Genomic DNA, 71,386 nt, shown 5'->3' with positions numbered 1-71,386 from the left:
ATCTTAAAAAACAAAACAAAACACCCTCCCCCAAACCACAAGTTGGAGGATGATGGGAGAAAGATGGAGCTCTGTGGGGTGCTTGAAATTTGTGCATTTAAAAATCAGCTCACCATCTGACTTTCGGTTGTAATTTGGGTGTTTGGAACCTAAGGGAGATCAAAGCCGTGTCTAATTGGCAGGGAACTTCATTGGCCACAGGACCCCTGGCAATAGTTGCCAGTAGGTTGGCAGCCAGTTCATTACACAGAGCAGCGCCCACCGTTCAGGCGATTTTACATAGATGGCAGTATCTGTACTTAAGGCTTGAGGGGAGGAGGACAAACTGAATGAGTCTAAATTCTCTATAGCCTTGCTTGGTCTATGCTCAGGCTGCTGACCAGAGCCACTTAGGGCGTAGACATGAAACCCCATCCCCAACACCCTCAGGGGCGCTGGTTCCTTTCTGTGGGACCCACAACCGGGAAGACTGATGAACACATTTCCTCAAAGTGTGCTTTCAGTCTCAGCCCCTCCCCATGTGGGTAGAGCTCCCTCAGCCACTGACCTACCAAAGCTTTGTGCCGAACCATGCCTCATGTTTGGTCAAGGCCAGTGGAGCCGTCTACCCTTCCTAAACCAGTGCTTTATCCTCCCATCTGTTCTTGCTGTCCTCATGTTTGAGACTGGAAAATTATGGGTTAGAGCTTCTAAGAGGCCAAGCAGGAGATAAGTGAACTTCCGTTGGCCAAAGGGGACCAAGGTTGTTAGGCTAACAAATCAGTGAGCAGAGACAGAACAGTCCCTTGCCTGTGAGGACACAGAGAAAATGCTGCTTGAGTCCATACCTGGAAAAAAAACTGTATTTAGAACTAACTTATCTCCTCCCACTCTTCATTTTCCAGAGAATTCCAGAGAGTTTAAGGGGAGGAAATACCTTCAAGCCTTCAGTCCTTTCATTCCTTAATTTCAGGTGGCCGTCATTCCTTTCTGTCTTTTATGTGGTGCTGGTGATGGTAGCCTGCGCCGAAAGTATGCTAGACATGTGCTTTCCAGAAACTACGTTTCTAGGCCTTTGCATTGGTTTTATTCATCATTAAAGGCAGGTGATACACTACCTCCACAGGCAGTAATTTGAAGAGTTTAGAAAATGAACTACTCATAAAGAAATGCCTTGGGAGGGACTCACGAATGCTGTTTGTAAAGGAAATCCGGCCCCAGGTATCCCTGGTATCTAGCTAGCTTGGCTTTGGTGTAAACCCAGATGTAGGCATCTTCGGGCTTTGGTGCCCGCTCATCATTACCACCACTACCTCTATCACCAACATCATAACTACTTCATAGCACTGTGCGTCCCCATGGCATTTCTCAGCGACAGTAACTGGATGAATCCCACCTGGCAGAGGGCAGTCAACTGCTTTCCTTCAGCCTCGAACCCAGGGACAAACTAGCAAAGCTCTGAAAATGTCTGTCCTGACACTTCCGCAGAACTGTGGAGAATGTGGAATGAAATGAACATTTCTGAGTGTGTGGTTATGTTCACCGTGCTGGGCAAACTGCTTAGGAAATGAATTCTTTTTCTCCTCATGAAGTTTTAACCTCTTTGAGTTCCTAACCTTGAATGCTTCTGTGGACCGTTCTCACCAACCAAACTTTCAATAGGTGGATGGGATTGTTAGGTCTTTTTGTTCCAATCCTCTTTTCCCATAAATATTTCTGGCAAAACTAAAGGAATAGAGATGAGATTTGACCAAAAAAGGACAAAAGGTTACTCGATTCAAAATAACATAAATTTTTAAAGCAAATATAGGAAAGTCTTTTCCTATTATTTTTTTTCTTAACGCCCCCATTGTCTAAATCAGGAAAACAGGAAAGCGAAGCTTTCTAGCACCTGTGATATGGCTTCGTGCCCCTGCATATTTCCATGTCCTTCAACAATAGGTTTAGCATGGGAATCTGAGAGAGACACCCTGAAAACATCTGTTCCTTCTCTGGCTCCCAAATCCAGGTCTTGACTGCGTGGTTTGTGAAACTTCTCAACTAAAACAGGGGGACAGACACACCTCGATCCTCCACGGGTTCAACAACTAGATGCCCTGATGACCCCTCACTTAAGGGCATGTTGAAAATAACGTCACATGACCTGTTCTTGGCAGTACCCGTCTATTTCAGTTGGGAACTTTGGGCTTCCCATCCTTCTAGAAACGTGTCAAGTGGCTCCTTCCTGCAGTTTTAACCTGTTCTCCCCCTGAGTTGAAGTCCATTGGCAGCCGGGGGGTTAAACTTGAATTGTGTGATGGTCAGTCTTGTTCTGTGTTATCAGTGGGCAATTGTACATGTTAGTAATCACACCCCGAGCCCTCAGAGAGAATGTAAATATTTTAAAATACATGCATCAAATCCGTGTCATGGATCCTGAAACTATGGAATGTTCAGACAGAAGTGACTTTAGTGATTAGTGAATGTTTCCCAGGCTGGGGGGAGGGAAGGCTCACAGGGTACAGGTTTTCTTACAGCTGCAACATGACATTTTGAAGGGAGACTCAGGGTCCCCTTCAGGAAGTTGTGTCTTTGTCAATCTTTTAACTTTCTGTTGTGCAAATGCCCTAATAAAATCTGAAAAATATTTGTTTTGAATTTGTTTGATGTCATTTGTGGCAATTTAAAGTATATGTCAGAACATTCTTTGTGATTATTAAATGTATGTTACCCTTTGCAAAGAGTTACCCCGATGATGGCATGTCTCTAACTGGAAGGAATGCTGCCGGGGGGGGGGGGGGGGGGGGGTCTCTGTTGGTGCTGTCTCTCAGGAAGTGCCCTTGGTGAGACTGCCCTGCAAGGGGACAGTGTCCCTGGCAGGTGAGAGCAAGCCCTGTTCCTCCTTCCAGATTCAGCAGTCTCCTCCTGGTCACCATGGCCACCCTTAATTCCCAGTGTCTTGTTAATTGCTTGAGTGGTGCCTGGTGGGGGATTAAGTGCAGCTGACTGGTAGGATCCGAAAGCCCCGCCTACAATTATCTCCGAGCATTAACACTGCTTTGTCAGGGAAGCCCTGTCAGTTTGTTTAACTAATTGGCCAGGATCCTTGCCCCTTTGGCTGCAAAGATCACACTGAGATTCTGTGTTGTGGGAAGCAGAAAATAGCTGGTGAATTTTCAGATGGTATGCTTTTTGAGAGGGCTTAAGTGAGATAAAGGGTTCCATTCTATAATGCTAATGGCATAGCACACTTCCAATAAATATCCATTAAAATTAAATCGGCCTGATCCTCTAGCAGCTTAGGTACCAACAAAATACATCGGTAAATCTAACTTGTTTGGAGACTCACACACATGCACATGCACACACACACACACCTGTTTACAAATATAGACACAAGCTCACAAACACAACACACATAGCACGTTTCAATAAACACACACACCTATAGACACAGACACAACATACAGACACCCACAAACACACAATTCTAATGCCTGTTTCATGCTGACTCAACTGGAGACCAATGTTCCCTGGTTTAGGGAAAGCTCCTGAAGAAAAATATCACCTTTTAAAAGCAGCATCTTTGGGTGATTGTAAAGTACTCAGTGTCAGGTAGGTCTGTGAAAAGTGGGTCTTTTACCAAAGCCCTTGATTTGCAGAGTTAGGTATGCCCACTGTGCGTCCTCATTATCATCGGACACCTAGGTGGAGACCGAAGAGTTATGAGTATATTGTGGACATTCCGTAGAAGAAGCCTTTTCCTTCATTGTCAAAGCAATCAACTCGCCTGCCACTGAAGCAGTGTACCTTTGTCCACTGCGGCTCAGCCTTCAGACCTCGCTGGACAGTCTCCCTTCCATGATAGGGTTTGTCAGACTCTCCCTGGGTTTTTTTTTTTTTATCAGTTTAGTTTCTATAAAGAGCTGTGCTGTTTGGGTGATGGATACATACCTGGTAGGTTGCTTCCTTTGCCAGTAAGAAATATACAACTGTTGGAGCCATTCCGTTCAAATGACATGTAGTCTGACTTTAACATTTATTTATTTTTATTTTTATTCTTTATATTTTAATTTTTTCTCTTTGGTGTCAGTTTGTCTCATCACAAAGCTAATTTTCATTTCATGTGGGTTTTTTCTTTTCCTTTTCTCCCCCTTTAATTTGAAATCTTCGTTTTGCAATGGAAAAGTCATCCAAGATTGTGGGTACCTGGAGGCTCATTTTTTTTTAAATTTTTTATTGAGAAAAAAAAAGTTTCCGCCTCCTCCCAGCCTCCCATTTCCCTCCCCGTCCTTCCGCCCCTCTCCCCCTCCCCCCCCACTCCTCTCCCCCTCCCTCTCCAGTCCAAAGAGCAGTCAGGGTTCCCTGCCCTGTGGAAAGTCCAAGGTCTTCCCCCTCTGTCCAGGTCTAGGAAGGTGAACATCCAAACTGGCTAGGCTCCCACAAAGCCAGACATGAAGTAGGATCAAAACCCCGTGCCATTGTCCTTGGCTTCTCATCAGCCCTCATTTTTCACCATGTTCAGAGAGTCCGGTTTTATCCCATGCTTTTTCAGTCACAGTCCAGCTGGCCTTGGTGAGCTCCCAATAGATCAGCTCCACTGTCTCAGTGGGTGGGTGCACCCCTCATGGTCCTGACTTCCTTGCTCATGTTCTCCCTCCTTCTGCTCCTCATTGGGACCTTGGGAGCTCAGTCCGGTGCTCCAGTGTGGGTCTCTGTCTCTATCTCTGGAGGCTTATTTTATACATTGTCTTCACAATGATGTCATGCTAACTGTGATCTTCTATTATAAAGTCAGCCCTGCGAGGCTGTTCCTTCTTTTGCTCTCTAATATGTCCCAGCCACCCAGACCAGGGATTGACATGTGGTACTACATGGTAAATCCATACCAAATGTGTGACTAACTTGGAGAGAGCACACCATTGTAAGAGGCAGGGTAAATTATTTCAGGTCTTAGGGATCTTGTTGGGTGCCTGCATGTTGTACAAGAGCCGTCCCTGATTACCTGTCTCCTGAGGCTGCCTTTCCACTGGCTTCTCCTTTGCCTGGTATCTGCTTGTGGGAACTGCCCGCAGTCAATCCTGTACTCCTGCCTGCCTGGACAGTGACTATCATGGCTTCCTGGTCTCCAGTTTTTTCCATCCCAGCTTCCTTGTCAATCCTGATGGGAGGATTCAAGTTTCATAAAACTCACTGAGAACAGTGAGAGGGGGACCCAGGTAATGAGAACTGGGGTGTGACTCATAGGTAGAATATATGTTTATCATATGTGAGACCTTCAGTTCAATCTCCACCATTGCAGATCCCCACCCACCCCACTCAAAACTACTGAGATTGATGGTAAGGGTATTTTTTTTTTTTTTTTTAGCTCTTTAAGAAGCTAGGAGCTGATTTTGAAGAGGCCATGCTATTGACTTTCCTGGCATATATCCCATTTCAATTGAACTTCTGATGGCCAGGTTTGTCCACAGAGCAATCTGTGCATGTTCCCTCTTCCCTCCACAACTGCATACAAGCACACCATCTGACAAAGGCAGAGAAGATGGCCACACTAGGGTAAGCAGGGGACATCAATGGAATCTGCCTTAAAATCCATTGTAGAGTATGTAATGCCTCTGGGGACCGCAAAGACTGTCTTTAGTCCTTAGTGTTTGGGTGGGAGTTATGTAGACACAAGTATGCTGTTTGGAATCCCCTGTCTGCTCCGTTGCCGTCTTCTTCTCCCCACACTGAGTATTAACTTCGTCAATGTGAGGTGCTGACTTCTTTCTTTTACATTCTTCTACATGTCCTTCTTACATGCAGCCAGTCGATCCAACCCTGCTCTTTTTCACTATGGAGACAACCTTTGCTATTATTAAACTATATAAGGAACAACAACCATGGCAAATCTTCTGGCAGAGTCTATAGGTGCCAAACTTGAAGTGGAACTGGATCGGTGATAAAGTCATGGCTTTTCATTAAGACGGATTTTGAGTTTGTTTTGTTTCCGCTGCATGGAGAAGACCAGATGCCCAGTTTGACTACTTTAATGCTCCCTGGGACTGGGTTGGATGCTTTAATGGATTCGTGGCCGAAATTAAGTGACGTCTATTAACTTTAATTACATGTTGAATGGTCTTTAGCATGAGTTATTTATTCTTTTTGAGCAAAGGAAAAGATGACTCATTTGGGCCTCATTATTTCAAAATCTGGAGTCATGTTGAGTTGGAATCAACCCATGTATCAGCTTCAAAACAAGAAAACAACTCGAAAAACATTTTTTAATGGCTTGTTAAAGGAAATTATGTTCATAAATAAGCTAAACTACAGGCCTACTAAATATTCTTCTGGTGGGACATTTACCCTGTGTTCATATTTACACAATATATCAAAAATATATTATAAACGAAAAATAATGTACATATATAGAGAACCAATATGTTGCAGATATTTTCTGATTCTGATTATATGTAAATAAGCTGTATTTGACAGTGAGGTTGCTTGCACATGATGAAGTCTAATGATCGAAACTCTTGTTTTGTTTCTTAAAATTAGATGTTCAAAGGAGCCGAGGGAGAGCTCTGCAGTGGCTGGTTATTGTATTTTCTCTCTGTGTCTTCCATTACTAGTGTGTGACTTTCAGCCTCATGCTTGCCATAGAACTGCTACATTTCTGGGTCTCATGCAAAAGGTCCACCCGCTAAAGCCTCCTTCTTAGAATTTTCTGGATGGCAGGGGTGGGGTGGGGGTGCTGGAGAGAAGGCTTAGCAGTTGAAAAACACTTATTGATCTTGCACAAGATCTGGATTTTGTTTCCAGCACCTACACATTGCTCACAACTATCTGTAACTCCAGTTTTGGAGGATCCAATGCCTTTTCTGATTTCCAGGACTTTTGCATGTACATGGGGCACATAAATACATCCAGGCACCCATACATGCGTAAAATAAATAGATGTCTTTAAAAATAATTTTCTTTGTTTTTTTTCTTTTGAAAAAATTATATGTGTGTACACACCTGTATGTGAGTATGTGCAGGTGAGCACAGGTGTGCGCAGCAGCCAGAGGCACCAGATCTCCCCGGAGCTGGAGTTACAGGCTGGTGTGTGCTGCCTGATCTGGGTACTAGAGCTGAACTCAGGTCCTCTGGAAGAGCAGTACCTGTTGTAAAATTCTGGGTTGTCTTTCTAGCCTCATTGCTTTGCTTCTAAAACACTGTCTTGCTGTCCAAACTCTCTATCCTCCTTCTTCAGACTCTTGAACTCTGGGATAGCAGATAAGTGCACCACCAGACCTTGCTCACACTGAACTGAACTCGTGCACTTTGTGGGGTTTGACACACACCTAGTAACTGATCACACATTTTGCCACCCCAGTACCCGGCAGGACAGTTCTAGTGGTGTGAATGTCCTCTGTGCTGTCAACTCATTGCTGCGCCCATTGAGAATTATGACTATGTTCACTGATTGCATAGTGGTTTTTTTTTTGGAATGTGCTTTGCACAGTGTGTAGCATTTTCAGATTGGCTTCTTTCACTTGGCTAAGTGAATTGAATGTGTCTCCAGCCATTTTTATGGCTTGATAAATTTTTGACTGTGATCACTGGGCGAGTAGTCTCTTGCCAATTATGTACTCACCTACTGAAGAACATCATGGTTACTTCTGAATTTTGATACGTATGAATAAAGCTACTAACATGTTCTCATTCGGACATCTTTATAGATCTAAGTTTTCAACTTGAATTTGAATCAATGCCTGGAGGTGGGGTTCATGAACGAGAGAGTAAGGGTGTATCTATTTCGTAAAGAATGGCAAGTCTTCCAGAACATCCAAGTCTTTCTACATTCCCACTATTGAGAGCCACAGCTTTGGGTTCTACACTGTCCTCAACATAGGTTCAGCATGTTTAAGTGTTGGATTTTAGTCAGTCTAATAGGTGTGTAGTGGTATTCCACTGTTTTAATTTGGAGTTCTCACTGAGATACGTTGCTTATCTTTGCTATCTGTGTTGCTTAAGATTTAGAGAACATTTTTTTTTAACTTGGGTAGTTTGCATGTTGAGTTTCAGGAAATCGTTGTGTATTTTGGAGACTAGTCCTTTCTGACATACATTTTACACATACAAAACATATATCCAAGCTGACGGAGGTTTGTCTTTAAATTCACTCAGCAGCGGCATTTGTGAAACATCTGTATTTGATTTTAAGTGTGTTGTACTGTGTTCTTTAGCTCCTCTTGGGTGTCAGGAGTTCAGATGAACTGGAGAGAGCACTGAGGTATTAGGTGGTTGAACCGCAAATACAGAAAGTGCGAGCCAAATAGAAGCAAGTGCCTTAATTATAGTGTTGCTGTATGTAAAAGGCTGAGCTCAGAGAAGATGCCGACTCTGTTGTTTGGACTTGAGTGAAATTTGGTCATCAACTGAGCCTCAAGGTTAAACTTGGCATTGAGGGAGCTGTGAGGAAAAGGCTCCAGTACTTTTCAGACCTGAAGTTGGAAGGAAGACTGTGGGAAGAAGAGCGAAGAGGGTCAGAGTAGAAAAATTCAGCACCAACTCTGCACCAACTCAAGACTGAGGATCTGAAAAGACAATCCCAACTTCAGGGTATAGGCGTTCTCTTCATTTGGAGAGAAGAGGCTGAACTCAGGGAGGTTTCCTATTCTAGAGAGACAGCTAAGAGTAGAAATACTTGCTCACAATGGTTCCATAGTCTGGATCTGTGTTAAGTTTAATGCTTTGAGATTCGGCCGTGCTGTTCCACATTCACTTCTTGAAGCAACTGGGTGGAACTCAGTATGCCACCATTTATATCCCTGTTTTCCTGTTGATGGAAATCTGGTGCTCCGGCTCATGTCTGGAAGTCTGGTCCCCAGTGTGTGATACTGAGCAATTAGTGGACTCTTTAAGACATAGAGTTTAAGTCACTACTCTTAAAAGGGATTAGGATTCACATCAGGGAGAGAGTTAGGTCTCTCAATAATGAAGTGCTTCAGATGAGATCAAGTTGCTAATGACAAGATTATCAACATGCTCGGTCACTTCCCATGTGCCCTCTCAGGCACTCTTGTCATGTGATACCATCTGCCAAGCCTGTGAGCTGAGTGGCTCCTTTTCTTTATAATGTTTTCAACCTTAGCATTTTGTTACAGAAAAAGAAAACGAATGCATATGGGTGTTTCTGCTTGGGGAGTATTTTGAAAACAGTGACTGTGTGTCCTCATCTATCCAATGCCCCTCTCACAAGACAGTCTGAATGAAGACGTGAAATGTCTCAGAAGCAAACCCACACAGTGTGCATAAAAATAGACAAGCTCATATTTCCTTTGACATTTCATTTTGCTTAAGCCATTTCAAAGGTAGATGTATGGTTACGAGCTGGATGTCAGTGTTTATGACTTAGACTTGAAACCTGGTTTCACAGATGCCCTGTGCCTTTGACCAATTTCATCAGTTTGAATTTGGTTCCATCCTCTGTAACATTGGAATTAATAAAAATAATGTGGGCACTTGTTTGTTATGAGAGTTTAAGAAAATGAAGCTTGATTTATACTTGATATGAAGCCTGACATAAAGCAAGTTGTCAGAAAATGGAAGGGATGAAGGAAAATGATATACAATAAAGGTCTACTAAATATTAAACCCAAACTGCAAACATTAGGTATGGCAGGGGTTCTAGAACTTTCCATCAGGGACATCTGCAGAGTAATTCTTTCCTAACATTTCTCAGAAAAGGGATTCTATGTATCTGAAAATAAAGCTTTCTAAATTGCCCAATTGTCAGGCTTGTCGACTGTTCATTTCTTATTGTATAGGTCACTTAGCCATCTGTCTTTGAGTAACATGGCATACTTACACAGTTTTGGCTAGCATGTGTGCCATCATTCGTACAAAATGAAATGCCAAAGAAGAAGACTGAGTCCCAGGGCCACAACTGCCAATGAACTCTGTACATACCTAGTTGCACCAGCTAGCTTACAATGTGGGGCCTTTATTGTTGACACAGTCCTGAGATGAATGCAAACCCTGCCCAGCACAGGCTGCACCAGCCTCTTGCTGTGCACAACAACTTATTTCAAATGGAAACACAACGAGAGTGACAAAAATCTAGAAAGCACATTTTCTTTAATTACAGTACAGATGTTGACATTTTGATTGCCCAGTGGGTAATGCTCTTGACAACAGAAGTTTCTAATTAGAAATAGTTAACTTAGTGGAGAAAGATATGAGTAGGTCATTTTAAGACTACTTAATAAACTGCAGTCCAAATACTCGGTTTGTGTGCTACACCAGAAATACTAAGGACCTTATGCCATGTTGGCAAGAAGGCTTTTTCCTCTTGGTTTGGTTACTAATCCTTTACTGTCCTTCCACTTTGGGGCAGTGGGTTCCCCACCTTCCTAATGCTTCAACCCTTTAATACAGTTCCTCATGTTGTAGTGACCCCCAACCATAAAATTCTTTTATTGCTACTTCACAACTATAATTTTCTACAATTATGAATTGTAATGTAAATACCTGATATACAGGATATCTGATACTCAACCCCTGTGAAAGTCTCATTCTACCCCCAAAGCCGTTGCAACCCACAGGTTGAGAACCACTGTTCTAAGGGCTTTAGCTTGATGACTCAGCATGCTCACAGAGTCTGTGGAGGTAGAACAGGGAGGTATAAGAGTCAATCAAGAGAAGAGATGCACAGAGTTGGGGAGGGAGGAAGAGAGTGGAAAGACAGAGAAAGAGAGAGAATACTGAAGATGGTCTCTGTACTGTTAGCTTTGAAGAAGGAAGAAGGGTCTGATAGCGCTAACAAAAGATGAAAGAAAGGATTCTGCCTGGATCCTCCAGAAGGCATTCAACTCTAGGAAGACTGAGATTCTGGGCCTCATGCATGTAGAGCTGTATGATAATTTGTGTTGCTATAAACCACTTGCTTGTGGTAACTGGCTGTCACAACAACTGCAAATGTATACACCATATCATAGGAAATCCTATACTACTCACTGTTAATAGCTATTTAAGTTTTCAAAGCACAGCTTGGGTCTGTCATGTTTTTGTTGTCCCATGCACTGAAGAGCAGTTCGAAAATGGAGTGTGCACAAGTGTGAAGTTTGAAGGGTTGGAAACTATGGCTTCTGTTGGCGGACTCTGCCTGACCCAATTAGAGGACAGAAGCTCCTTGGTAGCGGGAAAGATAGATCTTATTAACAAGCCAACAGGGGATGCGTTATCACACATTGGGGGTGGTGAGTTTAGAGACTGGAGAACTCTGGGAAAAAGAGACTCAGACTTTCAGTAAACCACATAATTAGGTCCAGTGTCCAATGAGGATGGGGATGTGGAGCTATAGAGACCATGCTTTTGTTGGGAAAGGCACAAGGATGCTTTCCGTCTTACTGATGACACAGAACAGAGTTTCTTTCTTGTCTTATAGTACAAAGCAAGTGGCTCTAAACTTTTCAACTCTCCAGTGTGTTTTTCCGGTTCTTTTCCTCCTTTTCGTCCACAGTTCTTAATGCCTTTCTAACCCTCATGACTTGTTCAACAGCCATCGTGGGTAACACTGTTTTTCTGTATCTTTTGAATAAAATGCTTCTTAGTCATTGGATTTCCCCTTTCTATCAAGAGGAAACTTTTGTAAGGGAAGGCTGTATCTTCTGAGATTCGTGTGTGTGTGTGTGTGTGTGTGTGTGTGTGTGTGTGTGTGTGTAAAGCAAGTTGAGAAATCAATGGCTTGAAGACCCAATCTCTCCCACTGCATGTTTTCACAGGGGCCTGTGAGCCAATAAAAATAGTTTTTACATATTTTAATGTTTAGGAAAAATTAACAGAAGAAAAATATTTCATGGTACGTGAGAATTATAAAATTTCACAGTCCATAAACGAAGTTGCATTGGAAAGCAGCCACATTATTCCTTTACATATGGTCTGTGGCAGTTTTTCTGCTGCAACAGCAGAGACCAAATGGCCTATAAAGGCTAGTGTATTTGTCATCTGGCCCTTAGCAGAAAAGCGTTGTTGACTTTGCCTGCAGGGATGTGACCTAATAAACTTTGTTCCTTACATTGTTTAATAGTGCTATTTGACTAATGATAGGGGCCAGGCCTTGAAGCTGAGAGGTCTGAGAACCAATAGTATGCAATCCATCCAAGGCACCACACTCAAACCTTGTTCATGTTCATACAGACGAGGCCGACACTCAGTAGCACCGTCAGTTTCCTCTCGGTAGTGGCAGAATCTAAAGGGAATTGCTTCCTTTCCCCTGACAAGAAATTCAGCGCTTGGCAGGGCATGGCTGCTCTGTGAATTCTGCACACCCCAGCATCTAGGGTCAGTCTTTTCTCTTCCTTTCATCCTGCTGTAACTTTCAGCTTCATGACACGGATGCTTGTTCTACGTTTCTTTATGTCAAAATTCTAAAATCCCATTCATCTCGGTGTAAATGTAAATTTCTACTACCACATCAGGGCAGGGATTGGGGAAACGGTGCCTACCGACAGAAACTATGATTACAAGGGCCCTGAAAGGGTAAGCCAAACTCCAAGTAAAAAACCCAGGAGGGAGAGTTAGGGTGATAAGGATAAAGGATAGGAACCTTGGAAGTCATTCATTTATTCCTCTTACAATGAGATTATACTCCACAAGCCTGTGCCTCAGAATTTAGTGGGGCATAACCCCAGAGCATTTGATCCAGTGTGTTGGGGCTGGAGCTCAGGAATCCTCTTTTCAGACAAGTGGCTGAAGTAGAGAAGATGCAAACTTTTTGTCTTGATCTACTCAGAGAGGACTATCAGTAGTCTGAGGGGAGGCAAAGAGCAGATCCCGCTCCTGTGCAGGATGCTCATTGAGGCCGTTAGGTTGACCAGTTGGCTTCTTCTCTAACACAACTCCTCTAGAGAAACAGATGCAGCAAATCTCCCAAACAACCTCCCCTTGGATCTCTTCAGGAAGCACACTGTGACACAAAAGGCACAAAGGAGCAGGGTGAAGGCAAATATTCTGCATTTACAACAAGCGTCTAGGTGAAATGGAAGGAGTCAATCTGGGATCAACATATTCCGAGCAAGGAATACAGCCTCCACCTTCTTTGTGGACTCTATTTCTCAGCCTGTGCCACAGCAAGCCATCATTTTTTTCCAGTGTAAACTGCATTCCCTCTGCCAAGAGCCCTGATGCATCCAGAATTCTAGGGAACAGTATTTGCGTCTTTGTTACTTTTACTGAGCCCTGGAGACGGATGGGTTTCAATGAGACTCTCAACATTTGAGAAAGATCCTGGATCAGCAATGGAGTAACTGCAACAGGAAGAGAAATAGGAAGCCAGATATTTTGTTTACAAGGACCGATTAATTCCTAATGAAATACAACTTTTCGACAGCAGGATGAAGAACAAGAATGCTATCTAGGCTTAAGACCACAGACAAGAGCAGGATGGACGAAATGCTGGAGTTGAAAGTTCCAGAGTTTCTGGAGTGTTTCAAGCTCTGGCTTTACTGGTTGTTCAGCTGTTTGTGTTTATCCTACTTGCAGTGGAACCAGCTGGCCTTGGACATTTGCATCATGGCTGGTGTTGGCCAAAATTATCTTTGCAGCTGTTGGCTCAGTAGTTCTTCAGTGGCCAGCTGGTCACCGGGAACAGAAAAGTGACTACTTGTTCTGAGGAAAAACCAGACAGATAAGTGCCCGTCCCATTTTCCCACTTCTAGAAAACACTGGAGGGGGTGATGGGAGGATGCAATTTGATGTGTGTTCCAAAAGTCCCTTCCAAGGAGGAATAAAGCTCACAGAGGAGCTTTGGCCAATGCTGCTGTGTGATCTGGCATCAATATCACTCAGTTTAAGTATCTGTAATGATTTGGGTGTGGAATGGATGTTCTCCACCCTCCCCCTCACCTTGCAGCCCTTGGTGGGTGGGCTGGCTCTCGGTGGAGGTGGGTAGTTCTGCAGCCCCTCCAGTGAGGAGAATTTCTCTGCTCTTTAGAAAGAGAGAATTAGATTCTCAGTCATCCACAGGCCTGTGGGTGGAGATTCTTAAATAATGGGCTCAAGTTTTGGCCATCTCTGACCCCAGAATAAAGCCGTCCCCTCACCTCCTGTCCTTGGAGGCTTCACTCCTAAAGGTGTTACACCTGCCATAGCCACAGAAGGCCTTGGGTTGCTAATCTGCAGTCCCTAGTCTTGACTGGGCCAGATGTGTATAAAAATACATTGTCACCCTATATCATACTTAGTTCAAATCTACTCACTAATGACTTGGCTGGACAGGAGGCTCAAATACTGAGTGTTTCCAACAGAAAGTGTTGGGGATCTTTGTTACAAGGCAGCAGACATTCAGTTGTTAGGGGATGCAGCTAATGTTTGCCTCCTTTGTGATACCAAAGTGGGGCTGTCTGGTTATAGCAGAGATGGGAGGTCCCACACATACTGAAAGAGCGATTCTTTTGACCCTTTATGGAAAAACATATCTATCTATTCTAGGCTGTTCTGAGAAGTCCCCCAGATTTTACAGAGCTCTCTCTCTCTCGGCCGTATGCCTTCTCATATTAAGCCAAGACACAGTGTGATATAACAGCCAAATAGTAAACGGGAAATGGCAAAGACTAGAGAGACTAGGCACCTTCTGAACAGTCTCAACCCATGGGATAAAAATCTGTCCTCTTGTAAAATGTGTGTCTGGGGAATCAGGCTTGCGGATGCAGGATGAACTTTCAGGATGCGGACCACATATCTTCTTAAGTCCTAAGAGCAGCACAGCTGGGCAGTGGCGGCACACAGCTTTAATCCCTGCACTTGGGAGGCAGAGGTAGGCGGATTTATGTGAATTCAAGGCCAGCCTGGTCTACAAAAATGAGTTCCAGAACAGGCTCCAAAGCTACACAGAGAAACTCTATTTGGGTGGGGGGTGGTAAGAACAGCTGCTATCTGAAGCTCATCGAGAAGCAGAGTTAGAAATAAGTCAAACTAGCTCCTTCTTGCGTAAGACTGAAAAAGTTAAACTATATTAATAGCCAAAGTACTTGGAAGTCACTAGTTTTCATTTCATTGTTCATATTTTTCAAAAAATTTAAACCTTTACTTATAAAATTTATGCTTGTATAACAAAACTCAGAAAAACAGAAAACTGAAAAACAGTTGTTATGCTTTCGCTCAGAGACAGTTTGACTGTTACACACAGTTTTTCTAAATTAGGTAAGGTTATTTCCAGAACTCTCCACCCAGTGGGTGTATTAACTATACTTTTAATATATTTCTCAAGTTAACGAAATGTTCAAATTTTTTTTCCAAAAAAGATTTAAGGGGAGCATTAGATGTGTGCAATTAATTTTAGGACAGGTGTTTCACTGCTGGATTTCTCTCCTTTAGTGTATTTATAGCCCATATTAAATTATTCTCCTACCATAACATTAAACTAGATAGTTCTCTTTTTATAGTCTCTTTCCTAGCAAAATAAGTTACGTTCTCTACACGTGCTTGGTGTTTGTGCCTCTTGGACTGTGTACTCACGAGCTCTGAGCTTGCCCACAGGAAATGTTTGCAAGAAGTCAGAGCACATTTGACATCTTTCAAATAACACTTCTGAATTTCTTGGCTCTTCTCTGAGGGCCAGATTCCAGAATGGTGCTGCTCAGTGTAAGAGCATATTCATGTCAAACATTCACTGTGTTTCCAATTAAAATAAGATCTGGGAGAAGCGCAATGTGCATACAAAGGGAAAGCCTAACGTGACATAATGCACCTTGACAAAATACTGCAGAGGTTTTACTTTGACTGACAGAAAGAGTTCTGTGTTCTTTCAATTTAGTGGTTCTTTTGGAAGTCCTGCTAACTTGAAAGGAGAACGGGTACATTTTTATTTTCACTCATCTTTACATGAAACTCAGCGTGTCTTTTCATTCAGAAATAGGAGGAGGAGACAGAGGGGAGGAGCAAAAAAGGAGGAGGTGGCAAAGGGAAAGAAAAAAAGAAGGGGAGGAAGTGGAGAACAAAGAAGGCAAAAAAGGGGAGAAAAAAGGAGGAGGAGGAAGAAGAAAAGGACAAGAGGACGATGAAGGAAAAGAAGAGGAGGTCAAAGGTGAAGAAGAAGAGGAGGAGGAGGAGGCGCAGTGTTGACAGGACCTGGACCACCAGCCGTGGGAGTCACAGCTATTTGCAGATATCTGTGTTGTTGCAGCTCTCTGGAAACATTATTTACACAGACCACCAGTTAAAATGATGATAAATTGTGATTAAAAACAGGCAAGAAGAAGCATTTGTGGAGGGCAAGCTCAGCGACATCAATGAGAATGTCAAGGCAAAGATCTACAACACATAAGGCATCCTCCCTGACCAGCAGGAGATAATCTTTTCTGCAAGCAGCTGAAAGCTAACTGCACCCTGTCTGAGTACAACATCTGGAAAGAGTCCATGCTGTACTGAGTTCTTTGCCTCTGGTGCAGGATGATAACCTTTGTGACAGGCAAGACCATCACCTTCGAGGTAGAGCCCAGTTACCCCACTTGGGAAGCCAGACAACAGGAAGATGGACATTCCTTTCTCACTACAATATCTAGAAAGAGTCCTCTTTGTGCTTGTTCATGGCCTTGAGAGGAGGTGTCTTAGTTTCCCCATCTTTTAACAAGTTTTATTGTATTTCCTATAAAGCTTTTACAATATATTTTTTTTTTAAAAAAAGCATTTTCTTGCTAGCAGATAGTTGCTTTATTTGATCATGTTTCAACGTGAATGATTTCCTTTCGGAATTCTGTACTTTAGTTGATGTTTTTATTTTAAATATTATTCTGAAAATGGGTCCATAGGCTTTATCCACTCTTGACAGATGGCTCATGCCCAGCAGGTAAATGTTTCAGAAAGGTGTCTTGCTCAGTAGGCTTCGATGCTGTTGATCTCTTTCTGTTTTCCTCAAGGTTTCTGCTTTCTTTGAAGACATGTCTTAGGAGTGAAGCTTTGAGGACACCTAGCTGAGGGGATACAGAGGTAGTCCCCGAATCTGCTACGCACAATAGCACATCTGGTCTCAACACACACCACACAAGACAGCAGATTCCATGCAGCTCACCCACCAGGCATCACTGAGCCTCCTTTGATTTACACAGAAACTAGCTTAGCGGATCCTTGCTACATCCCATTGATGGAGAGGTGGTTATAAGCCTTATTTTCTCCCTCATACCATAAAGCCCCCAGCAGTAGGAGAAAGGCCCGGGTCTGTTCTTGGCAGGATCCATGTTCTGTTATTCCAGTTTTAATGCTTAGTAATTAGCAAACATATGCCCTTCCAGCACGCAGCTTTACCGTATACTGTACCACTCATCCGTTTACAATGTACAAGTCAATGGCCGTGAGCACAGTCACCAGGATGGGTGGGTAACTGTTCCTACAATCAACTTTGAGACATTATCATCATCTCCTAAATAAATTGTATGTCCATTGGCAGACATCATTATACTACCTGACTTTCCATATTTTTTTCTTTCGGAATTTCATGAAAACGGAGTCATGCAATATGCAGTCATGGTGTATTTTATCTAGCACACCACTTTCAAAGTTTATCCCTCATCAGGGCACAAGTCAGCCCTTCCTGCCTTTCTGTTGCTGAGAACGATTCAAGGTATCCACATCCGACTTTGTATCCACCCATTCATCAGTCTCTGGACATTTGGGCTGTTTCTACCACTTAGTTATTAAAAATGATGCAATTAGTGCAAGTTTTATGTGGAAATACATTCTCCTCTCTTGGTGGCTGTTTAACAACTCAAGGGACTGACTGCCAGCTACTTTCTAGAGTTGTTGTTGCCTTTCTCCACTCCAACCTACAAGAAGGTTCTCATTTCTTAACATTTTTCTTAACCTTTATTACACGTTTTTTATTGCAGCCATATTTATGCAGTGTGAAGAGATATCTTACTGCAGTTTGGATTTGCAGGTATCTGTGGAGCATCTTTTCAAGTGCTTGTGGACCATTTGTTTCAGACAATTGCCGTGACACGTATTTTGTTCATATTGTAGTTGAGTTAGCTGTGCTATTATTGACTTTCAGTGGCTCCCTATATTGTCTGGGGGGGGGGGGAGGGGAAGTTGTTTTTAACAGCTTTGACTTGTAAATATTTTCTTCCAATATGTGGGTTTCTATTTTCTGTGAAATATAAGTTTTTAACTTCAGTGATGCCCATTTAGCATTTTTTCTTTTGTTGTTTGTGCTTTTGGTGTCATGTCCAACAAATCATTTCCTAGTCACAAACTTTACAAAGATTTACACGTGTAATTTCCTCAATAGGTTTTCTAGTTTTATTGCTCTCATTTAGGTTTTTTAAAAACTATTTTTTCTTTTCTTTTTATTATTATTTATTTATTAAAAATTTCTGTCTCCTCCCCACCACCACCTCCCATCTCCCTCCCCCTCCCCCAACTAACTCCCCCTCCCTCATCAGCCCAAAGAGCAGTCAGGGTTCCCTGCCTTGTGGGGAGTCCAAGGACCTCCCACCTCCTTCCAGGTCTAAAACTATTTTTTTTCAGTAATTTCTAGATATAATGTGAGGTAGAGTTCTAGTTCTACCTTGTGTGGCTTTCTAGTTCACCCAGCATCATTTGCTGAAGGTTTTGGTTTTAAAAAAAAATTATTTATTACTTTTACTTGTATGTGTGCTTTACTTGTGTGTCTGTGTACCACATTTATGACTGGTGCGCACAGAGGTCAGAAGAGGGAGGGCATTTAATCCCCTGGAACTGAGTTTACAGCCAGTTTTGAGTTGCCATGTGGGTTCTAGGAATTGAACTAGGGAGAATTGCCTGGAAGAGCAGTAACTACTGCTGAGCTGTCTCTCCAGCTCTAAAGAAATTATTCTTATTTTACATAATAATTTTGATACCTTTGTGGGAGTCAACTAATTATAAATATGTTATGTTTAGATTCTTCATTCCACTTCATTGATTTAACTGCCTGTATCTAAGTCACGCATGCTCCATCTTTGTCGTATGTTTTAAAAGGCGTAGGCGTGAAACTTCCTTTATAGATTGTTTTCCCCAGGATTTTTTTTGGCTTTTCTATTTAAAATTTTATGAATTTCAGGTTGCATGCTGAAAAGAATCAGCTGAAATTTAATATGTAACGTGTCGACTATTTAGGTTAATTTAAAGAACTTTGCCACCTTCATTACATTAAGTCCTCTGGTCTACAGGCATAGGGTTTGTTTGAATCTTTTAAAATTTATTTCAATATTTCCTTACTGGTTTAGAGTATATATTTTATATTCTTGTGTTATAGATATTCTGTTATAGTTATATTCCATTCGTTTTGTCCTATTACACATGAAACTGTTCTGTGAACTTAACTTTTAGTTTGTGAATTGTTGCTATACAGAAACTCAGTTGACTTTGTATACTCATCTGTTAGTGACAGCGGTAGAGCACACAGTGAAGGTGTCACGCTTAGATATTTTCTCTTTGATCATGATCATAGAGGGAATGCTTTCAGTGTTTTACTATTAGTTGGAAATATTTTACAGATGCAACATGTACTCATGAGTAAGATCCAAGACTTAGCAAAACGTTTGCTTTGCTATAAACACACTCTTGATTATTGAGTATTTACTGAACCCCGCATTTATTTTTCTACCTCTGGCTTGATATATTGCTGCATAGCCACAGACACTTATTTGTGTGTCTGTATCCCAGTTGTTATGGCTTATAGAATATGATGAAGGTGTGGATGAGGTAGGCACACTGCCCTTGGAAGCCTCTTATGTGTCTACACTCCGACTCCTCTTGGTGTCTATTTCAGCTACGTCTGCTTTTAGAATAGATGTCTAAAGTCTATTCACAGGTAGGAAGTTTATTATGTCTTCTATATAGAAATTAAACAAAAACTCCCAGCTAAAAAGCCGGACTCTTAGAAGGATGCAAGTGATCTCAGGGGCCTTTGGTGAAGCTTTTGCCAGTAATGAGCCCTGTAGAAGGAACAACTGTTTTCCAAGAAACTTAATGATCATTGTAAGTGCACAGCCTCCTGTACATTGGATATTGTACCGCTGTGGGTGTGTCTGAAAACTGAGTATTTAAAAAACTGAGCCCAAAGCCGGGCGGTGGTGGCGCACGCCTTTAATCCCAGCACTCGGGAGGCAGAGGCAGGCGGATCTCTGTGAGTTCGAGACCAGCCTGGTCTACAAGAGCTAGTTCCAGGACAGGCTCCAAAACCACAGAGAAACCCTGTCTCGAAAAACCACAAAAAAAAAAAAACTGAGCCCAAATAATTGACATGTTACTAATTAAGCTTTGGGTGTATCCTGCATTATAGATCTTTTATCCAAAAAAGATCTGGTAACTCCTTTCACTATATATTAACTGTGCAACTCTGGAGGTCACCTATTCTCGCTCACTTTTGGTTTCCACATTTGGAAAATGAGGAGATTAACAATGGATACCCCCATTGTGGACTGGAGCCAGAGGCCCTCTATCACTGGGTATCTCCACTTGTTTCCCTACACCTCCTTTGTCCCTTCAGGGTTTTTTTTTTCCTGCAACTGCTTATTAATATAATTGGCAAAAATGCTTGACTGAACTAAATTTAATCCGGTAGACAGTGACTTTCTAGTAAGGAACTAGAACCAAGCTGGGCACTGGAAGCAATTAGAGGCTGAACTCAAATTCCAGAGAAATGTGTGATTGTTTTTTCGCTAAAATTTCAGAGTTCATTATAGTTCAGTTTCACTCAATGCTTTCCACACATAACCCATTTAGTTCTCACAGTGCTTTTACTACAATGATTTTCATTGCCCAGTTGGACCACAGAGAGGTCAGAAAAATGTGAGGTTACTTTCAAAATCTTAAAATTAAAAAACAAATCTTAAAAATGGTGGAGATAGGACTCAAGTCAAGCTAAGTTAGCTCTAAATCCTGTGCTCTAAATCACCCTGAAGGCTCTGAGGTCCTCCATCCCTGGTTTTGCTGGTTACTTTGAAGAAATCACCCCAAGGGACACAGAGACATGCATATCACTACTCAGTGTGCAGATGCTTGGTCATGACTCTGCCCAAACCATGATATTAGATGTAAGGGGTACAAAGAGGTAGAAGAGCCATGATTCACCCTAGGAAGCCAGACTGTAAGTGCAGCAAAAGGTGGATTCACGGGTGACTTAGTGAGCTGACAAGGAGCAAAAAGGAGGAAGTTCACAGAGAGATCAGCTCTGCCTTAGTTACTCAGAAACTCTTGTTGATGAGGCAACTTGCCACCGGGCACTAAGAAGAGAAAGTCTACAGAAGACAGAGATGGAGAGGCGGATTTGCCTAGCAGAGGAAGAGATGTGGTTTGGAGACTGAAAGAGAGACGGAGGCAGCATTTCTCTGACATTGATTAGAAGCTTTCCAAACTGTTGAGCTGTCTGCAGGCTGTGCAATGTCCTCCTGGTTCCCAGCTTTGCGGGCTGTTACATATTCTGAGGTGGGCTTGGTGATGCAGTTCTCCTTTGAGTCCCTTTCAAATAACTCCTCACCCGTATTCTTGAAACTAACCCGAGGTGGACTTTGGTGGTATCTGTAATTTGCTTAGTCATGGGTTCCCTACCTATGGTGAGTAGACATGTGTGTTGCAGCTCCCCAGGAAAAGTTTAGCCATGTACCATCCCTCAGAGATGACAGTGAATCCACTAAAACTCCTCCAAGACCCTAACCAGTTTTTGATCCTATTCAAGATTGGTGTGCCGACTAGTTCTGTGCCAACTTGGCACAAGCTAGAGTCATGGGAAGAGGGAACCTCAGTTGAGAAAATCCCCCCACTAGATTGGCCTGTAGGTGAGCCTATGGTGCACTTTCTTGATAGGTGACTGATATGGGGGAGCCAGTTTCCTTGTGGGCACTGCCATCCTGTGTTGGGTGGTCCTGGGCGACATAAGAAGCAAACTAAGCAAGCCATGAGGAACAAGCCGGTAAGCAACATTCCTCCGTGTCCTCTGCATCAGTTCCTGCCTTTAGGCTCCTGCCTTAATGTCCCTGGATGATAGACTATAAGCTGTAAGGAGAAATAAACCATTTCCTCCCCAAGTTGCTTTTGGTCATAGTGTTTTACCACAACGAAAGAAACCTTAATGAAGACAGCTGGCATGTCCAGAAGTCCCCACTCAGGAGGGCGGCCATCCTTTAATGCTGTGCTGTTGTAGTACTGAATTACAAGTGCTTGAACGAGGTCCCCAGCTCACCCTCTTCAGACAGTGCAGGTGGCCAATTCCCTGCTGTTTTCTCCCTAGAGAATGTCTCTACTTTAGGATAATGCCCCTGGAGGTCCCAACTCACATCAGAAGGTTGCCTCCTTCTCCAGAGGCCAATGCCATTATCTAATCCCTGGTCATTCCTTCCTTTTTCCAAGAACCCACGTAGCTGTACTCATCCCCAGAGCTTAAAAGCTTGGCATCCATTTGCAGCTCTGGAGTTTTCTTGATTGAAAGTTGGGTGAGCTTTGACCCAAAAAAGAAAAGTTAGACTCCGCAGGTCTCGGCTCTGGCTTGGCAGAGTTTCACATGGGCAAGTGGATGGAGGATATCCTACCTGCTTCTTTTCAGTCTTGCTGCTCCCTCCCTACCCTCTTGGTCCCACGCCCATCTGTGCACGTTTTTTTCCCCACGTGAGGACAGCGCAGTCTTCTGTTCCGGATTAAAGTCCAAGATCTACTGGAACAGCAAAGTTAGATTTATATGTAAGCAGAGGGAACTTCGCCGGGCTTCCCGCAGTCGAACTTCCTAGCCTCGGACTAGGCCCCAGCAACCCACATTCTTCTTAGCAGTTGATGGACTGCTACATTATCCTTGGATTAGTCTAGAGTTCAACAGCACCGCCTCCTGGCAGCGGGGTGGAAGTGACTGATGTAGAGGGTAGAAGGTAGGGGTGTGTGTACGTGTGTGTGTGTGTGTGTGTGTGTGTGTGTGTGTGTGTGTGTGTGTAGGCTTTGATTTGGACCCAGCCCTCGGCATTCTTGGTGAGTACTTAAGCAGATAAAAGTTCCAAGTGACAGGCTCCCATCTGTCCCTCCCAGAGGAGGCTGGGCATCTTGCCCACGGGACTCCTCCTCTTGAAAAGCCTTTTGTGAGCAAATGGAATGTGTAGGCACCTCTATCTTTCGAGCCTCTCCAGGAAATCAACACCTCTAAAGAAACCAGATGGGTTCCACTGTAGCTCACACCGCCTCCTTGCGGCAGCTCCCAGTCAGTTTTGTTGAGGGGTGCCGCGCCGGATGGGCTTGGAATAAACAAAACAAAACAAAACAAAACCAGAACAAAGGAAACCAACACACTTCACACTTCTCCCCACTGGGCTTTGCAGGGATAGTACTGGGGAAGAGGGCCAAGATCTCTAAGCCCAGCGACTTTCTTGGGCAACCAGATCAGGTCTTGAACTGGCGATCACCGGCCAGTCCTCTGAGCCCAGTGGAGGTGTGGAGGGTCTGGGGTTATTAGGCCAGTCTTCTTAGATTGGAGTTGTTTCTCTAACCCTGTATAAGGTCCTCTGGGACTTAGTCCTCCGTTTGTCGCTGCAACCAGGTTTCCTGGCTCCTGGTCTTGGGTCTGTCTAATTGAGGGATCAATCCCGTCATCCTGTGGGTGTTTGCTAATCCCTCCCAATGCCCTGCAGGTTTCAGACACACCCTCTACCAGACTCTCAGTTTCTTCTTACTAGAGCCCCACCGAGACCATTCTTCAAAGTCTGGTAGCATCTATGAGGAAGCGTGTGTGTGTGTGTGTGTGTGTGTGTGTGTGTGTGTGTGTGTGTGTCTACCCGCAGGCTACTCCGGAGTGTCTTGGGCGGGGACTGTCGCCTTGCTGACTTGGTTCTGTTTTTTGGTGGCGCCTGCGGCCCCGCCTGGGGACCTCCGTGAGCCCTGGCCGAGTTTTACTCATCACGCAGAGGTGATCCCAGGCTGGAGGGCGGGCGCAAGGCGTCCGGAGAACCCAGTAATCCGAGAATGCAGCATCAGCCCTTCCCACCAAGCACTTCCTTCCTTTTCCCGAACGTCCAGAGAGGGAGGGCTGCGCATTTATAAACTGGAGCCGCAGCGGAGTGGCATGTCAGAGGCTGACTCGCCGGGACTAGGAGCCTAGGCTGGAAACGTCTAGGCTGCGGTAGAGGCTAGTTGCTGTCGCCCAAAGCGTCCGAAAGCCCCCTGCTGGCGCTGGGAGCCCGCACCGTCTCAGGGCTAGAGTTTTCCCGGGAGCCTACAAGCGAACCCCTGGAGAGCATGCTTGGGGTTCTCCTTCTGGGTGTGCTGGCTCCAGCTGGCCTGGGGATCTCCGCACTAGCCCAGTTGCTGTCCAGGGGCAGTCAGTGCGTGGAACACGAGTGCTTCGCGCTTTTCCAGCGCCGCTCGAACTTCTTCGATGCCCGCGGTGCCTGTGAGAGCCTGCAAGGACATCTAATGACAGTACGCTCCTCAGTGGCTGCCGATGTCATCTCGCTTTTGCTGAGCAACGACAGTGGTATGAACTCACGCCCTTGGATCGGATTAAAGCTTCCACAGGGCTGCGGCGAACCGGGCCATTTCGATCCCCTGCGAGGCTTCCAATGGGTTACTGGAGACAACCAAACCAGTTACAGCAGGTGGGCGCGGCCCAGTGACCAGGGAGCTCCACTCTGTGGCCCGCTTTGCGTCACGGTCTCAACCGCAACAAATGCTTCACTCGGAGAGCCGGCCTGGGAGGAGCAGCAGTGCGAAACCGAGACCGACGGCTTCCTCTGCGAGTTCCATTTTACAACGTCCTGCAGGCCCCTGGCGGTGGATCCCCGAGATCTCGAGGCTGCCCACATTTCTAGCACCTACAACACCCCGTTCGGGGTCAGTGGTGCGGACTTTCAGACTCTGCCGGTAGGCAGCTCCGTTGAGGTGAAGCCCCTCGGCTTGGAGCTGGTGTGTGAGGCCCAGCCTGGAACTTCGGAGGGACACTGGTCTCGGGAAGCGACAGGAGCCTGGAACTGCAATGTGGAGAATGGTGGCTGCGAGTACTTGTGCAACCAGAGCACGGGAGAGCCCAGATGCCACTGCCCCATGGACACCAACCTGCAGGCTGATGGTCGTTCATGCATAAAACCCGTGGCGAAACCGTGCAATGGGGTCTGTGAGCAGTTTTGCATCAACGGCAGCAAGCCAGGCGAGTTCACCTGTATGTGCGAGACGGGCTACAAGTTGGCAGCCGACCAACACAAGTGCGAGGATGTAGATGACTGTGCGCAGGGGCCCAATCCATGCCCGCAGGTCTGTGTCAACACCAAGGGCGGCTTTGAATGTCGCTGCTTTGATGGCTATGAGTTGGTGGATGGAGAGTGCGTGGAGCTTTTGGATCCGTGCTATGGATCTGACTGCGAATATCAGTGCCAGCCAGTGAACGCCACCGAGTACCGTTGTATCTGTGCTGAGGGCTTCAAACCCAAACCCGAGGATCCGCACAGGTGCGAAATGTTCTGCAGTACTAGTTCATGTCCGGCAGACTGTGACCCTAACTCCCCTGACTTTTGCCTTTGCCCTGAAGGTTTTATCCTGGACGAAGGCTACATATGCGTGGACATTGACGAGTGCACTCAAGGCGAATGCCTCCACAGCGAGTGTCGAAATCTTCCCGGCTCCTATGAGTGCATCTGTGGGCCCGACACGGCCCTTGCTGGTCAGGTTAGCAAGGACTGTGATCCCCCCACGGCTATTAATGAAATAGAGGAGGGAGGCTCTGGGGAACCCCCTGTCAGTCCGACACCAGGTTCTCCAACAGGTCCGCCGTCCACAAAGCCAGTGCATTCTGGCGTGCTCATTGGCATCTCCATCGCCAGCTTATCCCTGGCGGTGGCGCTTTTGGCTCTTCTCTGTCACCTGCGCAAGAAGCAGGGAGCTGCGCGTGCGGAGCTGGAGTACAAGTGCGCATCACCAGCCAAGGAGGTAGTACTGCAGCATGTCAGAACTGATCGGACGCTGCAGAAGTTCTGAGGGACTTCGCCCCAGAGACCCAGGTTGCCTTATTCTTTCTTGGTTCAGTACTTTTTCTCTCTCTCAGGCCTCTTAGCTGTGCCCTCTGGTAACTTAAAAGCATCCTGGCTGACATGATAACCCGAGAAGACCCCGCCACATCCTCATGAGAAGCAGGGGTGGCAAGGACTTGAAGCGGGAGAGCCCAGCTTCTTCCAAGTTGATACTGAACAACTGGGCGGAGGTGGCAAATGCACAGTGACAATCAGACTGCAGAGTGCCCCAGTCCTCACCTTATGGTGCAGGATGTGTAGAGGCTGCTAATCTTAAGCCTTTAGGCAAACCTTGACCCCACCGGCTGGAGATGACCCAGATATTTATTTTTTAATCATTCTCTTCCCTTCAGCTTTTCCCTGCCTGGAACTCTCCTGTCTTTCTATTCCTCCATCCCTTCCCTCCCCTTTACACTTTCTCTTTTTCATTTTTCTCCTCCCCCAAACCTGATTTTATTTTGCTTTTATCCTTCTTTACAGACAAAATTCTTATGTGAAACAGAAAAGAAACACTAAAAGCAGGAAGTTTTTTCCCCCACTGGCTTTGGAAATTTAATCGGAAAATTTAGGTTTCCAAAGCAAAATAATTTTAATGAAAGTTAAAATGCTATAGCTAAACACTAGTTAGTATGCTCAAATGTCACAGAAATCAAACTCAAGGAGGTTTTTTCTTTTAAATTTCATCTTTGTTGTTGAAACAGTGAGCTTATTTTTTAATTGTTGTTGTTTTGATTTAGAATAGCAAAAGGTAATTATTGTTTAAGTTTTTTTACACAGTTTCTATAGTGTTACTAATTTTTGACAGTGTTGAAAATGTTCAGATGAGTCTTGGTCCAACGTTTTGATGTTGCAATAGGTCACTGCCATCTTCTCATGTATTGGGCCACATTCATAGCTATCCTGGGATGTATGTGGTCCTTAGGCTAGACATATCTGAGATTGACAGACGGAAGCATCTTCCAGCAAAGTTTTGAGTTCTATGCTTTGTGCCTACTTGTCTCTCAACTGCTCTTGTCACTTAATGTCCCAAATAAAGCAGTGGCTGCTTAGGGAGACAAGAGAGCTTGGGAATGCAGCCTGGAGGGTGCCTAGATAGGACCTTGTTTAATGAGGCCCTTGGACAACATCTTCTACTAAGGAGGGACCTTCTAGCCCTGGCCGCTAGCCTGTGCACAGGGATTGGGACCTCCCTAGGGATCTGGCTAGAACTGCAAAATCCTAAGCACACCCCCCATCCCCCCTTTACAAGAAGTTGCATTTTAACAACGGTTTCCAACTTTCTGGAGAACATTAAATGTCAGTTAATAATAAGTAGCAGGTCATGCTAGGCCATTTATTATCAAGAAACTGAGGAATTTTTCACTGCATAGCTTTGCTTTCTGGCTAAAAAAAAAAAAGACTAGGTACACACCTCTAGATATTGCCACACAGGGTCCACAAGGGTTTTGATTTAACTAAGCTGGAACAAAGGCATATGTCAGTGTAAGGAACAAATGTATCATATGTGTATCTTTTGTAAGGAAAGGTTTTTCTTTACTGTTTTGTAAGCTCAGCACATTTGTACATAGCTATTTATTTATTGGAGTTTAGCTAGAACACAGGCAAAGCCTTTGCTTATGACGTCACATGTACAAAATAAACAGATTACAATGAGCTTTTGGGTGTCTCTTGTCCTTCCTTCCTCTCCCCCAGGTCCCTCATTTTATGCCTTATTTTATGCACACAAACAACGCAGACTCCAGGAGGTGTACGAGAGGCTGGACTGCACCCTGTCACCTGCTCACGGCACAGTCTCTGACTTTAAATATTGCCCAAAAGCAAGTTATTGCCCATGTAGAAGGAGTTGATGCTATCTCTGTAAGGCGGATATTCATTTTTCATTTGTGTAGCCGCAACAACTTTATACAGGATGTCTCATGTCTGTGTTCTAGACACTCTAGGATCTGAGGCGTCTTTAGCTTCCCAGCTGAGTGTTTTTCTGTGTATGCTTCCACTTTGCCTGTTCGATTCTCTGACATGGAAAACTTGAAATTATCGTGAGGGAGCTTTGGTGCGAATTCACGAATGGCTTCTGATTGCCAAGGTCATTTCTTCTGGTATGAAACAATCCTTGTCACTGGTCACTGTTGGTAATGACAGGTTGTTTTTGTGACACTGATCTCTAGGGCCCTTTTGGTGGAAAGGTGTAGCCATCTGAATTTCACATGCTGGAATAGGAAATTTTTCCATGAGGCAAACACGAGAGAAAAAACAGATAAGTAAGATATTCAGATAATTTTTGACATCCAGGTAGGGCAGAGATTCTCAGTGTTGACCTGTGCTGTTACTGTGGGAAGGCTGTGTATGTGTGTGTGTGTGTGTGTGTGTGTGTGTATTGGGGGTATGGCTGTATGCATATGTATTCACCCCTGTAGGCACTTGTACAGGTCAGAAGTCAACATCAGGATGTCTTCCTAAATTGCCTGTATTTTATTTACTCATTTTTTATTGAGACAAGACCTGTCATTGAACCTGGATCTCACTGACTTCTGGTAGATGACTCCATTAGGATGTCCATTGCTCTCCAGGGCTGGGTTGCAAGTGAATACCACCATGTCAGATTTTGATGTCGGTTTGGGGGACTATTACCTCAGGTCTTCACACTTGAGCAACAAAGCCCTTCACTGCGACCCCACGGTGGAGTGTTCATCATGCAGCCCAGGGATCTGTGAGAATGGAGGTGAGATCAGACAGGTGCAACTGCATGATGCTGGGAGTCCTGAGGAAGGGAAAGAGCCTCAGTGCTGCAGGGCACTCGGAGTTGTTTTTTTTAAATCAGGAACTTGCTCTGCTTGGAAATTGTTCAGAAAGAGAATAGAAACTTCTAGACTCTTAAAAAAAAGAGAGAGAAATGTGCAGTTTGTCCTGTAGGCAGCCAACAGAGCTAACATAGGATGGGACTATCACAGACACCTTGACCTCACACCAGCCTGATATATGAGCTTACTCAATCTCGCAGGCACCCGCCAAAGTTTAAAAATAAGAGCCAGAAGTGCTACCTCGGTATGGTTGTATGAGGAGTAAAAAGATGAGCAAGCAGTTTCTTGCCCATAGTACACGCTTAATAACTACAAGAGCGTGAGCCCTTGGGTTAATAGATGTTTACATGAATAAAGAAGAGGTAACACCAGAATGGGGAACACCGTGGAGGCAAATTCAGAACAGTGCAAGAATGACCTTTAGGGATATATTGCCACTTTGCCTATCAGTCCTGGAGGAACTGAGACTGTGAATTGGGGCCTTAGTTACAATTTAAGGGGGGATCTGTTTGCAAGGCGAAAGTGACCCTATAGTAGCTGGGAAATCCAAGCTTTCAAGAGCTCTGGCTTACTTCCTACTTCTAAATCTCAGCAACGTGGAGGGGTCCAGAGACTTCTGCCACTGTTGTGACATCACGGAGAGGAGAGGAAATGCTCTCAGATGACGCAAGGAGGAACTACCTCCAGTCTAGATGGTTCTGGCCTCCTATGTAGGTGACACTGGGAGCACTGCTGTGCTGTGGACAAGGCCAGGATCTCGGATGCTACTTCTGTTCTGGGGCCGACCAGTCGTGGATACTGCAATATCAGGAAAATGGGGTTTACAAAGAACACAAAACACAGCATGGTGATTAGGCTCTGAGAAAGTGGTACCCAGCAACAGCTCCTGACCTTTGCCTGAAGTTCAGAGAATGACACAGGTCACACCAGATTTGCTCTTTTTCTTTTCCAGAATGAATGCCTGGCTCAGCACTAACTTTTGCTTCAAGTGGTTTCTTCCTCCTTTTTCTCTTGGTCAGCAGGTTTAGACATAAGCAAACAATTGATTTCCTCACTCATGAAAGACTAAATATTGTTTTAACATCATATTCTAACAGAATCAGACTCCTTTTCAGCCTGTTTTGAAAGTGTGATTGCAAATCAGAGAAGAACCCATGGAATGTGTTCCCTCAAGTCATACCTACTTGAAAAGGGGTGGGGGACAGAGGGCTTCAGGGATCCAGGGGGAAGCCCCAGCATTCAAAGCCAGGCTTGTGATAGTTGTGTCCCTCAGACTACAGGCTGGGGATGTCTGTCTTTAAACCTCTGTCAGAAAGTAATCTGCTGGGAGAGGAAGTTACAGGGTGGTGGCAGAACCGTCTGCCCCTCCTTCAGAGGCCTCATCGCACCAGAATGGCCTTAGCATCTGTCTCCCAGGCCTCAATTGAAAAACCACTTGGCTGGTGAAACAGGGTGAGCTTGTTTGGGTTGAGAGAGAGAGAGAGAGAGAGAGAGAGAGAGAGAGAGAGAGAGAGAGAGAGAGAGAGAAAGCGAGCGAGCAGCTTTGCAGCGGCAACCCTCATTCTTCTACTTCTGTTTCTCTGTTGCTCTGCTTGGGTTTAGTTTACCTTTGAAACAGTCTCACCTTCCATAGACCTAGGCACTATACATCTCATAACAGTAGCCCCTGGCTTTCCACTTTATGACGTTTGTTGATGTTATCAGAAGACATAGGAACCCACTGGGACGTTCAGGTTTTTGTGGCTCCGAATGAGAAACTTGACAAGGACACACAGACAGTGGTAGAAGCTGAACAAGTTTATTAAGGAAGAAAGCACTTCCAGGGGAGGAAGTGGGCCAGGGCTGGGAGAAAGGTCAGTAGCTCAAGGGTACCCATGTCCTGTCTCACAGATTGGAAGGGACCTTATAGAAGCCACCCCTCCTTTGTGTATTGCACAGGCTCTGTTTGTTACACCTCAGCTTTGGTGGGAAGGGGTCGCTAGTCTTCCCTTCAGCCCTCTAGCCTCTTTCACGTGCTAATTTGACCCCAGTCTCTGCCCTTCTCTCCGGCTACAAGTTGAAAATCCTGGTCCACAGGTATAAGCCGCAAACACAAACATCCCAGATTCTTTGCAGATGTTTAACTGCCATCTGGGTTTTCCCTCTCCTCCTAAAAGGTGCTTCTGCAGTAATCCAGCACTGGCAGCAAGAGGAACTGAAGCCTGGTCAGATGGCCTAGAGCAAGACTGCCACAATACCCTCACTGTTCTTTCCGGAAGAGAGTATGGGTTCCTGGCCTGGAAGAAACCACATTCCTCCTCCAGTGTTCCAAAGGTTACAGGTCCATAGGGAATCCGCAGCTTTGCTTTGCCCAGGAACATGTGTATTCGACGTCCCTGTTTCTGCAAAAGCTTTCTGAAATTCACAACACATCTTCCAGGTTTAGAAGTAAAGGGCAGGCTGCAGCTGCCCGAGTCTCTGGGCTGAGTTCTCCTTGGTTATAGGAGGGGCCCAAGGCTGGCATAATGGGGGCAGCACCCAAGATTTAGGGAGAGCCTCATTGTAATTTTGCGTGCTTCTTGTCTTCCCTGTGGTCCGCCTCGGTAGGCTACAGATCACAAAGAGAGCAGTGAGGGTGGGCTCTGTGTCTCTCTTGATTGCGGTGTCAACTTCGAAATTGCAACTGTGCATCAGCAGTGATAGAACAGCACACCCGGGAAGAGGGAATTTTCCCTTCGGCAAATGATGTTTTCATCAGAAGAGCAGAAGAGAGATCACTGCCTGCACAAAATGACTAAAGAAAGTCTAATTTGAATAATAACACACAGAGAAGCCTCCACACCACCCTAGTCCCTCCTCCTCACTGTCCCAGGAATACCTGCTACAAGAGCAGGGCTGACTCTATTGTTTTAGCTCATGGGAACCAAATTCCTTCTTTGAATAGTTTGTGTGTGTGTGTGTGTGCATCTGTTTGTGAGTGTGTTGCTAGGAATGAAACCAGAGCCTTGCACATGCCAGGCAAACAGTCCACCATTAAGATGCATCTCCAGCCATGGCACGGTTCTTATTTTAGCATGGAATTCAATTATCCTTTAATTTATATTGTTACTTGGTTAATGCCGGTCTTTGCCAATCATTTCCAAGTTCCACACCATACTGACTCACCATGTTGCCTGGAACCTGCTTGCATCACCAAGAGACACCCTCAGCACACTGTCACTGAAGACATCTCCCTGCACATGAACCCACAGAGCCGAGTTTTGGGGTGTGGTGCTGACTAACCCAGCAGCGTTGTTTCAGCAAACACAGACTCAGAATTCTGACATCTGTGCTCAGAGAATTTAAGCCTGTACTGTCATTCAGGATAAGAGTGTGAGAAATGGGGTGAGTTGCCACTTACAATCTACCAGGCAAGTGTCACCAGGTCCCGATTTTCTGGGATTAATGTCTAGATTCTGCGGTAGCACAGACAAAACAGAAGAGCTTAGAATGCAAATCTTTCTTTTGTACATATGTGAAGAGTGGGAAGCAGGCTGGAGAGCAGGAAGTGCTGCTCATGAGCTAGCTAAAGCTGATGCTTTCTTTCTGTTATCATTGGCGACTCTCCAGCTTGAAGGTATTGGCCCCTCAGCCACCATTAATCCCTCTTAAGAGCTTGCATTAATAAATGGAATTAGTCTTTTTCCAGGCAAACAAGCATGTCTTGGGGAGGCTGAAAAAAGGAACTCCAGACCCACTCAAACTAGGCAAATTTTGCTACAGTCAAAATTTCCCACTAGGTGATCCTTGCAGTGACGTTCAAGCATATTTATCAGGTGTCCCCTCTGCCAGGCATCGGGGACAGAGAAAGAAACAATTTCATCTAACAACTTACAAGAAGTTGCTGTTACTTATGCAAGACCTACAGACTGACTGACTTGTCCTGCATGCCCAGGGTGACTGCGGGAAGTAATGACCAGTTAGGAATGGTATGCGCATGTGTGTAAACATGTGTGTATCCATGCTAGTGAAACCAAAGGGGCCGGTGCACTATTTAGAGATTTCCAATCCACAGTCGTGGCCTCGGGTATGGAAGAGGTCTGGCAATGCAGTTCTTCTACAGGTAAGGGAAGCTCACCTGGTTAGCAGATCCTGTTGGCTTCCACATCCTCCTACACAACCCTCTGATACACCCACAATCAACATTGTCATTCTTAGGCCATCTAGCTAACTGCATTTGGAGAAGAATCCTACAGTTACATATCCAACACTTAACATAGGCTTCTATCATTTCTATTGTTAGTGAAGAAGTTGGAATTTCTAGCCAATTAAAAAAAAAGAAAAGGTTAAGGTTAGCCCTGTAAGGGTCACCATGTGGGCTCAGTGGTGGAGTTCCTGCCCACCCAGCGTGAGGCTCTGAGTTCTCTCCCTAACACTGTATATAAAATGGACAGGGGTGGCACACTGTCCTCCCAACACCCAGGATGTAGATATCGGAGGATCAGAAGTTCAAGGTCATCCTTAGCTACTATGGCTGAAGTTACCTTATGTTACCTTATCTTGTCTCAAACAACAGCAACAGAACAAGCGGCAACAATGACAAACAACAGAAACGCAGCATCAACAAAAGAGTCTCCACACTACAAGGACCTGTTGACATTTCCAGATAAGAGAATTCTGAAGACCTGGCCTGGGTGTGCCGCTTGGGTCATAAGACATTTGTGCCTGGAACCAGAATTCAGCTCTCTTGTCCATTTCCCACATACCAGGCACTGCTACTGTCACACAAGTCATGGCTCTGGGCAAGCAGCCCAGAAAAGGTCACCTCCTGTTTCTCCCAGGCTCTCGGAGATGCACTTGTAACCCACATGGTGGCAAGGCATTTCCTTAGGCCTTACCCTGCCTCTTGGGCCAGCCTGGATTCCCATTAGCTTCCCAACACAACTCACGCTGACTGCCCTAGAACACACAGAGATATCTTTTCCAGGATAATAGGTGTTTTTCTTTTAAAGACCACCCTTCTCTTCCAGGCAGCTGTAGAAACTGCCCAGTTGACTACCCTTGTCTTCCTCCTGCCCCTCTTGAATTATTATTCAAGTACCACCAGCACGGAGTCAGGGCAACTCAGCAGGATCTTCCGCTGTACAGATCCGGGCTGCAATCAACCAGTCCTCACTCAGACGCAGCATCTGCCTGGCTTCTCCCACTCCTGGAGCAGAAGTAAAGCTCTCATAGGCTGTGAATCCTTCTCAGGGGAAAGATCGCTGGATCTGTGGTTAACTTACCAGGCTCACGGGGATGACGCCCTTTCCCTGTGGTCAGCATCTGGTGTCAAAACACAGTCTGTTTCCCCTCCACCCTAGTTCTCTGGTCTTTTCCTGACACCCCCTCCCCCACAGCATATCTTGGGCTTTAATGAGGCTTCCTATTCCTGTAGCCAGGGAAGGAGGTGGGGAAAAAGTTGCAGCAGATGAGATTTTTATCCTTTCTGCCTTTTAATTCCTGACCAGAAGTTTTACGCGTTGCAACAACCCCCCACATCGTATTTCTATAAACCCTTTGCACTCTCAGGAAGTCTGCTACTGGCCTCTTGACAACCGGGAGACACTTGGAGGGTGACAAAGCAAGTACACTCAGCTGTTGCATAGACCTCTCACTTAGCAACAAGAGTCTCAAACAGACGCAGAGGGAAAGCTCTTGGAGGTGTCTTATCATCTCCTGCCTGGCCATGTGCACTCCCCTACTCCCATAAGGCAAAGAGCCTGCAGGGGGAAGGGGCTCTGCCTACCTCACCCTCCCAGGGCTCTTCCAAGCAGTCACTGTCATAAGTCACGCAAGGGTAGACATTCCTCTCTGGCTACCTCCTGTTTCTCACCCCTGAAAAAACTACCAGAGGTTCAGGAATGGCTGGTACTCTAACCAGTTCCCAGAGGAGTCCGACCCCCATGCAAGTGCCCTTAAAGCCAGTCCCAGGAGAGGGGCTAGCAGGAGTCCTGGGGCTCCTGGAGACAGCACAGACTGCTGCAAAGGGCTGGCTTAGTGAAAACAAGAGTTGTTCTTAAAGTTGTTGGGCTGAGAGGGAGGCCACGACCAGCTTGCACGTGAGCTGAGGGAGGGTGCGAACGGTCTTCAGAAAGTAGTAGTCTTGGTGAAAGGGACTTGCTTGCAGCCAGGTTCTGTTTGCAAGGGCTCCTGCTGGCAGGGCAGTGGAGGGCATATGCATCCTGCACCCCCTCTGCTTTTGAGAGCAGTGGCATAATAATCCAGGGGCTCTTCCTCGGCACCTCCAGTCGTTTCCAGGAGACAGCAGCGCAGGCACAGAACCCGCTGGAAAGAGCGCCGGAAGTTGTCAGAGAGGAAGCCATAGAGAATGGGGTTGGCACAGCTGTTGGCATAGCTGAGGATGAGGGACACATGGTTGACTGTGGCATCGAGGCTGGTGACAAACAGATTCAGAAGCTGCACCACATAAAAGGGCATCCAGCACAACACAAAGACGGTCACTACCATCAACACGAGCCTCGTAATCTTCTTCTCTGAGCGCCTCCGTTGCTGCCAGCCAGCCCGCAAGGCCACCGCACGCATCTTGCCCACAATAAGCAGATAGCATAGACCAATGGCCAGAACCGGGAGTAGGAAGCCCAACAAAAAAGTATAGATCACGAAGACTGCAGACCAGGCTGGGTGAGGCCAGTGCAGGTTGCAAGCCACGGCCTCGCCCCCGCGAGCAGGCCTGGTGTCAGCGAAGACTGCAATGGGCAGGGTGACCAACAAGGATGCTAGCCACACTCCCAGGTTGATTAGCTTGGCCACGCTGGGCCGCCGGTAGGTGGCGGCGCGCAAAGGGTGCACTACAGCCACATAGCGGTCCACGCTGAGCACGGTGAGGCAGAAGACACTGGTGAACATGTTTAGGCCGTCCACGCTAAGCACTGCGCGGCACAACACAGCCCCGAAGGGCCAGTGGCGCAGGGCGGCCGCCGACGCCACGAATGGCACGCTCAGCATGAAGAGTTCGTCGGCGACCGCCAGGTTGAGCAGGTAGATGTTTGTGGCTGTCTTCATCTTGGCATAGCGTAGGATCACGAAGATGACCAGGGCGTTGCCCACCATACCCACCAGGCACACAAGCGCATATATGCACTGGATGGTAACCATGCCCGCTGTCCCTGTGCTGTCGGACCACACCGCATCTCCCTCGTCGTCCGGAGCGCTGCTGGCGTTGGTCCCAGGGGTCCAAGTGATGTCCTCGACCCCGGGGGGCAGTGTTGAGGGCACGTTCATGCTTTGGGGGTACTTACCCCAGGCGCCGGGACGCGGTGGAGCAGCTGAGCGGTGCGCCAAGGACCAAGCAGCGGGTTGGGGTCGCGCGCACAAGCTCTGCTCCACCGCTCCGCCTAAGTAGCGCGCGGGGCCCGCGAGCGCCCTCCAATCCCCGCGCTGCCGCGCGCCCCCCGGCCGCGGGAGCTCCGTTCGCCCTTCGCACGCCCCTCCCTGCACGAGCCGGGTCTCAGGTGCGGTCTGATCTGCCAGCGGAGCTCTAGGCTCTACTCAGGCTTCCCCTACCAGCAATCTCCTGCCAGGCTGCCAGCTTTGCCCTCACGCCAAAACTCTGCTGTGTCCCTAGATCACACCCCTCCCCTCAGCCTTTCAGATCCTCTCCCCTTGGGATCTTGGTTCTCCACAACCACGACCTGTTAGCTACCAGCAGTTCTCTGGATACCCAAGTATCCAGAGTCGTCCCAGATTGTCCAAGCGTGCAGGGGCATCATCCTAGCATCCTCCCCTGGCCCTTCAATTTTCAAAGAAGTCCTGTATTCATCCTCCTTAAACTCACTCTAGGGATGAAGGAAACTGAAGCTCCCTATGGACATCTTGGTGATCTCCAGTTCCGTCAGAGGCTCTCCGCTGTGTGTATGGGCTATGTTTATCTTGGTTCTCGCTCTCTCTCGGTGTCTTCTCTCTCTCTCTCTCTCTCTCTCTCTCTCTCTCTCTCTCTCTCTCTCTCTCTCTCTCTCTCTCTCTCTCTCTCCTCTCTCCCTGGCAATTACGATACTGCCCGCCCCCCCCCCCCCGAACCTTTTAAGTTGAATCTGTGCAGAATTAGGTCCTCAGGAAATGGAGAGGTATACGGAAAGCTAAAGATGACCCCCCAAAGAAAACTAACTTTGGGCAGGTGAAGTGACTCAGGGATAAAGGTGCTTGTGCCCAAGTCTGAAGACCCGAATCCTATCCCTGCGACCCATGAGTAGAGAATTTTCACTTTCACTTCCTATTGTGGCATGCATGAACCTGCCTCCAGTAAATAAATAAATAAATAAAATATATTTATTTTTAGGAAAAGAAAGTAACTTCTGTCTCTCGAGTGCTTAGAGAGCAGGTAGAGTCCTCTAGATGGCCACCCCTTTGCACTTGTCTGTGGAGGTCTGCCACATTACCGGTCACAATGTCCCTAGAGAGGAGGGTGGTCAGGAAAGATGGCTTCCCAGCCTGGGTTTCCCCTGCCTCCAAACTCTAGAGCAATCTCACCGCTAGCCTGTTAGCAGGTAGCCCTCCATTTCAGCCCTGGATAAACTGCTCATACAGAGCCTCAGAGGAGGGCTGGTCCTAAAGGGCATGACTTCATTTATCTCCTCTTCACAGATCAGGATGTAAAGTGACACCCTAGCTGCCTGGGAAGTGGGGAGCTCCCAGGTCCTGTGCTATGTGGCTGGGACAGTTGTTCAGGAGATGGAGCTATTTTAAATGCTTCAGGACCACTGGCCACTGGGGGGGGGTAGTGGGAGGGTTGGAGACTGTCCCGTGATCCATTTAGGTGTGGGCTAGGGGCACAGATGTGGTTAGTTGTGGGCAACAGAAGAGCTGGCCTCCAAATTTGTCTCTGGCTTTGCTCACCCGAATGGACTGATAGGAGGCCACACAGTCCTTCACCCCTTTTGTGACCACTTCTTAAAGGTATCTTTCTTTTCCTTTGGTCCCATTGTCTCCATGGGAGGGAGCAGTGGGACCTGAACCCTCAGAAAGCGAAGCAGTGGAGTAAATTTAGGAGGAGTTGCTGTGCTCTCTCTATAACTCTAGACTCCAGAGAGACTTTCAAGTAGCCCTTCTGCCGATCACTTCTGTCCCCGGTCAAGGAGGTTGGATGACTGTCCCACCACCCTGGACTCCTCTCCTCTGCTGTCCTCTCACCCATTCAACATTCAACACCCTCTCTTCCTGGAAAAGTCTTTCCTGTTGTCCTCCAGTGAACTTTTGTAATCTTTTCAATTCTTCTCCAAAGGTTCTCTCTTGGCACTTCCTACCCCTTTACCCCGTGCCTCAGGCTCTGAACATGGATCAAGACTGAAGTTCAGTGACTGGGGGGGGGGCGGCATCTTGGCTTTTAAAAGTTACTCCCCTGAAATGAAGTTTACTTGAGGCCGAGAGGCCCCGCCCACAGTACAGCACTGTAGCAATGGTCAAATATCCTGTGGATAGGAAACAGGAAGTTGGGAAACATGACTCTTTTGTGGTTTGAATGTGAAATATCCCTTGGTGGTGGCACTACTTTATAGGTAGTAGAAACTTTGGGAGGCAGAACCTAGTTTAAGGAAATAGGTCCCTGTGAGCATACCTTTAATTTTTTAAAATTTTGTTGTTTCATACTTATAAGTGTTTGGTTGCACGTGTATGCGTTACATGCATGCCTGATGCCTTCCAAAAGCCAGAAGAGAGTGTCAGATCCCTGGGAACTGGAGTTTCAAATGGTTGTGAGCTGCCATGTGGGTGCTAAGAATAGAGGACCTCTGGAAGAACAGCCAGTGTTCTTAACCAGTGAGCCATTTCTCCAGCCCAGCTAGTGCTGGTAGTAGTGTGGGTATATGTGTCTTTGACGGGCATAACTGGATTCCTGTCTTTTCCTGTCCCTTTGCTTTCTGTCTGTTATGGAGTGAGTAGCCCTAACCAGCTGCCATGACATTCTACCTCCACACAGAATCAATGGACCAAGAACTGTGGACTAAAATTCCTCAAATCAATTAAAAATAAATCTTTCCCAGTGTAACTTGTTATGGCAGTCATTTGGTCGCAAGAAATGAATATGAGGTCTGGTATGGATTTTGTTTTTGAAGTCCAGAAACAAATCCCGAGACTGAAGTTCTGATTCTGCTGATAGTTCTGGGTGAGAGGTGAAGCCTGTTCAAATTCTGGGTGTTTCTAGAACATATATGTCATTATATTACTCCGAGTCCTGGCTTCACTGTGCACCAGTCAATCATCTTGGGCAGGTCATCGACTTGTCTGAGCATGTCACCATCCTACATAAATGGGAATCATCCTAGCCCTCTCTCCAAGTGCTGCTGAGTGGTCCAAGCAGGTTGACATACTGGAACTTTTAGAAGTATCTGACATTGTGGGCATGGTGGCACATATCTGTAATCCCAGTGTTTGGAAGGTAGAGACAGGAGGATCAAGGGTTCAAGGCCAACCTGTACTGCATAGTGATTTCAAGACCAACTGAGTACATGAGGCCATATACCACAAAAGAAACAACATAAAAATATAACAACTACAACATGAAAAGTGTCTGGCACTGAGAAACTCTATGAATTCATACCATTAGTTCACTGGTATTTGGTAGTTCAGCACACTAGACAACATATTACTAAGCTTTTTGTTATTATGACAATTACCCCAGGTAAACAGTTTTTGAAAAAGCATGGTTCATGTTAGAGCCTCCACCACATTGGTTGAGTACCTGGAAGGGGGATTGGCTTGTTACTACAACAAGAGAGGAGGCCTAGGGGAATATTCATGATGAAGAGCAGGAGGGGGTTGGGTTTCAGGAGGAGAAAAGGCTCCCTCAAGCACAGCGGTTTTTAGGCTGCTCCAAGTATCCAGATGCCCAGGATTAGATGGGGGAAAGAGGATAGCATTCCTTACCGAGTTTACCTTCCCTCCCCTTCCTTTCAGTGTGGCTCTGGAGTAGGAAGAATTGAGGAGTGGAGAGTCCTCATTTCACAGCCCAAGGATGCCTAAGACTCCCTTTTCAGATAACAGTGCCCAGGAAGGCTTCGCAGGCTCTTGAGAGCTGCTTCTGTTACTGGCTGATGAGTAAAAACCTTTGGAAGTGCTCTCATCTGCTCAGCTTTGCTGCTAGCGGCTCCACTGCTGCTCAGGCCAAGAGCCTGGTCTACTCAGCTCCAAGTCCTGAGATCTTGAAGTGCTTCATAGGCACTTCCACCAGCAGATGGAGAGAGCACCTTCTAATGTCATATGTCACAGAAATTGCAGTGATGTCTGGAGAGAAGAATCGCACAGTACCACCGAAGGTTCAGTGCTCACACCAAGGGCCTTTCTTAGACTCCGATCACAGAATAAGTATCCCTAACCCCAAATATGACATCTGAAATGCTCTAAAACTTGGAACTTTCAAGCACTGACAGAAGTAGGAAATTCCACAGAATCGATACTGTTTCATGAGCAAAATTCATTTGAAAATTACATAATATTCCCTTCAAGCTGTGTGTATGAGGTATATATGAAACAAATGAGCTTTGCGTTTAGATTTGGGTCCTATATCATTATGTACATTTAAATATTTCCAAATCTGAGAAAAAAAAATCCTTGAAAAGAGATAGCAGGCCTCAACTTACCTGCTTCCTTTCTGAAATCCTAGGCAATGAAAAGGCCTGTGACAGGAGGTTTGCTACACGGTTCTGTAGACTCTGCCATCCCTCCCTGGGAGCCAGGCTGCAGCCCCTCCCGACGTGTGAGCACCATGCCAGAGGCCTTGCTGATCACCTCTGCTGCAGCCTGTCCTCAGGGCTTCTTGCAGAGAGTAGAATAATTGGCAGGCAGAAGCAGGGGTCTTGGTTCTGAGCACAGTTCCCGGAAGTCTGGACTGAACTTGGAGATCTCTTTTGTTGTCCTTGGTGTTTTGAACAATCCCTTGCCGTGTAGTCTAGGCTAACCTCAAACCTGTAATACTGCTGTCAGAGCCTCGCGAGTTCCAAGATTACACGTGTGGGCGACCACACCCATGAGAGGAATGACTCTCCAAGAGTGGCCCTGGGCTAGTCCATTCATAGCCTACTCACCACCCTACCCGCAAATCTGAGAGTGTTAAACGGGGTATAGCAGGACATGACTGAAATCCTCCCCCTTGGCAGGCTGAGGTAGGAGCATTGGCAAAATCCGGAGGCCAGACTGGGCCACATTGTGAGATTTTTGACTGAAAAACAATAACAGACCAACAAATAAATAACACCTAAATGTCCTAGTTCAAATGTCCCCTTTGAGCTTTGTTTTCCCTGGCTGGGTCACTTCCTGGACATAAGCAGTGGAAAGAACATCTTTATAGACTCATCTGAAACCTCTGGATCAGCTTTGGCCACATAGGTTATAAGAACTCAAGTATGAATGTCAGGTGCCAAGGTTCTCTGCCAGATACACATAGGATTCAGGACAGCAAACAAACAAACAGCAACAAAAACAATGAATGTGTCTTAGTCTTTAAAAAAATATTGGTTACATTTGAAGTGAAAATATTTTGGGTACATAATAAGAGGTAAATAAGTTACATTATATCATAAATTTTACCTGTTTCTCTTTAAAATATTGAAGGTTTATTTTATTTTTAATTATGTGTCTGTGGGGGGGGGGGGTGGGGAGGTGGATATGGGCACATTAGGTGCCTAAGAAGGCCAGGAGAGGGTAGCAAGTTCCCTGGAGTTGGGGTTCCAGTTGTGAGCTGCCCAGTGTGGGTGCTGGAAAATGAACCAGGGTCCTCTGCAAGAATGGCACTCATTCTTAACTATGGAACCGTCTCTCTGGCATCTCTTTAATTTTTATGATGTAGATAATAGAAATTGAAATTCTAATAGCATTGAACACTGTATTTCACATTATAGACCCATAGGCTATTTCTACTCCTACAACGATGTTGATTAAATCAGTGATCCACGTCAATATGGCAGCTAAGAGTCCCAGGTAGCATTTCGAAGTTAAGTGAAAGCTGGAAAACACTTTAGATCGAACCCTCAGCATTTTAGTTATATTTCACTTGCTCAGTCAGTCTTATGGCTTGTGGCTAAGGTGCCAGGCTAGTTCACAATGCAACATGCCCCTCCCGAGGGCAGTGGGGACCTTGCAGTTATGGGTAGAGCTTTTACTGTTGAAATAGTTGAGTGGACAAAGAAAACACGGTCCGTATTCTTTGAGGAGTCTTACCCAGCCATAAAGAAGGAAATTGTCAGCTACAGGAAAACAAATGGAATCATGGTCATTGTGTTAAGTGAATTAAGTCAGACTCAGAGAAACAAGCAGCATGTGTTTTCTGTTTGACGTGGAATCTGGATTTTAAAAGAAAGAAAAAGAACTGAAAGCAGTAGAGGGACTGTTTGGGAAGATGGTGACCAGTTTGCAGAGGGAGGGACAAGAGCAGGCAATGAAGGAGTGATATGATCAAAGTATATTACTGACAAATATGAAAATGCACTGTGAAACCCTCTCCTCTGTACAGTTATTACTCCCCAAACCTAAACATACTAGACCCCCAAATTCCATGAGTTGTACCTTTCAAAAGCCACCACCTCCTTTTCTTTGCCAGCTGACCTTTGACTTTTTTAACTTGTCAATTTACATGTGCATATTCTTAAACTGGCTTCCTTCCTGGGACTCCGGATGGATTGCGGGGAAGGTGGAGGTTCAGCCACAATCAAGGAGCCAAGTGGGGCAGTTATCTGTAGGGGCAACTTCCAGGAAAGGTTTGGCCTTTGTCTCATAGAGCTATGATGCTTGGAGTTGCTGTCTGTGACTGTGACCTCTGAGACAGCCAGTGTCCTGAGGATGGAGGGCTGGAGAAGAACAAGCGTGCTTGATAACGGTGAGACCTCATAGCTAACCTAGCTGCGGCCATTGACTTCTTTTTTGGTAAATGGTGGTCATTCTTATTTCACTGTGTTTAGTTGTGCTTTTGGTTGTGTGACATCGAAAGCATTCCGGCCTATCACTGACCTCTTAAAGTTCAATTTCATCCTAAGAGCACCAGAGAGCTTATCTTGTCAAATTAGACAATATGATAATAATAATGGAAACACTTCTGTCACACTTGTGTGGTCCACCCTGTTTAGAAGAGTCAAGTCACGTAGCACACACAAAATGTGTCACACAAAATTCAGAACCTGTGTCATCTCAAACTCACATTTGCCAGTCTAGGCTGTGGATTCAGAGGGAAACCATGCTTTGAGATCATCACAGCAAAGAGTGTGTGTGTGTGTGTGTGTGTTTGTCTGTGTGTATCTCTGAGTGTCTGTGTGTATCTGTGTATGTGCGTGCATGTGTGTGTGTGTCTCTGTGCGTGTGTCTCTGTGTATGTGTGTGTGTCTGTCTCTGTGTGTCTCTGTGAGTATCTCTGTGTGTCTCTGTGGGTGTGTCTCTGTGTATGTGTGTGTGTCTGTCTCTGTGTGTCTCTGTGAGTATCTCTGTGTGTCTCTGTGTGTGTCTCTGTGTATGTGTGTGTGTGTCTGTCTCTGCGTGTATCTCTGTGTGTCTCTGTGTGTATCTCTGTGTGTCTGTGTGTGTGTGTCTCTGTGTATGTGTGTGTGTCTGTCTCTGTGTGTCTCTGTGTGTATCTCTGTGTGTCTCTGTGTGTATCTCTGTGTGTCTGTGTGTGTGTCTCTGTGTATGTGTGTGTGTCTGTCTCTGTGTGTATCTCTGTGTGTCTCTGTGTGTATCTCTGTGTGTCTGTGTGTGTGTGTCTCTGTGTATGTGTGTGTGTCTGTCTCTGTGTATCTCTGTGTGTGTGTGTGTCTCTGTGTCTGTGTGTGTGCACGGGCACGTGTGTGTTGGGAGGTACACTTTCCCATCATCCTCCCACAATCCCAGGAAGAAAATTATAGGGATATGTGAAGACTGATTTCAGCACTACATGAGTTTTGAAATTCAGATTCTCCCACAGTCGGGTGATGTCAGAGGCAGTACGCGGAACACTATGCCTTCTCAGTGTTCAGGATGCAATGATCATATTTAAAAATAGATTCGGTAAAGTTCCTGCGGTTCTGCCTGGGAGCTGGAGGAGATCAGAAATGGAAGCTTTGCTTTGGAGTGCCCAACCCTACCATCCTCTCTGCCCTATTTAACAGTTCAGTCACTAGTCTACTTCTTACCTCTTGCAGCATCTGTGAAAGGCTGACTGCTTACCCTCCTAGGAAGCTAACTGCTTAGGTCACTCCAGTTTCCCAGGAGCTGGGAGAAGCTGGGTCAGAACAGGGTCTACATGACTCAGGGAAGAACCGACCTCCTGGGCATCTCCATGTTTCCTTTTCCCCAACCCCTATAGCTCACAAAGGCTCTGGAAGATTGCTGGGCATTAACGTTGAGTAATCTCTGAGTTTGAGAAATCTTTATCTTCTAAGTGGAAAATAACAAGCCTGATCAACCTTTGCCCTAGATAATAGATGTTATCTTCATTATCCTTCTCTAAAAGCAAATTATCCTTTTGACCCCCCCAGAGATCCTTTATCTCTGTTTCTTAGAGTTCTGGCTATGCAGATGTCTCTCAAAAGAAAGTTCAGTGCAAAGGTTGCTGGTGGCTCAGCTCCCAGAGGTGCATTGCCTTCAGATCATTGCCCCGCAGGGTATCCTAGGGTGGAGTTTCCACTGTAAAATAGAAAAGAATTCTGTACATCATGTCCTAGCTCCCTGGGGTGGAAGGAGCCCCACATCTCCTGTCAAATGGTAGACACTTCTGAGCATCTTATCCCAGCCCCTTGGAGTGGAGGGAAGCTCCATCCCCACTGTCAAATGGTAGAAGCCTCTGGGGTTCTTGTTTCAGTCTCTTGAAGTAAGGAGGACTCTCGTTCAGACTTTCCTGCTCATCTCCACTGTGCTGTCTTATGTATTCTTCACGTGGGAAGAGAGAACTGTGATTGAGAAAATGCTCCCACCAAATTGGCCTGTAGGCAAGTCTGCAGGGCACTTTCTTGACTGATGATTGATGCATACTCTGAGTATTGTAAAGGGGTTGGACCTTGATGCTGGGCGCTCTGAGAGCAGGGCTAGACAGCTCCTTTCCTGGCTGATGACTTGCTGGCTTGGTGTGTTCTTTGCAAGATGCCAGCGGTGGTTACCTTGTCAGCGAAATGTGTGCTGTTTGTATAAATGCAACTCAGAAAAAGAGAAAAGAAATTGTTTAACTAATCCAGCATCTAAGAAATAAAGAAATAAGGAAGAAAGGCAGGAATGAAGGAAAGAAAGGAATGAAGGAATGAAGGAAGGAAGGAAGGAATGAAGGAAGGAAGGAAGGAAGGAAGGAAGAAAGGTAGGCAGACAAGCAAACAATATAAAAGAGCATTTTTGGTAGATCTTTCTATTGTGACATTCTGTCAGAATAATTTTTTTCTCAACAGGGCCTTGTGATGCCTGACTGGGGTGAGGGTGAGGTTCTGGGAGAGGCCTGGCTCTGTCATATGTGAGTGGAGGGGTTGGAAGTGGCAAGCTGGTTCTCCTCAGGGCCTCCTTTGCATCTTGTTTCCTGGGAGACCTGTTTTCTCATGGTCACCTGTCAAAGAAGCTTATGCTTGGGGACTGACTGAAGTCTTACCCTCTCGGAGGCCTCACAGATTTCCTGAAGTATAATTACTCTTTTGTAATGGGATGGAAGAGTCATGAGGCAGAGTTCTTTGGTTAAGAGAAAACAGAGGGTACACGGATGTGGTGGCACATACCAGCAATCCCAGCATTGGGAGCAGAGGCAGCAGGATCAGAAGCTCAAAGTCATTCTCAACTACGTGGAGAACTCAAGCCAAGCCTGGGTCACATGAGACCCTGTCTCAAAACAAAACAAAAACAAAACAAAACCCCAGAAAGATATAACCTAGCAACACAGCACAGATGGGCACCTGCGAACCCTTGGTCAGAAACCAGCATTTGATGGGGACGTTTGAGGTGATGGAGTCAGGCCTACGCTTTTTCTCCCTTGTAATTGTTTCGACTCACCTGACTTCCTGTTTTGCTTGCTATAGCAGTTATGCGTCGCAAACCCCTTTCCTTGGCTCCAGGCTAGTTATCGTCAAGTTTTTTCAAGTGCTAGTCTGAGTCCCAGTCTTCTTTCTTTAAACAGGCAGAGAACTGACTTCCGGCTTTGTCTTCTGCTCGAGCCCTGAAAAGAACCTTTTTATCCCCTCTTGCATGTTGTTTCTGCCTACATCACCTTGATCCTCAGTCAGCAACCTTCTGCCTGAACCACCTATGCAGGATGGAGTTCTTGGCTCTTGGTTTGTCTATTCATGCACACATTTATTTATTTGTCAGCATTTTATAATAACTTAGTCTAATAATAGGCTAAGCATTTATGAGAGATAAAGGATGAATCAAAATTCGGATGCTATGATTTGAATAAGAGGAGTGTCCTCAGTGGTCTCTGTGTCTTGGTCCCCAGGGAGGTGCTCTTGTAAAGTGCGGTGGACCTGCAGAAGGGACCTGATGGGATGTTCGTTGGTGTTCGGGGTTGTGCCCTTGGAAAGGGTTGAGATATGCATTTCTCTTCTCTCCCTCTTCTGTGCTTCTCAGCCTAAAGTGTAACTGGTTCCTCAGACTTGAGCTTTCCAGCATGGCCCTAGCCACTTTTACCAGAGGCCAAATACATGGGACTTCCAGACCTTCCAAAACGGTGGCTTTAATAAATCTTTTTCCTTCATAAAGTTGGCCAATTCAGGTATTTCATTATGGTAATAGGAAGTTGACTAGTACCTGGTTCCTTGTCTTAAGAACTCCCAACATGCTGTGGAGACAGCCAGTCGAAGAATGAGCTCTCCCCTCACAGTAACTGTGAGAGAAAAGCTTGGGCCGGAGATGTGAGGAGCAGGGAAGAGGGATCCCCTTCAACATGGAGCCCAAGAAGACTGCAAATCTCAGACTTATTTCTGAGAATCTAAATGGAGTACTAATGACATGTGGGTAAATTAGCATCCAACCGCTTAAGCTCTGTGCTGGTTTGAATGAGAATCTTCCCCATAGGCTCATATATTTGAATGTTTGATTCCCAGATGGTAAGCTGTTTCGGAAAGATTAGGAGGTATGGCCGTGTCAAAGGAGGTGTGTCACTGGGGTGGGATTGGCGATTTCAAAGGCTCATGCTAGGCCCAAACTCACACTCTTTCTGCCTATGGATCAGAATGTAAGCTCTCAGCTCCAGCTCCATGCCTGTCCACCTGCTACTCCCTGCTCCCCACCATGACGATCATGGCCTCGCCCTCGGAAATTGTAAGCAAGCCTCCAATTAAATGCTTTCATTTTTAGGTTGTCTGGGTTATGATGTCTCTTCATAGCAAAAGAACAATAGCTAAGATGAGTTTACACTGACCCTTTAATTTCCTCCCCTGTATCTTCCTGTCCCTGGAAGACCCTTACAAGAGATCGAGTTCTCTTCACCCTGGTGATAAACTAGATTCTGGGTAGGAGCCCAGGCTGGAGAAGCTTGGCCTGTTAACATTGTACAGATAGTTCTAGAAGCCTAAGAAATTGTTCACAGAAGCCAGGCATGGTTGTACACAACTGTGAACCTAGTGCTTTGGTGGTTGAGGCTGGAGTTATGCAAGTTTGAGGCTCAGTCTTGGGTTACATAGCATGATGATCTCAACAACAGAAGCTACAACCTGCTTACAACGCTGTTTGGAGCAGAAGACAGGGTGCTCAAGGCTTGAATCCACTCTGTCTTCACTGTGGGTCTTCTAGAAGGTAGGTTGAGGATAAGGGATGAGCACCTTCAAAGGCAGCCTGCGGCGCAGCCCTGGGAGATGTTTTCAGAGTACTTAAAGCCATTGCTCCCACAGGTTCTAACCCTTGTTTTAATAACAAAATTCATGGTTAAAAACAAATATTTTCAGAGTGGCTGACTTGACACTTATCTTTCAGAGGCTCTAGAATGGAGCAATCAATTTTCCTGTACAGCAACATTTCTCAGAAACATCGAGGGGACTTGGTGAAATACAGAGCCTGCTGCTGATCTCTGGGGTTAACTGTGGATCTATGGCCCTGAGATCTGGACTTTCAACAAATTTCCCAGCTGGTTCCAGGACAAACGAGACTTGAGGAACTTGTCTGGAAAATGAGAAACAGGATCTTATTTTAAGAGCCATTATAGAAGGGGGAGGGTGGCAGGTGATGGCGGATATGTGCTCACGGTACATTATCTACTTGCATCGTCATCCTGGCTTCTAGAAGGCCCACAGAGAAGACAGAGCTCTGGAGTTTTCATATCTTCTAAAAATTACAGTGTTTATTAGGTGGAAGGGATGTGTTATATCTTGAGTGTCCCCTCAAAGGGTTGTTGACGTTGTTAAAGTCTTCCTTTCCTGTGCTTCCAGGAAAGTGTAGGTGGACTAAAATCCTGCCTAGCCATTGGCCAATCATCTCTTTATTGACTAATGAGAGCAGCACATCTTCACGGCGTACAAATGGATTATTCCACAGAAGCTAAGCATTTGAAAACGGGGCTGGTAGGAGGTCTCTAGATTATTAAAACGTCCTCCGTGGGGACTGTGGACCTGGCCCCTTCTCCTTTTCAAATCCTTGGCTGTAAAGGAAGCCATTTTGCTCTGCCGTTGTGATGTACTGTCTTACTGTGCACCCAAAGCACAGAGAACAATTCACTAGGATCTGGAATGTCACCAACTATGAAATCTTCCTCCTCACCAGTTGGTTGTCTCATGTATTTTGTTACAGTGATGGAAAGCTGACAAACACAGAGTGGATTTTGAGGTCAGTGGCTGATGAATTGTCAGTGTCTTAATATCACAACCAAGAAAAAAAAACCAAACCAAAACAAGCAAACACATCAAGCAAACCTTCTTTGTTCTGCAGCCATAGATGATGGGGCTCACCTGTAACCTCAGCACAGGGAAGGTGAAGCAGAAGGATTGCAAGTCCAAGGTGAACCTGAGTTACATAGTGAATTTGAAGCCTACTTGAGCTATATATTAAGACCCTGTATCAAAGATTAAAAGAAAAGCAAACTTGAACTCTTGTGATTTGAATGGGGTCATTTTTAATAGACCCCCCCTTACTTCATATCCACAATGGCCACTGTATTCACAGAAATCAGGAGTTCACCTGGGGTTTTGTCATTCTCCCTTTCTGCTGGAGGAAACAGGCCACATTTCTTTTGTTGTTATTGTTAGATTTGGAATTGCTTAGAGACAGAAACACACAAGAAACCATCTAAACTGTCCCAGAGCAATATACAGCTGTCCCTAGAATCCATGGGTGACTGATTTCGGGATCTGATCTGTACTTGAGCACCCACAGATGCTCAAGCCCCTCCCACAAAAGAATAAGCAGTGTTTTCATATGACATCCTCCTAATATCCTCCTGCACACACTAAGGAACCAGGAGCTGTGCACTTCTGCAATCCCAGCACTTGGGGAATCGCACGTTTGAGAAACAGCCTGAGTCAGGTAGTGAAATGAGAGTATCTTAAAGCAAAATCAAAACTCCAGATTGCTTCCAACACTATAGATAGTTGTCATATTATATTATTTAGGGAAATTGATAAGAAAAACGTCAGTGTCTCTACATCTTCCCTACAGAAGGATTTTTCCTAGATATTTTTCATCTGGAGATTAAGATGGAAACCTGAGGATTCCAAACCCATGACTACAAAGGGTCAACTGTTCTCAGATGGTGGAAGAAGGAGCATTTAAGGCATTGTACTCAACTTTCCAGGAGCCTGCTGGCTGCTAGTGCCCCTTTGCATACCATTTTGGGTGTTCTGTTTCTCAGGGACCCCAGTTTGTTCATAGTGTCTATGTCACAACTAGAACTAGCCTGTCTCTTACAGAGCAACACCATTCAAAGCACCCGCATTGTCCTTTCGTGCCACCGGTGAAGCAGTGGGGATGCTGGGGAGGCACCACGTTCCCTTCCTTTCTGCTTCCTGTCTTGCTAAGGGTGTCCACCGCATCATGGAGATAGCTATGTTTTCCCAGCATTTCAGTATTGTTACTGTGTGTAGACCTGGACAATACTTTGCAGATGCCAAGTGCTGAAGATAACGGTTGTTATTCTAAGGATCTTCCTCTGCTATGGAGGTGACTGCAAACATGACACGTACAGATTGTGCAGAGCCAAATACAATGAAACGAGACCGAACATACAAACTCTGCAGTGTCCTGAAGTCTCTGGATGAACCCAGAGGGCTGCTGAGGACATCAGATGGGCAGATCTCCGCCAGGGTCTCTCTTCCAAACAATAGGTAGTGAACAAGAGGAAGTGCCCCCAGAAAAGCCTGCTGCTCAGGGACAATGCCCTCTTCTGTTTTAAAGGGCAATATGGGGAGGGCTCTCCACTGTCACACTTTGAAACCAAGGGGAACCCTGGGAAGACCCCTATGTTCACTCGTCTCTAGGATTTTTGTTTTTGTCTTGTTTTGACCTTTTCATTAGTGTTGGAAGTCTACTAGTCAACATACTCCCAACATGTGCGTAACACCTGCCGGGTCAGTTCCCCAGGGTGTTTCCTAGGAACTTCATGCCATTCATGTGGGACTTACAGACATGGATGAATGATCTCTGATGTCAGAGGACTCCAACTTCACCTTCCAAGCAGAACACCCTCTATCTTCTCAACGCGTCCCATTCGGAGACATGAAGCTTGACCACGCGTTCCAAGTCCACTGATGACCATCACTTCCTCGTATTCTTCAAGTCTCATTCCGCTCCGTTTGGTTCTTTCATAAATCACTCCAAACCCTGCCCTTAAGAGGATGGAGCCAAGATTTAAGGTCTCTGCCTTATCATGCTTATCTGCCTTATTGGGAAATAAATAAACTCTTATTGGGAAAATTTGACAGCTGGCAAAACAGGCTTCCTTTGGTAGCAAGTAGACATCTGTGATGTATATTTCTTTAAGTGTTTTTTCTTTTGGAGAGGTGTTTATCACTCGCTTGAAATATGTGGCATACACACACTGCAGGATGTTAGTCAGCTGAGAAAAAGCGAAATAGTGAAATTCGTAGGAACATGGGTGGATCTGGAAAGTATTACACTCAGCTAGGTAACTCAGACTCCGAAGGACTCTTACATTTGGGTCCTAGCCTACAGTGTCTATGTGTGTGTGTGTGCAGAAATGGGGGAGAGTGTGATTATAGGCTATGACACCAGAAGGGAGACAGTGAGAGGGGGAGCAGGAAGGAGGTGCTGAGGAAGGGAAGGAGGACATCAGGACAGAGCAGGCACCTAAGCAGAAGGCAACTAGGTTAGGGGACTGTCATTGATGGAGGAAAACGGGAGGACGGTCAGCAAACACACTTTGTGAAAAAGCCATCATGAAACCCAATACTGTTAATTTAAACATATTTTAAATGAAAAAAAAAAACTCGGCTGAGCTAGTCTTCAGAGCTCTGTGACCATACTCAGTAGAAGCCTCTGGAAAGGGACCGTTATTCAGCGCACTGTGTTTCAGCAATTGTTTCTTATACCTCCCCTAAATAATATAGCAATCTCTATAAGGTCTGGAAGAATGTTATCCGAGCTGAGTCATCATTGTAGGAAGGAGGAATACATACTTACAGTGGCTTGAAGCTGCCCTGCGCTGCTAGATACAGTATGTGTGAGCGTATGCACATAGAAATGTGTTATATATTTGGATATAAATATTTGACACGTATGCACACGAATACGTGTGTATGTGTATCTATATTCCCAGTCACATAATTGCATATGCACACCTGCACAGAAACGCATGTAGCTTTTTGCTTCCTCCCGCAGGCTGTGACTATTCACCCCACATTACAGGATAGGAAGGTGAGGCTCTGGTTGGAAGGGTCTATGACTTACAGGTAAGATTGAGGGGGCAGAATTGCCATTCATTTAGTCTGGCTGCCTTCCAACCCATGGCCTGCTGCCTCTGCTCACTCTCTCCTCTCTGAACAGAATAGGTATCTTTTTCCGCTTCTCAGTGCTTCCTTAGAAGTGTGTGCATGCAGCGTGTGCTCCCGTCACTACTGCTGTGTCACAAGTCACCTGGTCTGGCAAATCTCACAGTTGGTGACCTGTGCCTTCCTCCATCTTTCTGCTGTGACAACAGGTCAGCTTCTATCCTTTCTGCTTCAGTTTTCTTATTCCCAAAGTAGAGTGATTGTAGCAAGGGCTTGTAGCAAACACCAATACACGCCCGTGTCCTTGTGCCTGGGGTAGCAATATGTGAGTTGTCACGTGGACACCAGTGTTGATGCTCCAAGTGTTGCTGAGGCAATAAACTGCTTTCAGGAACAAGTAGGCTCATCCCTTAGATGCTGCCCAAGTCTTCCCTTTAGACACACTGTGGACACAGTGTGGACCACAGAATACACAGATAAGATCTGTTACTTAGTAATCTGGATGTGGGCATCTAGCTGTCTGACTGTCATGACAGGTCAAGGGTTGTTCCTCTTCCTATGTGGTTAATTATCAGGATGATTTATCTTTGGTTTGTCTGGTGCATTGAGTAAGTTTCCAGACCCGTTTTTCTGATGTGATTTTGAGAGACCCATTATATTGATTTCTTTCTGATTTAGTCTGATGGGGTTAGAGGCGGAAGGATTTTATTTGTCTCTCATTATTTGTTATGAGTAGAGGGTGGTTGTGCATTTGCACAAACCTCATATTTGTGTTCAAAATGGGCCAAATAATGATTTTTATAAAATGGAATCATTCAGCGCAATGCCCAGCTTGGAAGCTACTGCTGTGTACGGTGCAGAGTAATTTCGAGTGGCCTGGTCGATGAACCTTAGCTAAGACGGGCAAGGGCACACAGAGAATGCTTCATCTGTTTCCTGGAGTGACCTATTCTGATGCCATTTGTGCCCCTGAAGCTGCTCTTCTCTTAAGTGTCCCATTTTTCTCTCTAACTCTCTGTTCTCTCTGCCCTTCTCCCCACCCCCCGACTCTCCCTCTACTCCTAGATGGATTGCAATCATCCTAGGCATCTTTTAGTCAATTTAACCTCCAGACTGCCATTAGAGAAACTGGCTTCACAAGCACAGCTTCCTTCCAGGAGTGAGAGAAGCCCACAGTGCCAGGAGCAGCAATCAGGGAACACTCCCAGTCCCCAGAGGCTGCCTGCCAGTGGATTTAGGCACCAGATCAGTTCTATGTTACACACACACAGTGAACGAGGCTTTAGTACAAATATGTAAGCCCTCAGTATCTATTAGGACATACTAAAATTGAAAAGTCGCTTATTAGTTTAAAGTATAACTTGGAATCCTGAAGTTAGGTGTAGTTCTTGTGCTTCTGAGTCCCTGTGGAGTCTGATTTGATTTGATGGGCAGGGAACTTGGGAAAGCATCCTTCATTTGCCCTTCCCTTCTTAGTCCTCTGGCAAGGCTACCTTTAGCATGCCAAATTCCACAGAAAAACCCTGCCCAAGCAGTGAAGAAGGTGAAGAAGATGAAGCTTTAGATATTTCGAACTCAGAACCTCTAATGGTCTTTGAAATGTCTCTCCTTAGACTTTAGTTCTATAACCTAAAACTAAGCATGCAACTTACCATAACTGCATTTCTAGGGCAGAGAAAAGGAAAGGAAATAGTCATTGGATGAGAAGACCCAGCCTTAAAGGAATACATGTGTAGAGTCCGGCTGGTCTAGGTTTGATTCCAAGGATAAACCATTTACCAGCTATTGCTTTGATCTTAAAATCATAATTTGCCCTTTCTGAGCTATGTTTCATCTTCAGGAAAGTGGGGCATGATTACTTAGGAGGCCCCATCATGGCAGGGTGCCAGAGGGCTCAGACAAAGGTAATATTGAAAATGCTAGCCACGTCCATCCAGAGGAAGGATTTGGCCTGTGCCACAAGAGGGGTAAAGCTCCACGTCATGGTTTTCTCTCAACCTGGTTTGAAAAGCCAGATGTCAAAGTCCAGAGAGACTGCATTTACTTAGGAAAAATGAAGTCTGAACAGGGTTTCCAGAAAATGGGGTCCTGGCTCTGTGTGTAAGCCTGATTAGAACCATAGTCACGGATGCTGAGGTGTTGCTGTGACTACGCTCCACGTCATAAAGGAAAATGTGCTTGTGACAATGGAAAATGCAGACTTTCCCATGCAGAAGTGAAAATAATAAGAGATAGAAGTTGTAGAAATGATACAATGTCTGGAACAAAGTACTTAGTGTAATGGTAGGCACTCGGCAAACCAGGCAGATATTAAAGCAATATAGGATAAAAACAGACGTTCAATTTTACCAAGACTGAACTCTAGCAACTAAGAGCACATGCTCAGAAACAAACGAAAGCTATTCACGTGTCTGTGGTTATGGAGAAGACCTCTTTGTGTGTGTGTGTGAGAGAGAGAGACTGAATTCTTCCTGTATTATCTTTGGAAGAACATCTGCATTATTTTTGGAAGAACACTCAGCAGCTGATTATATCACTCTGCAGGTAAAGCCTGCAGCCTGATGAGGGATGGGGCCAGTGGAGATAGAATGTCATCAATCAGCTCAAAGAGGAGAGAGAGAGAGAGAGAGAGAGAGAGAGAGAGAGAGAGAGAGAGAGAGAGAGAGAGAGAGAGAGAGGTGTGTACTGAAATCCAAACCTGGTATCGAACCCAAGCCCTCCTGAACGCTAGGCATGTGCTCCGCTGCCAACAGCCCCAGCTCTCAAGGCGGGATTTAACAGAAGAGGCATTCCAGCAATGAGTCTGGCCTGTGAGGATGGCACTCCCTCCCTGGATATCTCAGCTGCTTTTGTGATGTCCTTGGAGTTTTGTGATGTCCTCACAGGGGCTCAAAGTGCCTCTTTTGTGTGGTATGGTGGATAGTCTGGGGGCTTCTCTTTTAGAAGTAGTTTGGAGTGGGCACCCCGGTGAGTCCTGTCCTGAGCAGTGTGTCTGGTGGCTAAACATGTGAGGCCTGGACAGAGAGCCCAAGAGCAAGGTCTCATAAAGGATGGACAGTCAGATAAGCAGATGGGGACAGGCTATGGCCTGGGTAACAGAACCTCAGAAAGTGTAGAGTGACTCTGGGTTCTGGGGCCATAGGCACAGACGTTTCAGAAGACAGGGTCTGTCTTGGCTCCTCCGAGGTTTGCAGGTTTGGCCATACTCCGTCCGATATTCATGAAGCCCCCAACCCCAACAGTGTTGGCCATGATGAAGTGCTGCCCCCTGGTGGCCAGTGGAGCAAGGACCCATGGAAGGTAAATTCTCCAAGATCCCTAGGTTACTGATGCAAGCTAGTTTTTGCTGTTAACTTCAGATGAATAATAACTTAAGGCTGAAAACAAGATATTTAATATTTGGCTCTATCTGATTGCAGAACGGGTTACAAAAATGTTTCTCCTAAGTGATGAACCCTTTGGGCTCCCCAAGGCTCTGACAGTTACTGGACCTGCACAACCTTGTTCACGGCTTTGGCTAGTTGAATCCTTGATAACCCTAGCCTAAGCTCCCTGAACAATTGAAGGATCTGCTAGTCAAGCCATTTCTCTGCTGCCACAGGGCCTTTGCATATGTTGCATCAGATGCTTTACTTTCTTAAGCTCACACCCACATGTCATTCCAGCTGGAACTGGAACCATTTCCTGCTGGTTTATAGGCATTCATACATCTCCCAGATGAGGCTGGACTCACCTTCTGGTCCTCTTGTTAGGATGATTCAGCGTGATCGTGCGTGTTTAAGGATCTTTACTGTGACAGCAGGAAGTGTGGTGGTCATTGTTCTTCCCCCTGGGGTGTGTGTAGAGTAGACAGGCATCAAATGCAGGCTAGAGAGGAGAGCAGCATCCAGCTTTTAATGAGCACATCAGCGTCTTAACTTATCGGGTCTTCTAACAGCCCTGCTAGGGAGAAGTTTGGGAGCCCAAGGGATGTGTCATGAGGGCTATATGAATCGTATTCAGCTGAGTCATTTTGCAGTTTTGAACAAGACATTGTAGTTTAATAAATTCAGATTTTTTTTTCTGGTGGGGCTCTCCAAGGTATAGACCAGTTACTCAGGAGGTTGGGGATGGAAGGATCATATGTTTGGATTGACTGGTGTACTCAGCTCAAGACCAGCCTGAGCAGAGTCAGATTTTATTTTTGTCTCCAAATAAAAAGTGAGAGAAAGGGCTGAGGGTATGGAAGGTAAAGAGCCTTCCTAGCATGTGGCAGGCCCTAGAGTCAATCCCCAGAACTCAAATTAAGGAATAAATTCAGATTTTCCTTCTGAAGCTTTTTTTTTGCTTCACATTTGAGTTCATGAACTGGAACTCTCCACTGAGTGCATGTGGAACCACATCAATAGCAGCGTCATTAAGACAAAGCAGACGTGGATTGGGGGTCAACTGAGTCGTGACTTGGGGCACTGTAGGGTCTCCATGCACCTTTGGATCAGAAATGGCCACGGTGCTTAGTAATAGGTGGGTGTGTGGAGGAAATGAATGAATGAACAAGGAAGATGGGGCTGGAGTCAGTTAGAAGATGGCTTAGTTAATAAAGTGCTTGCTGTACACGCAAGAGGACCTGAGTTTGGAGCCTAGAGGACCCTTGTAAAAGTGCTAGGCAGGGTTTTGGGAGTAGAGACAGGAGGATCCTCAGGACTTCCTGGCCTGTTAGACTAGCTGAATTAATGAACTCCAGGTTCAGTGAGAGACTGTCTTAAACTAGAAGGGGGAGAACTATTGAGGTAGATATGTGATATTGACCTCCAACTCTCCTGTGCACTAGTTCATGTGTGCGTGCACACACACACACACACACACACACACACACACAAAAGATATAAAAATAAAAGCTCTGGGTAAAACTGATAAAGTCTGAAATGTTTAATAGTCTTTGAACATGCTTTTCTGCAAACACGATGCAACCCCAGGTCTGAATGGTCAGTGCCAGCTGCAGGTAAGACTACTCAGAACGACTGTTTATTCTAGTTAGTATCATATATAATACATCATCTTGAAATCTTTGTGGCTTAAGGCAGTTCATTGCTGTTCATGATGCTGCAGATTGGCTTGGCTCAGTTGGGTGGTATGCCTGCTCTTCCTGGCACTGGAACAGCATGAAGACTTAAGTCAGCGGGTGAACCTCCCAAGGCCTCCTACCAGCAGATAGCTGAGCACACAGGGCTTTGAGAATGACATTTCTTATCAATGACAAAAGCCATTCATGTCACTAGGAGAGCCAGCACCTCCCCTAACAGCCTCTTAAAACCTTGTCATCCATCATCACCTCACTCCCAGCTTCTGCTGACCTTGTCCATGGACATGGGTAGGAGTTGGGGAGGGGTCTGAGGAAGGCTGTTGTACATTTATGTCTTAAAATGTTTATCTTGCAGGAATGAAATGGCAGTGTTAGATAAAACTTTGTTTATGTAACATAAGCATGAGAGGCAGACAGCTGACTCGGCTAGGAATGTTGGCCAGCCTCAGTTATTCTCAGGGTACCACTGTCTTGACTGAGGACACTGAAGACTCTCCTAACACAAACGCCAGGTTTTTCCTTTGAGAGCAAACCAATGGAAAGATTCTTCTAAATCCAAATGTGTGCTAGGCCAGTCTCCAAGGAGTGCCACATAAGAAAGTTATAGGTCACAGATCACGTGACTGCAGACATGATAGAATTAATCTTCAATGGGTATCAGATGGGCACACTTAATTCTCAAGCAGAGAACCTAGGAGGGATGGATTGGCATGAAGGACATTAAGAACATTGTTTCTGTGCATTTTCTCTCTGTTCCAGCGTCTCTTGGAATCTCTTGGAAGACTCCAGCACTGGCTTGCGACTATAGGTGTGTCCCCCCAGCCTCTGTGTATAGTAGTGGAAACACAAGACAGTCAAGTATTGGGAGAAAAGACTCCAGGTTACGAACATTTACTAAAAGGTGGCAGAAGTAAACAACCCTTTTCTTCCTAGAGATGATCTGTTTGTGATTGCAAACTCTGCTTCTGGCACCTTCTTTATCAGTCTCCCCACTGCCTTACAAAATATCATAGAGAATTATTTCCTCTCTTTTCAGAGAGGTTAAGTATTTTCTGGAAGAATCTCCTAGCTATGCCATGGTAAAGCCTGGTTTTGAGAACTCTGAGACTTCAGTAGACTAGCAGTGACGGTCTCAAATTCCCATTGGCACTAGGCAATGACGCATGAGTGACATGTGACAACAGAGTGGAGCACTGGCAGCGTGGGAATCTTAGCTAATGGGTAGCTGCTCTCTTTCTAAAGGAAGGACTGCTTTTCTGCCCTGACTGTAGCTTTGTGTTGATGATCTGGCCTCATTTTGCCAGATCTTCTCAATTTTATAAAAATTCTTGTTTGATGAGAAAATTTTTGGCAATACTCTGAAGTGTTCATGGTAAACAAATCATTTTTTTCAGGGGTAATACATCTCAGGGGATGTATTATATTTGTTTTTCCATCATGTGTCTTTGTAGAAGGGAGGGCTGGGCTAACGTGATGATGAGGGAGGGGCAGCTGTCAGTGGCCTGTGCCCTGTCTTCTCAGTTCTGTACGGTCTGAGACAGCTCCCATCAATTTCTTTTAAAGGGAAAACACGGTGACAGTGGATCCCATTAACCTGGAAGGCTGAAGCTTGGCGGCCCACCAGCCCCTTCCTCCAGCCCAGCTCCCACAAGGGTTTGTCACAGGGCACTCACTCTGTCAGCTCATTTTGGAAGTTCATGGCCAGGTTCATGCTTTCCTTAGAGAGGGATGCAGTGTCTATCTAATCTCTGCTTTCCTCAGCCCGCCTGCGTTCTGTCACATTTCCCCCTGTAAAGATGGGATGACAGTTGAAGCTTTAATCTTATCTGCAGTTGTCATCTTTGAGTAGTTAAACCAGTGTCTTCATTGTTCAGGAGGTCCCAAATGGTGACTGAGGCCTTCCCGAGCCCTGTTCATCATTCCCAGTGACTTCATCCATCTGCTTCCCTATAGACAAGGGAGAGGCCTCCTTACAGCTTTCCTTACTGAGAAACTCTGCCTTCCCCTCATACAAGACATCTCTGGTGCCCCATAGATGTGCCTAAGAGGCCTCCCACAGAGTTGTGTTCAAGGGCACTGTTTCTTCCACAAGGATTGATACAGTCTTTTGATACACCAGACAAAACCAAATAGTACACACATCTGTCCTTCAAGCCATCCCGTTGGTCATGCCTGCCCGCCCTGCCCTGCTTTGAGCCTGGTCCACATGGAGGATGAGGAAGGGCATCTGTTAGGCATGTACCAATTCTCTTATGATCATTCCTAGATCTGTCTGGGAGCGTCTCCTGTCTAAGAAACAAAGCAAAAACCAACAAATAAGACCAAGGCAGCCTGGCCAATAGTCAAAGGCAGTGCTTAGAAGACCCCAGACAGGACTCATTCCACTTGTGCAAACACTTAGAGGGAACAAAGGAAGGATTCACACCCCATCTTATTTGACAAGACTGAATATACAGAGGTTATCCAACTTCTGCTAAAATAGCTCTTGAAAAGATGTGGGCAGCTGAAGGGATTTATAGTTCACATACTCTGTCTGCTATGTAAGAAATTTATCTCAAGCTACTGAAACTGACATCCTTGCAACACAAAAGCCCTGCTCCCCAGCTAAATTCCTGTGAGCTGTTACTCTTCCTTTCACAGGGGACCCCTTCCATCAGGCCTCCTGACAGCCGAGTCAATGCTGTTGAGTTCTGTTGTTGGGCCCCTCATACATAGCTTTTCAGGTCTTGTTACCTTCCAGAGTGTCTGTGTCTCTAATCTTGTCTCATTGCCAGGGCTCTGAAATCTATAGTTCCCGACCTTCCCAACTGGTCCATGGTGGCAACCTTCATGCTGTCCCCTCCAGAAGACAGCACTTGGTGTTATCTCCAAATGATTTTAGTTTTTAGAAAACACAGACAACTCCATTCTCTTGCAGATGCATTTTCTTCCTCTACCGTAGCCTCCTCTGGTGTGAGAAAATGTTGAACTTCTCTAATGTGTTAGGGGGAATGGAGAGAGGGAAATGTCAGCTGAAATAGAGGAACCAATAGTTGCACACCATGGCTCTGGGCTGTACTCAACCAGTGACACTAATGATTGGTGATAATTGAATGACCAGCATAGATTGAGGATGTGAAATTGGAAGATTCTGTAGCTTGGAATCTTATATTACTGTAAGCACTGAAGAATATTCTGGCTCTAGGAAAAAACTCCTATGTCAAGTCAAAGTTTTTCTGTCATTGCCAGCATAACGTGACCAAAGGAGACCAAATCCTTCTATCATGGGGTGATACACTAAAGGATATGGAATACCTGGTTGGGCTGGGAGGCAGGGCCTTTCCTATGTCAAGGCCCTTGTCTGGGCTTAAAGGATGTATAGACATGACATCTTGAGGTCTCAGGTTCCTAGTTTCCATATATTGATGGGGTGACATCCAGAGACTTACTTGTACATACTTGGTAGGCACTCTACTGCTGAGTTATAACACTAGTGCAGGTTCCTTGCCTGGGGGAAGAAGGGTCACACACAAGAGGTCTTGTTAGGGCCCTTGGCACTGGCTAATATCCAGGGATAGAGGGGACTGCTATTGCCCAGCCACTTAGATAACTTTCAGTGTTGCCCGAGTTACTCAGACCCAGGGAATGTTATTTCTAACTGTGGCTTTTCCTGTGCACAGTCATTTCTTTCCTGTCTGTTTCTTCATAAGCCAGAAGACTGTTTTCAAATGTTGCATTCAGAAACTAAGGTCTCTAGGTGACTTGAATTTCCTCTTTGCTTAGAGCTGTAGTTTGGATCTGGAGTGCCTCCTAAGGCACATGTGCAACAGCTTAGCCCTCAAGCTGTGACTCTACAGGGAGTTGGTGAAACCATTAGGAGGAGGGGCCTGGAGAGAGGAGGTTACATCATCGAGAGCAGGTCTTGGAAGAGGAGATCAGGAGATCAGGACCCTGGTCCTTCCTTTGCCTTTCTCTTTGTTTTCTGGACATCATGAGGTGAGGAGTCTTTTTCTTTCACCATCTTTCACTCCTACCCTTGCATTCTGTCTTTCTCAAAAGTAACAGAGTCAAGTGACCAAAGTTGAAACCTCTGAAACCATGAGCTAAAGCGTGAATTTGCCCACACTTGTGTGGCAAGTGCTTCATGCACTGAGCCATCTCTCCAGCCTCTGCCTCAGATGTGAACGACAACACAGGAGTACTGCAATGTGTGGACACTTCCCGTCCCATTTAATTACAGCTCTTGTAACACATACTTAGGCATCATCTTCCACGTTAGGCATTTACACACCCTGCTGATGGCTCATTACTTCCAGATGTATGGTTTTTCGTTTTTAGAAATAGTGTTTTTTTATTTCTGATTCTTCATTTTTCTTTCCATTTCATCATGTTTCCTTTCCTAAAACATCAGGTATGCACGCATATTAGCTGCAAGCAAGTCATTTTGTAATTTTTTTTGTAAACTATAGAGACCAAAACAAAAATAAGTATTTTTGTCCCCATGTGATCCTTGTTGTGCAGAATGAAGCTGAATTTCTTTTCTATGACTCACGCTCAGACTTTGTTGCCAGTCACTTTAAATCTGGTATGAATGTGCCCTGGAAATTTATGGACTCTCCTAGGGGGCTTCATGTTCAGTTTGTCTTCCGAGAAGATACAAGGCAGGAATCTGGATTCGCTGGTGTCATATCTTATTCTCTGTGGTACAGCCAAGAAACTTGGTGCATGCACCAGTCAGTGTTCTTATTTTTAAGAGAGCCTATTATCAATCTTCTGTTTCGAGATTGCTGCTGATGTGCTGTTTTTGAGAATGATGTACACAAGCACATAAAAACCAATCTCTCATTTTCCTAAAGAGCTTTATCACCCTGCCATTCACACCCAACCTCGCATCTCTCTGTAATGACGTCTTCTCTGTATGATGTGAAGGTCAAGGTTCATTTCTTTTCTACAGAGATGATCAATTGACCAAATACCTTACTGAGTAGCCCCTCACTTGCCCTCTGCCTTTCAGGAGGAGTCCCTTTGCTGTGAGTCAGGCGGTGGTCTTGCCTTTCAGGAGGAGTCCCTTTGCTGTGAATCAGGCGGTGGTCTTGCCTTTCAGGAGGAGTCCCTTTGCTGTGAATCAGGCGGTGGTCTTGCCTTTCAGGAGGAGCCCCTTTGCTGTGAGTCAGGCGGTGGTCTTGCCTTTCAGGAGGAGTCCCTTTGCTGTGAATCAGGCGGTGGTCTTGTCTATATCTGTGCTGTTTTAAGGGCACATATATGGTATCTGTAAGGAACCCTTACAGGAGACAGGCAAATAAAAATGGACTAGTGGAATTTTTTAGACACTCAAGCCTATTCTCATCCTATGCTCACGATCTCTGATTTGCCATGTACATACTGAGTGCCTGCTGCTTAGCATTCGGATGAAGACATATTTATAGAATGTGTTCCACTGACCACATAAGTAGTTCCCCATTTGGGTGAGTATTTAGGTCATTTCCATTTTCTTCTATACTGTACCATCTCATTCACTACTCATGTAAAACCTTACGTGTTTCTAGATTACAGAAATTTTTTTTTAACTTATTTTTTGAGACAGTATTTTTTCTGTGTAGCTTTGGAGGCTGCCCTGGCACTAGCTCTAAAGACCAGGCTGACCTTGAACTCACAGAGATCCCACTGCTTCTGCCTCCAGAATCCTGGGATTAAAGGCTGTACCACCACCGCCTGGTTGGTTGCAGAAATCTTACAGTTTCAGCCCATTTATTTCACATAGAGAATCACCTATGTGTGTTTACTTTTCTGGTTAATGGTTCATAACTAGGCAGAGAGGCAAAAGTCTAAGGAATTTGAAAGTTCGGGGCCAGGGTCAAACAGAAGTTATGGGAAGACTACGTTAGGATCCAGAATGGATTTGAAAGTCAACAGTAAGTACATGAATGGCATGGTGCTGACAGACTGATAGGTGATATTTATGTTAGAAATTAGGAGAAGTCCAATATAGACGCTAATAGGTATGAAACCAAATGAGCAAAGCATTTCTAAAAGCAAAGAGACAAAGAGTCCTTTGCTGGACATGTTCTCTGCAAAAAGTAGGGTGCAGAAAGTCCAAGAAAACAAGGAAGATGAAAGTCAAAGAAGCTTGACCAGCAATCAACTTTTCTTCCTGACAAAGGATTTAGGAAAGTTTGGGCCAGTGCAGCACTCACCCCACTGTGACCGCTGCAATGGGGAAGACACAGGTTCACTATTGCAGTATTCCTATGGATGCAGGGATGATAGTAACCAACCCTGTCACAGGACTTCAACATCAAGGACATCACACCATTGTGTTTAAGATGAGGAAGGAAAGTGTGTTTTTCCACTTACAGCACGGACTAAGCCAGAAGAAGGAAAGAGTGAGTGGAAGGGCTGGTTTTATTGGTGTCTGAATGTGGTGTGTGTGTGTGTTTGGCCAGAAGTCAATATCAACATCTTTCTCTTTCTTTCAACCTTGTTGTTTGTGAGACATGGTCTCTTATTGAGCCTGGACCAAGCCATTTTGGAATTAGCAGCAAGGCCCTGAATAATCCAAGCATCTCACAGAACTGCCTGGGGTTTCAAACACCCTGGATCAGAGCAAAAATGTGCCCATTTTGTGATGTGACATTTAGTGATTTAGCAGGAGCACTTCACTTTGATCACAAGACTTAGGTTACTGCCAACAAAGTTTCTGGAAGGATCTTGAAACAGAATCTTACAGTTCTGAGAACTGTGTTCTCACTGTGTAATAGGAGGGAAGATGTCTTCTTTCTTTTCAGGTTGTAATGTTAGTCTCCAAGGACTTAGGCAGCATGCAATCTTCTGAGTGGTAGCAAACAGAGCCAGCTTCAACAATCACAAGTGTCCCGTGTGTGTGGTGGGTTCTGGCTTCTGTGATACTGAAATCCGTCTCCTTGTTTTGTGTGCTCAGACAAAACCAGTCTTGATGCAGCACTCGCTGAAGGCACTCTTCAGGACTTCCTGGAGACCGCTGACACATACTGTGAGGAAGATGGACTGAGCTGAAGTCTTGAATCCATCCTCCAGAGTTGATTGGGGACAGTCCTTCCTCCCCAAAAGAAACGGTTCTTTAGCAGATAAGCAAAGCAAGATAAATGCCTCATACACTGAAAAGGAAATTTCTGCTTTATAATAAAAGAAATACAAAGTCTATCAATGATTCTGTTTAATTAGATGGTTATGAATGACAAACAATATTTTTAGAGGGGTTGAGCATTACTTTGTTTAAATATGGGTTTGTTTGATTTTATATGAAAAACATGATTAAATGGCAGTTGGACAACAAATATTTATGTTAATCCCTGAGGTTAGAAAAGATAGAAGAAAAAAACTGTTATGTTAGAAGAAGGGTTCAAGGGCTGAAATATAGCTCAGTGGCTAGATGCTTTCCTAGCATGTGCAAGGCCCTAGGTTCGATTCCCCGCACAGGAAAGAAAGAAAAAAAAAGGATAGAGCTTGTCAAATAATCATTAGTCTGAGTCTGCAAGACAACTAATTATTAGAGATAGCTAATGAAATTGAACAAACCGACACACTTCAGCTTCATTAAAGACGGCACAGGAAGCCACGCTGCCAATGAGGAAAGGGACTTTTGGCAGTTCCCTTCAATAGGGCGGTCAGGTGCTGGCTTCAGCAGCCCTGGGCCACCTAATGCCACTTCTTGGAATTCCTACTAGTCAAGCGCGTCTATAAGACAGTCTCTTCTTTCAAAGAGAGTCCAGCTTCCTGGGAGTGGTATATTGAAAAGCATCTGGACAGAAGGGCTCGTGGGCACAGCACAAAGACTTGAAACCCATGTGTACAGGCACGGTCGGCCTCCTCCTCGTAGCATTCCCGTTATCCAGTGTCCCCACAGCTGTCTTCAGGGTGCGTGTGCATCTGTCTCTAACCTGGATGTATGACTAGGCAGCACTTACAATAAAACTGTTCAGCTTTGACACGGAAGGCATGCAGGGAGGGAGCGGCTGGCTTAGCTGCTACATCTTAGGATCATGTCCTTCCATGCTTATTGCAATCACTTTCCTGAGACCTGGGAATGAGCTGAGGGAGGGAAACGTGAAAGGCTCACAATATCCTACAAGGTTCGTCAGTCGTTTGTGAATGCAATTTGCTTTTATGAGAAACACCAGTCATTCTTTCCGTGTGCATCTGTTTGTTGGACTCCCGCTTGATCCTCGTAATGGGCCAGGTGGGCTGGGTAAGGGGTGTGCTGTGGTTTGTGTTTGTGTCCCCCAAGAATCGTGTATTGAAATTCTGTCCCCAAGATGGTGGTGTTTCTGAGCAGGGCTTTGTGGAGATGATTAGGTCGTGATGGCAGAGTTCCTGTGACCACAATTAGCGACCGCGTAGAGGAGATCTAGTCTCTTCCGCTATGCGAGAACACAGCAAAACGATGTGATGTGTGAGCCAGGACTGACCTTTCTGTCTCCAACCTTGCCAGCACCGTGACCTTGAACTTCCAGATTTGAGCAGCATCAGCAGTATATTTCTGTGGTTTAAAAGTTGTTCCGTTTATGACTGCTTGCTGTGGCCCAGAAGGGTCCATACCAGGTTTCAGTTACTTTATCCCAATGTTATAGGAGCAAGTGGCTCAGGATGGGTAGACACCCACGCACACAGCCTGAAAGAACAGACTGGGCCCAGGACTGCCAGCAACTAGACACTGCCAACCACAAGATCCACTTCAAAGAGAAGTCTGAAAGGCTGTTGGACCGCCCTGCTGCTCCTCTCTAGACTTTCCTCTCTGGGACCATCCCAGCTGGGTATGAGGAGGGAGCACCCGAAAGGCAGCCGAGACTCTGTTGGAAACTTCGTGAAGTGCACGTTAGAGCCTTCCTCTAATTACTGAGGGTGTCTTAGGAAAAACTTCTGGCTCAACTCAGGCAAAAATAGTTTCAATTGTCTCGAGCTGAGATAACATCTGTGTCAGGCTTTGTCCAAAACACTTCCCTGCCCATAAAACTCTCTGGCCTAGTGAATGGGATGTGTTGAGAGGGACGTTTAAAAAGCACAGAACAGTCAGCCCCTTGCCCGATGCATGTGCACGGGGTTGAGGGGCAGCCGGAGAGTTTCAGGCCCTTGATTGCAGGGCATGTATCTTCTCATAAAATTGTCTTCGCACCTTTCCGGCCTCGGCTGGCCGAGCAGCCTCTTTGCATTTGTGGAGTGCGGGCTACCAGAAGCCCTCGTCTGTCTCATCTCTGAACTCACATTTCTTTCTTCTGCTGCCCCTCTTCATGCCTCTACTGTTGGAGGTCCTTGTCCTTGATGCTAGGGACAGAGTTTAGCACACACGAGCACCTCCCTGTCTGTGTATCTACTGCATAGAGCTACCATCTTTCCTGAGTGGGACATGATGGTGCAAGTGGGAAAAAAAATGGTCAAAAAAACTGGGACTTATCAATAACTTTGAGAGCGTATGATTTGAAATGATTTGTTAAAATTATAGCATAATTAAAAATAAATCATTTTATTTTTAACTAAAATATAGTTATATCATTCCCCCTCTCCTTAAATTCTTCCTATGTTTTCCCCCCACCCCACTCACTCTTGAAGTCATGGCCTTTTTTCATTTTATTATTATGGTTACATATATATGTAACCTGCTGTATCCCATTTAGTGTTACTAGTATCTATGTTTTAGAGCTGACCACTTAGTATTATGTAAACAATTAAGAGACTTATTCCTGGAGGATACTAACTCTCCCTCTCTCAACAGCCATTTTTGTCCATAGCTCTTCATCTAGGAATGGGGACCTGTGAGATATTTCCCCCATCTGTTTCTAGGAATGGGGTCCCGTGAGATTTCCTCCATCTGTTTTGTTATGTCAACTAGCGTTGTCATGTTCAAGCCTTATTTAGACAGCCATATTGTTGAGATTTCGCGGATGCATGGCCTCCTATATTATTTTGAAAAGCTTATTTCTAACATCCTATGAAGAAGCAGCAAAGGCTTTGCAGTTCGAAGAGTGTGTGTGTTAGGCCCTCGGAGCCTTCCCCCTACTCTAGTGCTGAACCCATTCTCTCACAGACCCGACATCCTTACGACAGTACTGTCATCACGTGGCTATGAAGCCCAGGGCTGTAAAAGCAATCTGCTGCAATTAAGATTTGGTCATTTTAGATATCATAACATCTTATTTTTTCTCCCTTAGGGCATCAAGACAATAAAGTGTCAGGACAACCAAAGTAGTACATCCTCATGAAAACACCTAAAGCCTCATCCACCCAACCCCTGTGTAGACAGGGCCTCTGTCCCCACTTCTTGGGTTATAGGATGATTCTTCTTTCTGCTTTGTCAAACTAGTCAACACTCAATTACTCTATAAACTATCCCAAGGACATCCAGAAATAGTCAAAACCACAGGGATGCTTGGGTAACACCACAGGGCCTTGACTTCTAACCTCTGCACACTTTCCTAGACGGCGTTCAGTCTTATTCACACACAATTTCTTTTTAAGAGAATCTCCCTGTAGCTTGTGAGATTTTACAGTGAAGAACAGTGAGATGTTTTTGTATATGTCCACTTCACCTCCTGGAGACCCCAGGTCCAAGGGCCTGTGATACTACAGGAGGGCTCAGGCTGTTCAGGAAGTTCTTATGCTGTAAATATGACTAACCTTCTTCCCTGAGTTCTCATACCTGAGCCATTATTCACATTCCACGAAGCCTCCACCTGAAGGATTATTGTGGGATCATAATATCCTGGTCTCAGGGAGCGTCAGACTCAGCTCAGTGGTTCTAGGGAGGGTCCTTTCACCATGGCCTGACCATAGCATGCCACATGAAGGGTCCCACACAACACGCAGGACCTGCTCTTTAAGTTAGTACTTTCTTCCAATGCTACGACTGGACATGTTAGTATAGTGTATCCCACAGCACAGGCTCACATTGCTCACTGGGTCCATGAAGAAATCTACCTAAATTCCCATATGTATGCTTAGAATATGTAACTTCCAGCAAGGCCATTCAATGTGGACTTGAGGATGAGCTGCTGGCTGGTAGTTCCCACTGAGATTAATTCATGAGCAGCAGGATTTGGGCATATTGTAGGTTCAGTTTCTGATATTATTCAGGAGATCAGGAATCTGCAATGCTGTGTGGGAAACAGGCGAAGTATTGTTATAGCAATACAAACCAAAACACTCCTTTAACTCTCAAAACATTGTCTCTGTTTCTGTTTTTCTCTCTTTGTCTCTGTCTCATTTTCTGCCCTCCTTTTTCCCCAACACCATACAACTTATGCTTTTGTTGTTTTGTTTGCTGAGACAGTCTTCCTAAATGAACCAGGCTGGCCTGAAACTATGTATCCCAGTCTGGCTTCAAATTTTCAACAGGTTTACCTCTGTATCTTGGGTACTTGGACTACAGGCAGGCCCCACAGTATCTGGCTACAGACTTGTGTCTTCTTATATTTTGAAATGTGTGTGTGTGTGTGTGTGTGTGTGAGAGAGAGAGAGAGAGAGAGAGAGAGAGAGAGAGAGAGAGAGAGAGACAGGAGAGAGAGAGACAGGAGAGAGAGAGAGAGACAGGAGAGAGAGGAGAGAGAGAGAGGAGAGAGAGAGAGGAGAGAGGAGAGAGAGAGAGGAGAGAGAGAGAGAGAGAGAGAGAGAGAGAGAGAGAGAGAGAGAGAGAGAGAGAGAGAGATTAACTCAGGTCATTAGATCGGCTTGGCTGTAAGTGCCTCTACTCACTGAGCCATCTTGCCCACTTCAGACACATTTTTACATTTTAAAAGTCAATTGGATATAGCTCTTTTGTGGGAAAAAGAACGAGACTTATTTCTAGAACATTAAACCCGAAAGGGCATCCAAATCCCTCGGGAGCACTCAGATGGGTGGTTCTGGATCGGGCTGGGTTAGGGGTAGCCCTATAATAGAGCTTCTGAAATGTTCCTGGGGGCTACTATACTTTCTATCCTATCAGAGCCAGCTAATGTCCACCAGCATGAAGCCTCATAGCATGGCATCTTCCCTCCCCAAGATACCAAAGGACTTGTTAGAGAGGAACTTAGGGGCATGGACTTGACCTTGAGAGACTCAAACTCCACTTCTGAGTTTCCAGCTGGAACCAACAGAAACTTGTTTTTATATGCAGGAGCAAAGTAGCCCTCTGCAGAGCCAGCACCTGAAGCACGTAAGGCGCAAGTCTCTCTTAGCTGAGCACATGGGAGAGAGCTGTGATACAGAAGCAAGGGAGACGGGTCATAGATCTGCTCCTCAGTTACTGGTTTTATGTTTCTGGAAATAACTGGCCAACATCCTTTATAAGCAGGGTGGAATATCAAGAGACCCATGACCTGCCTCAGTTATCACCTCTGCCATGCCAAGCCGCAGTAAAACGATTTCTTAGCTTTCCAAGTTTGGAAACTGCCAGAAATGCCATTTGGATTCATGTTTACTTGGGAGTTGGCTAAAACTGGCTATGGTTTTAAATGCCTTAGGATAAACATCATAGCATTGACATTCAGATACACACTCCCTAACTTAGATTCAAAAAGGCCATTTCAAGGACATGGAAAAAATTCGTTTAAGACTTAATCCTCAAATAGATTTAGACATGGCATTTTTACCTCTCTTTCATATTCAATGTCAATCAAACTAAATGCCTATATTTTGTTGTAATTACATTCCAACTTATTGTATTCTTCAGTTACATAATTCAATTAGCATTTCTGTGGGAATTCTAGCGCCGTGCATCGATTAAAGAACAGGCTATTTAGCGTGATGCTGTGATCCTCTGTGAGAAGTGTCAGAAATTCCATGTTTCAAAACACATTTTGGTGCTAAAATTGACTGCATTTATCTGTAATCTTTCCCCATACAGAGTATGTTTCAGAGCAAGCATAAATGAGCCTTATTCTTGACTGCGGCTTGATTCTCAAGGTTGTACAGTTGTGATATCTAAAAGCCTATTAGCATATACTTAAAAGAGAGGTTTAGAACTGATGTAAAATCTGGAAGCAGCAACAGCAGCACACATCACCCTATTTACCAGCCCTGGAGTTTATCTGACTCTCGCACTCTTAACTGTGACTTCAAGGAGAGAAATTTCCTGCGCAGATTCTGGCTGTGTTTCTGTCTGGGCTTCTTCTTTTGTGTGGTTGTGAAAAGAGGGACCCACACTGGGGAGAGGCTGTGGCCCTCCAAGCTCTTTTTTGTTCTGTTTTGTTTTGTTTTTCAAGACAGGATTTCTCTGTGTAACAGCCCTAGCTGTCCTGGAACTAGCTCTTGTAGGTCAGGCTTATCTCGAACTCACAGAGATCCACCTACCTCTGCCTCCCGAGTGCTGGAATCAAAAGACGTGCACCACCACCACCAGGTACTATCCAGGTTCTTGAGAGCTGAGCAATGGGTTAGAAGTGAAGGACTGAATGGCTCTGGCTAACATTTTTAATGAAGAAGATCATGGAGGCTTCTGGGAAAGTTTTCCTCACTGTTACAGAGTCAAAAAGATGCTGGATTTTGAATGCACAGATTCTGTTTCTGGAACTGAGGCAGTCAGCTCATAGCTACAAGGGGACAAATGGAGCCCATGGAAGAGGGAGCAGAATAGAGAGGGGAGAGCCTACATCCTGGATAGCTAAGGCTGCTCAACTACTAGGTCCTGCCATCTTCTTACCGGGTGCAATAAAAGGCCTTCGTGTCTGTGGGAAAAGCTTTCCTTGCCTGTTGTGAAGACCTCTCAGCTGAAACAAATTAAGCTGGAAAATTGGGAATTTCCTGGAACCAATGCCTCGTTAGCTTCGGTTCATTTGCACAGCACATCCTTGAAACAAGCCCTCCGTTGAATCATTGTTTAAAAGATCTACTGTGTTAGAATAGCTCTAATCAATATGATCAAAGTTCATATAAAACCATAGAGACCAAGGCAGTATGCAAAGGGCCAGCATCCTTAGACTCTATCTTATGGCTTCCAGTTTGGTGTTTTAATGGGATTCCTGAGTGTGAGAACAAGTGGGTCTCTGATTCCTGTGCCTTCTCTTGGGCTCTTTTTCTTCTGTTTGTTTGCCTTGCCAACTCCAATGAGATAGTTCTTATTTTGTCTTATTGTGTTTTATTTTGTTATAGTTTATAACCCTTTAGAAGCCTGTTCTTTTCTAATGAGAGGCAGAAAGGGAGTGGATCCCAATGGAAGGAACAGTGGAAAGGAACTTGGAGAAGTAGAGGAGGGATAAACTGCAATCAGGATATATTAAAAACAGCTCTCACCCATGAGTCTGTCTAGATTGAAAGATATGCACTTACCCAATTTTCCCCAAAATGGGTCACATACCATTTGCTTAATTGATTATCTAGTTCAGGCGATCTCTCTTCCAATTTACCTCATATTTCTCCAAAGTGTTTTTTTAAAAGTATCAGAGGACTAACGCAGTAAAGTCACATCTTGGTATATTTTCCATTCATTTGCTTGGATGGTCTGTGATGATTGAGACCAAGTGTTTTTCAAGCTCTGTTAAAATTTGTGACACAATCATGCTTCTTACTCAGCCAGAAAACTTGCCTAGTCTTAGCCTGGGGGATGGAGCACTCTTGGAACTGGACACATGTCCCACGCCATTCCTTTTGATCTCTGTGTCCATCCTTCGCCTGTTTACACGGAACATGATCTCATTAACCCCAGATATTTTCCCATGCCTTGCTCCCATCATAACAACCCACTTTTATGTCTGTGTAGAGGAACCATTCCCCCAGGAAGGAGAAGAAGCTCCTTATCCTTATTAGTGTTGGTTCATTAATTGTGATTTCACAGCACTGATAAATGCTCTGGGGTACTGGTATACAGGTGGT

General features: G+C 45.3%; 3 protein-coding genes across 3 annotated transcripts in view; 2 read left to right on the top strand and 1 right to left on the bottom strand.

Moving 5' to 3' along the window:
• Cd93 (CD93 molecule) overlaps window positions 1–2,616 on the top strand; it is a 6,498-nt gene extending 3,882 nt beyond the window's left edge. Inside the window, exon 2 of the mRNA XM_075962397.1 lies at window positions 1–2,616. This exon is cut by the window's left edge and continues 1,521 nt beyond it. The gene's annotated coding sequence lies outside the window, so the exon portion shown is untranslated.
• A 21,203-nt stretch (window positions 2,617–23,819) lies between these two features.
• Thbd (thrombomodulin) lies at window positions 23,820–27,570 on the top strand. Its single transcript, XM_075962395.1, has one exon. The coding sequence runs from the start codon at window positions 24,154–24,156 to the stop codon at window positions 25,882–25,884; it is 1,731 nt and encodes a 576-aa protein (XP_075818510.1). The 5' UTR covers window positions 23,820–24,153; the 3' UTR covers window positions 25,885–27,570.
• A 2,920-nt stretch (window positions 27,571–30,490) lies between these two features.
• Window positions 30,491–36,566, bottom strand: Sstr4 (somatostatin receptor 4). The gene has a single exon (XM_075962393.1). It carries the CDS (start codon window positions 35,954–35,956, stop codon window positions 34,802–34,804), a length of 1,155 nt encoding a protein of 384 aa, XP_075818508.1. The 5' UTR covers window positions 35,957–36,566; the 3' UTR covers window positions 30,491–34,801.
• Between the last annotated feature and the right edge of the window lie 34,820 nt (window positions 36,567–71,386).

Source organism: Microtus pennsylvanicus, chromosome 2 (assembly GCF_037038515.1).
Source record: "Microtus pennsylvanicus isolate mMicPen1 chromosome 2, mMicPen1.hap1, whole genome shotgun sequence".
Taxonomy (NCBI): Eukaryota; Metazoa; Chordata; class Mammalia; order Rodentia; family Cricetidae; genus Microtus; species Microtus pennsylvanicus.
Note: the sequence above shows the minus strand (reverse complement) of the source record. Positions and strands in the feature narration are given on the sequence as shown.

Excerpts from the sequence above, each read along its gene's own strand:
- Thbd (XM_075962395.1), top strand. The coding sequence starts at position 24,154 with ATGCTTGGGGTTCTCCTTCTGGGTGTGCTGGCTCCAGCTGGCCTGGGG.
- Sstr4 (XM_075962393.1), bottom strand. The coding sequence starts at position 35,956 with ATGAACGTGCCCTCAACACTGCCCCCCGGGGTCGAGGACATCACTTGG.